The 72,089-nt window shown below is 35.1% G+C and overlaps 1 protein-coding gene and 1 long non-coding RNA gene across 2 annotated transcripts; one reads left to right on the top strand and one right to left on the bottom strand.

Moving 5' to 3' along the window:
* The first annotated feature begins 15,769 nt into the window (after positions 1–15,769).
* On the top strand, positions 15,770–70,545 carry LOC143252046 (uncharacterized). The gene is made up of 2 exons (XR_013028800.1): positions 15,770–16,276; positions 70,215–70,545. It is a non-coding gene; the product is annotated as an uncharacterized LOC143252046 (long non-coding RNA).
* Positions 23,137–44,012, bottom strand: LOC143254441 (LIM/homeobox protein Lhx2-like). Its single transcript, XM_076509628.1, has 5 exons — positions 38,871–44,012; positions 35,424–35,866; positions 34,968–34,993; positions 30,239–30,490; positions 23,137–24,826 (listed from the first exon to the last, which is right to left on the bottom strand). Exons 1-5 carry the CDS (start codon positions 39,152–39,154, stop codon positions 24,617–24,619), a joined length of 1,215 nt encoding a protein of 404 aa, XP_076365743.1. The 5' UTR covers positions 39,155–44,012; the 3' UTR covers positions 23,137–24,616.
* Positions 70,546–72,089: the final 1,544 nt, after the last annotated feature.

The following is a 72,089-nucleotide window of genomic DNA, read 5'->3' as shown; positions in this document are numbered from 1 at the left end:
TACATTATAAACACTTCTTTGTTTTAATAGTACTGACTACATAATACATTATAAACATTACTTTGTTGTATTAGTACTGACTAAATAATACATTATAACTATCATTTTGTTTTAATAATAATAATGACTACATAATGCATTATAAAAATTCCTTTGTTATAATAGTACTGACTACATAATACATTACAAATATCACTTTGTTTTAATAGCATTGAATACATACATGCATTATAACTGTCACTTTGTTTTAATAGTACTGAATAAATAATATATTATAAACATTACTTTGTTTTAATAGTAGTGACTATATAATACAATATAAATATTACTTTGTTTCAAGAGTAATGACTGCATTCATACATTAGATGTATCACTTTGCTTTATTAGTACTGACTACATAATACATTATAAATACCACTTTGACTGAATAGTACTGACTGAATTATGACGTATTATAATTTACTCGCCGATTACCCCTGGTGCCAGTGCTCAGTTGAGGTGCCAGAAGTTGGTAGGGATGATAGTACATGGTGGCTCTGAGCGATTTGCATCGTTGTATAGTAATCTGTGTTTGATTCATATTTTTCTAGTCAAAAGAAAAAAACGTGTCAAACACTTCGAAACGTCGAATCGAATCTGCGTGTGACCTCTTTACCTTCATTTTGCTCCACTATGCGCAGCAACTTCAGCTGTCCAATATGCTTTTGTACATTAAAGTGAAAAAATAAAGTTTTCCGTGACAAGAAACTGGAAAATCGTGACCTCTATTGGAAATCTACATGAACTCATGATAAAAAGTTCGCGAAGCTGGGGGATATTTTATTTAAAAAAAGTTTGTCTGGTATCAAATAAGCAAGAGTTTCATAATAGTATGATGCAGGCTTTTTCAAGCTCGATTTGTTTTTAGTTTTAATTGGATTTTTAACCTATTTTTGCACTTAAGACTAATATTTCAATAATACGGTTTTAGGTCATTTTTTTCTCATTGATGTTTAATCCCTAATTCTAAGATTTTGTCAACTTCGAGCAATTCTCTTTTGTCATTTTTTTAACTGTTCGAAGAATAAGTTCGATAAAATCTTGACAATAAGTCATGATCAGGTCTTGTTGGCATTGATTAATATAAATTAAATTGTGATTTTAATTTTAATTTATTTCGAATTTTGTCTCTAATTTATATCTCGGACACAAGCCACCAGTTTGTTATGTTACGTAAGTTACGTATTACAATTGAAAATAGCCAGAAATGTTAATCTTAATTTAGCAGTTAATTAAATGCTAATATGTATGAACTTTATGATATTTGCTGACAAGATTTCTTAACACAAATATATTTTAATGAACAAACACAATACAATTGATAATAACGAATATTCAAATAGTTAATACGAATAATTACCTACCTACAAATAATTTGCAATCTCACAAACAATATTTAGTCTTCTAGCTTGTCTAGAATTGAATATTTTATCCATGGTCCAGGTCCACGAGAAATAAATTATTTTTATGTTGATACACAGTTATATAACACTCTTTACTCGATTGGGATGCCAGCTTGCTCTATCTTGTTTGGCCTAATGTGGTTTACAAGCTTACTTTTCACTGAGGAAGGTAAATATCTGATAACCTTGTAGAAATACTAAAGTCTGGAGTTAATTCTCTGAAGTTAAACAGTTCGTAATGTTCGGAATCTGCAAACGTTCCTGGTCAAACTCTGTAGTTTTCCGATTAATAAGCGATAACCACAATTACAATTTCCGAGACTCATTGTATACTGACTGTGACGGACATATAATAATAACTATCTCTCGGCGTCTTGTAATGGCTTGCTTTTATATACTTGCGCGAGATTCTCGAATGTCAAACAATGTTTGAAGACAAGTAAACCACATATTGTTATTTCTTGCTCTCGAGAATCTTCTACAAATTTAGAGAATAGACGGAACATGCGCTAAGCAAATCCAAAAATATACGTCACATGTATAAAAAACTATACTGGAACAAACGTAGGTATTATAATAAATGTATAACGATAAATCTGTTACAACATACATACATTATATATATCACTTTTTTAACAGTACTGATTGCATACGTCTATTACAACTATCCATTTGATTTAATAGTACTGACTATATGCATACATTATGAATATCACCTTGTTTTAATAGTACTGACTACATACATTAATTACACTGCACAACAAAGGTTTTGCTTCTTGAACACTGTTGGGTGTTCCTTATAGATTTTTGGCTGCTGATCACGAAAATCACATCCAAATTTGCCCATCTAAATATTCAGTTTTGTCAGGACATTGCTATAATGGAAAAACGATATTAGGGGGAATCCGTCAATGCTTGCTGACCACTGTTGGACACTGCAACGTGATGCACCGGACTTTGAATACAAAAAAAAAATCAGGAGCAAAACAGTTTTAATTATGTTGAACTTAATAGCGTATTAGAACATAAACGCAATTAAATACGTTATTGCCGGTAAACAGTTAACTGACTATTTCTCAGAGTTCTTACATGATGAATCAAAACCAAAACTATATTTGTGCATACCCACCAGGTACCTGTCACAGTCAGCAAAAACTTTTCAGGAAGCAAAACTTTTCAAACAAATTGTTGTGCAGTGTTATAAATATCACTGTGTTAACAGTACTGACTACATACATATATTACAAACATCAGTTTGTTTCAACAGTACTGTCTACATATGTAACCACGCCCCTCTCTCTTTGTTTTTGATTTTTGCTGTTCTCTCTTGTCTTGATATATATATACATATAAAGGCTAAGTATAATTTCATTTTTCAAATTTAAGTGACTTACATAAAAATTTAAGATATATCACTTCAATAATATGGATTCAAAATATTCAGACATAACATTCAAAAGTAATTTTATTTGTTGCTGGCTGTTAAGCACAAAGTTATGTAATGGGTTATCTGGATTCGGCCCACCGTAGATGCTGAAACCTGACTATTTAGCTGTATATGCTGTCAGACTTATTTCTGATCTAGTGAGTGAGAAACGAAGCATTTTTTGGAACTTCCGCAAGACGCGCAAAAATATATTTGATACATGTTTAGTGTTGTTGGAAAGTTTCAGTGTTAGGTCCCAAAAATAGAAACTTCAGTCGAAAAGTATGCTTCGTGTCTTGTAAGGCTAAAATTGAGGGGTCGATAGCTGTATAGGACAGTCCAGACTGTTCTGTAGCTAAGCTTTGTGTTAGAACAAAAACCAATGAAAAATATTCAAATAATTAAAATTGTCCAACAGAGCCTAACTGCTAGTGCATTGGACTTGGGGTTCGGGGGTCTGGGGTTCGAAATATGATTCCCCAAACATTCTTCGCACCTTCAACTGTAGGTTTATTATAAAGGTGACACTTAATTCTGCTACTTGATTAAAAATATTTGCTTCAGGAAGCGTGTGGTGTTACTAGATGCCTTCCCTGTGGACTGTAGCTAGAAATACAGATCTGAAACATAGTTCAATGATAATGATTATGTCCAATGTTTTATTGTTTATTAAACATCAACTCCTTCTGGAAAATTGCACAAAGTACAATGTATTTCCTACATGCTGGTTCAACCAAATATATGTGTGGTGTTATGAATCCAAATGTGTAAAGGTGTTTAAAAACACCATTTGTCTGGAAGTGTTATCAACACACATCATCTTTAGCAGAACCACAGGGAAAGAATTAACACCACACAATTTTTAACTTAACTTTTGATGTAGAGATTACCCCCGATAGTACAGCGGTATGTCTTCGGATTTACAACGCTGAAATCAGCGGTTCGATTCCCCTCGGTCAGCTCAGCAGATAGCCCGAGGTGGCTTTGCTATAAGAAAACATACACATGTAGATATTTTTAATTTTATCTTTGTTGTTATTCAGTTTATTATTTTATTATTCATCTGTTATTTTAGCTTCTGTTATTTCCTCATTAGTTTCTCATTTTGTGATTTAATTTAAAATATCTTTTTGTTTACTTGCATCATTTTGTTTTGCGTCTGCTTACATGTGGTTTTATTTCTATCTCAATATTCTATTGAATTCTTGTTCTCTGTTTTCTTAGATTTTAGTTAAGAAATATTAACATCACTCAGATTGTTTGTTTGTTTGAATTTCGCGCAAAGCTACACGAGAGCTGTCTGCGCTAGTCGTCCCTAATTTAGCACCAGAGGGAAGGGAGCTAGGCATTACCACCCACCGCCAACTCTTGGGCTACTCTTTCACCAACGAATAGTGGGATTGACCGTCACATTATAACGCCCCAAGGCTGAAAGGGCGAGAATATTTGATGCGACCGGGATTCGAACCCGCGACCGTCAGATTAGGAGTTGAACGCCCTAACCATCAATTAGAAGCTCAATAGTATAGAAACATTACCACGACTTTAACCATCTATAAAACTCCATCTATCTCTGACCTAATAAGACTCGAACCTACAATATAAATTGTATCGATTTTATTTATAACTAAAATATCCAGATTCGATTTCCTCTGTGAACACCGCAAACAGCCCAAAGTGGCTTCGCGGTAAAAGACACACTGCCACATAATTGGAGCCAATGATATTAATAATACCAAATAAGGCCAACGAAGCATGTGTATTCCCTATAGGTTAACAGCCTTAGAAAGATTAAACACTGTTTTGTATTTAAAATGATACAGGATTCATAACACAAATTACTTACTTGTTACTTGGAAAAACGTTCTTCCTTTTTTATGTAACAGTATATTTCGTATATAAGAAACCACATACATTTGAATTGCGTATTTTGGTCCGGCACGAATTGTAAGTTTGTCTAGAAATCTGACATAAGTGTAGTTTTTTATAGTTTTGATATGTTGACCTAATAGTACTTTATTGGCTCGTAATTCACAAAAAAATGCTTTCACTCTAAAAACGAATATTTATTGTTGTGCATTTATAAGACAAGAAGATTCGCGCTTTTCTCTTTCACTCATTATTATTAGGGGTTGTACAGTAAGTTCATTTGTAGTAAATAAAGAATAACTTATCTAGTCGTACGCTATTTTGACATCCATAGCTTTTAATCAACATTACAAAATCACGTTTTATGTATTAATAATGCTGGTACGTGTCAAGTATTTTGCATAGAAAGTATTAAGCAGAATTAAAAATATATGCGGAGCTATTAAATTTTGTTCGGTTTTTCTCGTAGCTAACAATTGTTTTTGAATTTCACACAAAGCTACTCGAGGGCTATCTGTGCTAGCCGTCCCTAATTTAGCAGTGTAAGACTAGAGGGAAGGCAGCTAGTCATCACCACCCACCGCCAACTCTTGGGCTACTCTTTAACCAACGAATAGTGGAATTGACTGTAACATTATAACGCCCCCACGGCTGAAAGGGCGAGCATGTTTGGCGCGACCGGGATGCGAACGCGCGACCCTCAGATTACGAGTCGCACGCTTGGCCGTGCCGGGCCTCGTAGCTAACGAAAGATATGACATGAAACATATTAATAGAATGTCTCACGTGATCCACATTAAAGATGTCAGATGGAAGAGATGCATAGGAGTAGGGCCAATTGGAGAGGAGCAGGAGGGCTAGTTAGCCAGAGCCTCAAGCTCAAAGGAGCCTTCAAATTTAGACACTTGTTGTTTTTTTTGTTTTACAACTTGTTTTATGCACAGGAAAAGGATAGAAAAACATTTAGTAAGTATTAGGTAATGTTGATTAACAAATATTCAAATTTTGCTTCACTTATTTCACTGTATATTTCTTTATATTTACTTTATTATGTTTTCATGTCTCGTAATTTTGTTATATTATAGTCAGGTACCTCAAAAGATAGAATTGGGTCGGATCCCTCTGAATCTCTGAGAGGTCCTGCGTAGGAGATATTATTGATGCAGAAACAGAAGACATCACAGGCAGTGCTTAAACAGGAGATACGACGTGAAATAATTTAACAGGACATGTCAGGTGATAGACACTAGCAGGAGATATTAAGCAAAATCCGTAAACTGGAAATATATTTATTACAATAACATAAAATACGATATGAAACAATTTAATAGGGCATTCCATGCGATGTAAACTAATATGAGATATTAAATAAAACCCATAAACAGCAAAAATATCATGTGTAGTGTATTCAGAGCCATATTTAGGGGATATAACTGAAATGTGGCCCAAGGCCCCGCGCGAGTCTAATGAAAATAAATGTTTATAAGAAAAATAAACACAAAATGAAAAACTTTAATTTGCTTGGAATAAAGAAAAACAGGTTAACATGAACTGTATTAATTAACATGAACTGTATTAACTCTAACGAAACAATAATACAAAAACGCTAAACGTTTGCAAACGCCCATTTTAAAATCTGTAATACCAAATGTTTATGTGTGATTTGTGCGATACAGATAAAGTGTGATCTTTACTGATAGATATGACTTTTATGTAAAAATAAACAAAATCACATTTTGTCTTGAGGAAAAAATTGATAGGTTTTAGACTTATCTCAATTTTTTACTGCTTGGTTGTAAAGACCAGCTGGAAGATGCAACTTCCAAAATCACACAATGCAATACGTTGTGTAGGGCTTGGGGGTCTAGCCGCCCTACAATCCCCTCTGGCCCCGAGCCCCACATATCTCAAATGCTCCCCTGAGTACATTAACAGGAAATATACACGAAGCAGCTTAACAGAACATGTCACGTGGCACACAATAACAGGAGATATAAGTAAAATTACTAAACAGGAAATGTCATATGTATTACATTAACAGGAGAGATGCCATGAAACAATTTAATAGTACATGTCTTGTGATATGCACTAATAAACGATATTAAGTAAAACTCCAAAACAAGAAATATAACATGAACCATATTAACATTTTAATTGGAAAATGATCTCATGCTAATAATCTGTATAGACGATAAAACTTTGTTTTCTCCAGCTTTTATAGTTGAATCTGTTACGTATTATAATTTTAATTAACCCGAAATTTTAAATTTAATTTATAATTAATTAAATGTTAATATGTATCAAATTTATGATATTTGCCGGCAAAATTAATGCATAATTTGCTTTCTTAACACAAATATATTTTAATATGCAAACAACAATACAATTTATAATAATTGTTGTTACAAATAATGGTTTAAATACAAAAGTTTTACAAACTTAAAAACAATATTGAGTCCTTTATATGATCTGGAACTGAATACTTTGTCGGGAGTTCACGATGAACGAATTAATTCTATATTAATATCGGCATAGTTCACTTAATGGGCAAGTTATTTCTCGCTGCTCACATATAAGTTTTTCACAGACGTATATACGTAACGTCCGCATAAAAACATTAACATCTGAAATTAATTCATTAAAGTTAAATGGTTTGTAATGTTCGAAATCTATAAATGTTTCTGGTCAAGTATCTGTACTTTCCCGATTAGTAGACGTTAATCACAATTGTAGCTTCCTAACTGTAGCAAACCAACGATATTATTAAAAACTGTTTCTTGGTGTTGCGTTGGTTATCTTTTATCAGCTTGAGAGGAGGATGTTTAGAAATTTCAGCTGAGGCAACAATACTGGTAGTTTACATACATTGTACATTGTGGATTCTCACGCTCGTTTAAAAACTTTCAATTAAATATATTATTTGTTAGATAGCTAACAATGATTCCATCTTGATGCTGATTGCTATTCTTAATAATATGAAATATTTATGAGCTGCTCATTTAGTTAATCTGAGATATACTGAAGGTGTGTTTACTTTTATTATATATGGAAATAGCATTAATGTATTAATAAGAAATACAAACGTATAGCTGTATACATATAGTTGTCTCACTATTCATAAATTACATGCAGTAATTAATTAACATTTAAATTCTGCCTGCTCCTCATGGATAAATCTAAGTTTAAACAATAAATACACAAATAATTTCTATGACTAAATTTTTAACTAATAATAAAATTATACAGAAGATAAACTCATACAATTAAATTAATCAGATTTGTTGGTTTAATACTCCATTTTGTAAATTCTGTCTCAGAAACCTAAAGAAAATTCAGAACAACTTAACCAATATGGCTAGACAAGACAGATGTTTGACATCACTTACTTGTATTATTTTGTTGTTGGATGTCTTGCTTGAAATGTATACCCCTTCAAAACTGTCTTCACTGTATAAAAAAATATTTATGAAATAAAGATGAAGCTCTTTATTATTGGTAAGTGTGCTTCTAGCACTCTCAGTGTATGGACGCTCTTATTAAAGTAATACAAAGTCATCTGTATTTGCTTCTCTACAGGTCATTACAAGCTATATATGAAGAATTATTTAGCATAGTTACTCTATTTCCGGTGTATGCATGGCTTTTAAGCTATACAGAATGACCCAAAGTCAAAACCCAACAAACTGCTAAAACCGAGGTTTCTTATTTTTGTTCAGCATAATATTTCCACACAGGCCTAGTGCCTACCTATTTATAGCAGGAAGTATAGTTTTATCATAATATGATAAAACAAAACAATCTTTATGGTGTTTGACTACCTATTTTATAATTATTTTAAGCAAAATTTAAAAAAAATCATAATTCTAGTATAAATGATATTATTACCCTTTGCGAGTTATAGTTTAAAAGAAATATGTAGTTACCTAAAAAGGTCGAAACGTTGTTCTCTACTTTATTGGTAAAAGTGTTAATGCCCATACCAGCCGTCCTGAGATACATTTTACTTGAAGTGGGTTTCTCGTCATCACGAAATCTGCTGCTCCTATGAAAAGCTTGAATGCAGGGTGAAATAGGAACTGCCAGCGAATAGCAGTTAAACATTAGATGACTATAACATGTAGAATATTGTACTCTATAAATTTGGTGTCTTTAGGAGTCAAATCCTATACTGTGTTTGAAGTTAAGGAGAAAGAAAAACCCATACAGGTCACCAGAAACAGGTATGAAGAGTAACATGACTCTTATCCAGTGTATATGACGCTTTTTAGCTATGCAGAGCGTCCTAAAGTTGAAAACTGGCGAATAGCCAAAATCGAGATTTCTTATTTTTAGTTCTCCATCGACGTTCTTCAACAGACCTAACGCTTCCTAGTTCGAGCAGTAACCACAACTTTATCTTCATAAATTGAGCAAAACAGTCTTTACGACCTTTGACACTTACTTTATTATTATTATTGTATGCAAAATTTATTTTATTCTAAAGTTAACTAAAGGAAATGTATAATAATGAAAGCTGAGATTCCATTCAAACACAAACCTTTCGACAGCTACAGTGGAGAAGCTAGTAATGTAGGGATTTTGTTCTTCATGTAAAGTCGATAGAGCTTAGGTTGTTATGTGATCATTAGATGGATCAAGTGATATATGCCCTTCCATACCTATCTTGCTTGGCTGATTTTCTCAATTTCAATAGCCTTTTTTTATTTAGCAAGATATGTTTTCCTAATACTTGTTACGTAAGATATTACTAAACTAAAATGAACTGTAACTTTCTTAAAATGTATCCACCATGAGTTGCAGATAAAAAATAAATACAATAATTAAAGTTAGTGGATGTTTAGGGCTTATATTTTAATATATCCTAGAGAAGTTAGTGGTGCGATGCTTGAATCATTCGTAAGTAAAACAAAAACGTTTCAACTTTATGAGTGAGATGCAGAGATGGATGTACCAGAACAATTTCAACACTTATAAACAAAATTATCAAATATTCATTGAAGCTATCATTCAAAATACGTGTTATTTTCCCAATATAACTATCTTGGAAGACACTGCATAATTAATGTATACATATAAACGTTTAGTTATATTTCAAAACAAAAATATCTTATTGTCCAAACGATGACATTACAATATCCTGATTTAAGTTTTGAAATAATAAATATCAGATAAATGTGACACTTTAGAATAATGCTTCGTCAAGAAACACCACTTATGAAAGAAAATTAATTTGACAAGAAATCATCACAACTGACGAAAATCTGCGCATCATAAAAACGTTCCTTATCAAAAAGGCCCCTCTTTAACATAAATCATCTTTACTAAAGAAAGCCCAAACCATAATAACAAAAAAAGAATCTTCATCATCACAAAAGCCCTTCCTTATGAGAGAAAACTCAAATATAAAAATAATTCACATCACAGAAATCCTTCTTATACACAATTCTTCCATATTAAGGAAAATTTCCATGCAAATAAATCTTTATTCTCGAAAAGAAACACACCTGCTTATGAAAGAAAGTCGTGTCAAAGAACCGCTACTTATCAAATAAAACCTTCATACTATAGAAATGCTTAATAACATAAAACGACTCTTATCAAAGAAACCAACCGCATCAACTGAATTCGGCTTATCATAGATACCTTCTATATGTCAAGAAAACAATTACTATTAAAGAGATACCTATATGAAAAGTCTTCCTTATTAAAGAAAATAACCATTCCAAAGAAACCCCCATACAGTTGTTTGTTTTGGAATTTCGCACAAAGCTACTCGAGTGCTATCTGTGCTAGACGTCCCTAATTTAGCAGTGTAAGAATAGAGGGAAGGCAACTAGTCATCACCACCCACCGCCAACTCTTGGGCTGCTCTTTTACCAACGAATAGTGGGATTGACTGTCACATTATAACGCCCCCACGGCTGGGAGGGCGAGCATGTTTGGCGCGATGGGGATGCGAACCCGCGACCCTCATACAAAGGAAATCCTTCTTATGAGAGATACCCTTCACATCAAAGACACCTTCCATAAAGATAACCCTCCTCAACAATGAAACACTCCATATTAAAGATATCCTTCATATCAAATAAAATCACTGTATCAAATAAACCTTCCACACTAAATTAATTTTTCTTATCAAAGAAAGCACACTTTGGAAAGTAAATCATCTTTTCTAAAGAACCCTTCATCTAAATTAAAAATCTCTATTTCAAGAAACTTTCTCAAATTAAACCAAAACCTCAAAGTGAAAAAAAAACATATTCCTTATAAAAGAAGATCTTTATATCAAAGAAATCCTCTATGACAAGAAACATTGATATTAAATAAACTCTCTATATCAAAGAAATACTCTTTAGCAAAAACCTCCATAATAAAGAAATGTTTCTTTGAAAAGAAAACCCCAAATCTAACAAACCCTCTTTGTCAAAGAAAAGTTTCTTATAATCTAACAAATCCTCCATTCTCAAGAGTCCTGTTTATCAAAGAAAACTTTGTGTATAATTTTTCTACGCAAAATGGAATCCTAATTTTTAAAATAAACTCTCTATATCAAAACCTGCTTCCGTATTAAGAAATTCCTTCTTTCCAGAGAAGCTTCCTTGTAAAAATCGACCTATATCACAAAAGCTTCTGTGACAGAGAACTTCTTCATTTTAAAGAAACTTCTATATATAAATATCCTTATAACAAACTCCATATTTGTTCAGTCTTTTAGTAATCAAGTCAAGATTTCTACCTCTTGAGACAATTATAATAAAACGAAGTTTCGATAATTGTTGATATTATTTTAATTTGGAAGAGAAAGATCAAAAGAGAAAGGTCAAAACAGTTCCAAATAATGTTGCATTGCAGTTTTATTTTATAAAATTAATATTACGACCTAAAACATATTTTCTAATTTAAAAGATGCACTATGATAGCTTGCATTATATAAGAAAACCCTTATCATGACAAGCTAATAACTGGAGTTCCAAGTTCATTGGCTCTCTTTATCAGTTAACATGTTAAAAAAACTTTCAAACAGATTAAAGTATTCCTAGTAGACAAAACTGATATAAAGTTTGGTAATACAATGAAATATTCATAGGGATGTGGAGGTCAGTGCTAATTTTTAGACTTAAACGCTAAAATTTGAGGCTCAGTTAGCCACGGTAAACAAATTGTACATAGTCAATGCGTAGCTTTGGACTAAAAACCTGTATAATCAAATATTGGGCCGAGTGCTCATTATAAAGACGCCAGTGTATAACCAATGTTCTGTATCGTGTTCGTTAAATATGGAATATGAAGAAACAGCTTTACCAAACGGTTACGGTAACCTTTCCTTGCAGTTCAAAGGTAAAGATTTGCTATAATAAGTTACCTTTCCCATTTGAACTACAGTTATTATGTGAAGTTATAATTAAACGGCAATTAGAAATATTTTTCAACAATTACTTCAATCCATTTTAACAAACAATAGAGGTCGTCTAAGAAGTGTCTGTTAAAACGTATGCAACAATAGCTTTTAGGAGAAAGACTTCAATACAAATGTGTAGTTTTCTGTAAACTCCTGAATTTAGAAAGGGGAAATTCTTCAAGCGTTTATACAAGGTTTTAAACTAGGAAAGTACTTGACGTATTGTATAAATGTCTTAATCAAAAAAGGATTCTTCTAAGCCACACTCATTAGAGAAAAATTTCAGACACACCGAATCCACGTCACCGGAGGGTACATTGTTAAAATTGCAACCCCCCCCCCCCAAAAAAAAAAATATGGTAGTGAACACGTGGCCTACTCTCGGTGAGCAAGCTCAGGTAAATGCACGAGGGCAACTAGCAGACGCCTACAGCTTGTTAAACTACGATCGATGGTCCAATAACTTGGGTTCTCCTGGATGCTACTGCCTTCGTTAGTGAGGTTCTTTGACTTTGAAACTGTACACTTTCTCTGCGAAATGCATCATTAGTAAACTGGCGTGGAATGAAGCACGAGAACACGTGCATTCGCTCTTGCACAATGAAGTTACGGTCCAATTAGTGGCAAGTCCTCTCTGCCTCATTAAAAGATATTTTCTCAACCTTCATCAATAATTTCTCTCGTACACAATATTTGGTCTTCCCGAGCTCCAAACGAAATAAAAGCTTACATCTCTTGTTCCACAGACAGACGAACATAAACAACGGTTTATGAACAAGGTTATACACTTTTTTTAATATCATTTATTATACTTCATTAAACGAATTTAAAATACTTTACTTTTACATGCTTTGTTACTTACACCAATAAGCTAAAACAGTAAAAATAAAAATAAAATTACTTTAAAAGATATACAGAAAAAGAATCGTGTATCACATTATATTCAGAATTTTATAAAAACTATGAACAAGTTCTGTTGGGCTAGTTTTAGAGATTATCAGACGATTTTTATATGCATATCCATATATATATATAAATATATACACTGAGCTATATACACTAGTTACATTGTGTGTTCTAGATCTCTTCATATTTTTACAAATATATATTAAATGTTATTTGTTTGTCACTAGAAGATACAAGTTGAAACAATTCAACGGTAGTTTTCACAAATATAGTGATGAATAAATATCACATGTGCAATCATTATTCTCTAGGGGCGTGGCTTATAACCTGTTGATTTACCACGCTATAAACAGTTTCAATACTCATGACGGACACAGCAGAGATAGCTCATTGTGTTAACTGTGATTAACATTAAATAAATAAAATAAAGCAGAGCTTATATGCATTACGACCGACTAGTGGACCGTTAACAATAGTCGTTTTTTCATCATACGTGTTATTTCGATAAAGAAAAATTACATTGTTTTTGTTGTAAGCAAAGGAGACTCAATACCATGTATTGCTCGCAAACATTGTTGGGCTTCGATGCTAAGTAGCCGTGTGTATTTTTACATCTTATAAATGAGTATAATTCTGTAACTCATGAGTTGGAAAACTTGGATAAATGGAAATAAAGAATAACCTGGAAAAACTTTTTGCACTTTTGCACTTTTTATTTTGTGCAAAGTTTCGAACAGGTGCTCTCAGTCCATGTTACAAAGGAATTACATTAAAAATAATCGTTAAAAAGATAAAATAATAGAAACAAATATCCTGATAATGCATGTTCACCCTAGGGCTTAGTAATAAAAATACTGATAAAAACGTTGTTGGACTTATTGCAAAATGAGTAAGAATAGTAAAAACAACTAAAGTTGGATTTAGAAACAATAAACATAAATACTCCGAATAATAAAACAATAGCATAATACAATAGAATAATAATCTGTGGAAATAATTATGAGATAGAGAAGACTTTAGCTTAGGTAAAGCTAAACAGAAAGATTTAACCAGAAAAACCTTTGAACATCGTCTTATATTCCAATTCAATACCAAGTACCCTTATGGTACAAACGGGTGTTTGTTTGTTTTGAAGTTCGCGCAAAGCTGCTCGAGAGCTATCTGCGCTAGCCGTCCCTAATTTAGCAGTGTAAGACTAGAGGGAAGGCAGCTAGTCATCACCACCCACCGCCAACTCTTGGGCTACTCTTTTACCAACAGATAGTGGGATTGACTGTAACATTATAACGCCCCTACGGCTGAAAGGGCGCGCATGTTTGGTGCGACCGGGATTCGAACCCGCGACCCTCGGATTACGAGTCGAAATCCTTAACGCGCTTGGCCATGCGGGGCCCTGGTACAAACGTAAATTTGATTTTAAATAATTACAAAACCTCCGTCAACCATTCTTTTAGTACTATCTTATTAAACGTTTTAATTAGACGCCTTTACCTTATTCCTTTTCTTTTTTCTGTTTGAAATTACTGGAGTTAGAGGGTTTCCCAAACTTAAAATTTCAATTAGGATATAAATGAACCTTAAAACTAGAAAGAAGAAAATGTGGTAGCGAGAAGAAACAGTTTTATTACAATAATCACGTTTAAGCAAAAACAAGAATTGGAATTCTTTGTTTGTTTCGAATTTTGGACTGATAAATCTTCCTGTGTGGTAAACCAACATATCTTTTTCAGGAATCGAAGACAGTACATTTCGCCTTCAAGAGAGCATTTTGCTCATCAAATTATGGTGGCCTCTAGGAATTATTACTAGGGCAGCTTTACCATTAAATCTACCACCACCATCCTATTTTATAATCAAAAAGAAACAAACAAAAAACACGTCTTTGGTCTAACTATGTTTTTAGTTTCAGTAAAATATTTAAGATTTCTTTTGAACTAAACATTTCACAACTGCAAACTTTGTTTTTTTGCTCGGACAAAGGGTTTGTTGAATTTCGCGAAAACCTACAAGAGGACCAGGTTTTATAGCTGTTCCTAGTTTTAATGCGGTAAATTAAAGAGAAGGCAGATGGTCAACGGAACCCAATGTCTCCTCTTAGGTCACTATTGTAATAAGATTTCACTGTCACTCTTATAAAGCCATCACGACTCCAAATACGAAAAGCAAATTTATTAGGTAATGGGACACGAGTCATATAACGTCAGTTCTTCACCATTTGCCATACTTGGATATAAAAAACGGGAAATTTTTAATGCCTTTATAATCGCATTTTTCACATGAAGACCTTTATTTTTTAACAAAATTATCTTTATTTACACCCCAATGAAATATTCATGTTACTGATAACAAAAAATAATATATTATGATCTTAAATACTATTCGAATTAAATCATGTTTGTATACACTTATAAAACGTGTAATATTTTGATAATTCAATATAACATTCTCTTTTGTAATTGTGTAATTATTATACAAAGGTTTATTACGTTATAAAATGATGTTAGAGCTATACTAAGTCTTTAATATATATGCTGTCACGTTCAGCCATGCTCTGTCTATTGGCTGTAAATCACAGCAATGTAACTACAGTTTAAGTTTTAGTGCAAAAGGCTCCGTCGTTAGGCTCCGATGGCAAACGAATACACCCGCTACGTCACTTCCTTCAAACTAATATACAAGGACGCCCTTTCCAACAATTCAATCGTACAATCCGTTTCGTTTCGGCCGGTATAGCTTCATCTAGATCAGTATGAATACTCGTTTCATTCGTCAGTTATTTGATACATGCGATAGGTTTAATAGATAAGTTACGGTAGTAACTTGTAAATGCATGGCTTGTGTCTTTATCCAGAAAGAATTTTTTTTTATTATTTCGCGTACTTTGTGTTCATTGGTTTTTCACCTGGCATAGTTAGGGTAAGACTTATCGCAGCGCTTTTTCTAGATGGTTCTGAGGACCCATGATGATGCATATTACAATGTTTTCCAGTGTCATCCAGTACAAGGGATATTCCTGTTTGGAAATTCTAAATGCCCAATCAGAACACATCTTTATATTTTGTATTGGAAGGGGCTGTTAAATATCCTTCCAGAAAGCGATCCACCACGACCTTGTTCTCTGCTTTAATAGTAAAAGTGTTAATACCCGTACCAGTCGTTCTGAGCTACATTTTTATTTCAAGTGGGTTTTCTTCATCAAGAATTACTTCATCACGACCTAATATCGGTTATCACGTGAGTTGCTAATTTGTAAATACAGAATTGTTTTAATATAACTTAAACTATCTTCTATATTTCATAGCTATAAATTATTTGTTACTTTTCTAGAGTTAACTTGTGTAACAGTAAGTTTTCATGTTTTAAGTAACATCATGTTCTTTAGATCCTTCAAATCTAACCCTCGTTATTTATAATTCATTCAACACCGTCATTATTTTAAAACTTAAATGAAGTTTATTATTTTAGTTATGTAAAATTGTGCACTGTGAGAGCTTCAAACAGATTATGAGTCGAACGCCTTACAAAAAAATAAAGGAGTGTTTTTATTATCATTGTAGTTTTTATCAATTTACTTAAGTTCATGGTTAGGCTCACCGCATTCCTTGTGATTACATTCTTTCATAAAAAAATCTAAGTGAAAGCATGCGCATTTGAACTTCATCTTTTAATTTTTAAAATATATTTTCCAAGTTACCTAACCTCCTATTCTTAATCAACAGTACTTTAATATGGCGTCCCTTTCCGACAAAATGGCACCTGGCAATTCAACCAATAGAAATACTTTCTATCAACACCCATCATATTTTATTCTACTGATACTTAATTATGTTGTCTTTTGTTATAATCCTCCTTTCAGCTTTTTTCCCTCTAACATTATCAAGCTCTTTTATTTCTATATCGCCTACACTTTATGAGAGATTTATTTGACTACTCAATACAATAGCAATCTGATTAAAAAAAAAGACGTCCCTTCAAAATCAAATGTTTTTCGACTAATTTGTTTCATAAGTATTGAACGTTAAGATAATGACCTTTACGATGATTGATACTTTTATCCTATATGTAGAAATAAAACTTCAAAATCGTTACACAATAGGAAGTTATAAAAACAGGGATTTTTTTTATGACATCTTCTTCAGGAGTCACGGCTGAGGTGTGGTTCTGACTTTCTTATCCTGTCGATTTTTGTCTTGGTGACTTCGGCTTCCCAACAGTCACATTTTATATTAGTTGAGACAAGAATGTTTCGTTATCCCAAGTTTTGACGTAGTTTTTTCTCATACATATCTTCTCATCAAATCGTGAATTGGTTTCATATGAATAAGGATGCTCCTATATATATAGATATGATTTAAATACATGTTTATTTTTTGGCATAGATAAACATAATTAGCTGATCCAACGTAATTTCTTCATCAAACTGTAAGTTGGTTTCAAAAGGACAACGACACTGCCACATGAAGGTACGACTTTAAAGTATTCATATTCTATGATTAGCTTATCTCAATAAGTCTGTATATTTTTAATACAACTTATTTTCAAGTCGGTCTAAAATTATCCCTTTTTCCCTCTGAGTCGAAATTCTTTTTGTCCTACCTGTATTATAATTCTGATTTCTGCCCAGAGTTATGGTTAATACGTTGCGAAATGAAAACAGTTAATTTTACACTATTATAGGTTTCCATTACCACAACTACTTACGCTGAACAACACCGTGTATAATAAGATAACTTTCCTATGAGCAGTGTTAAGTTGGACGTAGTTTACAGAAGAGTTATTTAATTAGAATTTCTACTAATCCTTGAGTTGCCGGCGGCAAGAGAAGTATATATTAAAAACAGCGAATTTTATACATGAATTTATCAACGTGGATCAGGGTCGAAATGATTTTCAAGTTCTTGTCCTGTCAGGAAATAAGCTTTAGGAAGTTACTTTGATGGGCTTATATTAAGTTTATTTTTATACTTGCGCAATTACGCAAATACAGCTGTAGCCAGGTGTATAATTTTATTCTATATATATATATATATATGCAGTATTTTTTTTCAGAATTGAAAATACCATTTATTGCACCCATTTATTTATTTATACAGTAAAAGTATAACTCCTATATCACGCTACATTTAGAATAATAAATGTTACGATGTGGATATTTTAAGAGCAAACTGATATATTACAGTGTAAAAAATAGCTTGTAGAAATATCTTCTTATATTTCTTTTTAACCAGGATTATTTAGACATTTCAAGGGCCTAAAAGTAACCTCAGACATGTTAGTTCGTTACCTACAAAAATGATCATAGAAAACATACATATACATATACTCAAAGTGAATATTTGAATTTGAAATCAATTTTATTCATAAATAAATATATGAAACATAAATCTAACATATGGTCAAAGAGAGAGAATGTTTTATTAATATACATTTTCACACGTTTTGAGCTTTAAATGGTTCGTTTGTTGCGAATTTTGACCAAAGCTACACAAGGGCTATTTACGCTAGCCGTCTCTAATTTAGTAGTGTAAGACCAGAGGGAAAGCAGCTAGTCATCACCACCCACCGCCAACTCTTGACTACTCTTTTACCAATGAATAGGGGGATTGACCGTCACATTATAACGCCCCCATGGCTAAAAGGGCGAGCATGTTCGGCGCGACGGGGATGCGAACCTGCGACCCTCAGATTACGAGTCGCACGCCTTAACACGCTTGAAAAGGATCTCGACAGAACGAGGCCTCACTGATCTTTATTGCCAGTTGTTGCTCTATTAATGGTGAGGTCGCTATTTCAAATAACATATTTTTCAGTTTACAGTAAATTGAAAAATGAATTTGAAACAACTTCCTTTGTTCTGACAAAATATGCTTAACTTTTAAAACTTTTACAGTAAGGAATTAATGACAGTTTCAGTTGATTAATCTATTTTTTGATAAAAAGTCATTTAGTTTGTATCAAAAATGTGTCCATTACACAAAAATTATAAACTATGCGTATATCGAAGGAACAAGAGATCACGCTGAGTTCTCATTTTAAAATATATTTTTGCCCTTAAATGTAACTGCCACGCCTTTGTGTTAATAATAAATTTTCTCTGCAACACCAACAATGGGACAAACATGGGCTATTGTTACGTTTCAATTTATTGTAGTACATTCCTCTTATGCTCATCTGGATAGATGGAGGGCAAAAGCCCTGTTCATGAGGGCGTGAATGTGGTTATACGTCAGCAGTAACATAGCACAAATAATTTATGTGGCCATCTGACACTTTATGCCCAAAATAACGTACCTGTTTCAAACTAGATCATCAAAGATATATTTTTTCCTCTCAACTTGGCCTGTGTTCTACTATGATTATTTTTGGAACCACGATGGTCCTGGCAACTCAAGAAACGAGTGGCGAGATTTCACGGAAAGAATAGAACATCTGTATTATAAAAGCAATCGTTAATCAAACGTAAGTCAACATCTTTATTCGGCTTAAAAAAAGGAGAAATACTTTTATGAAGACTTGTTACATAGTATGTAAATTTATGGTGCAGCCAACTTTAGACAACTCACAAAATATTTCGCATTTTGAGCACGTGCTGAGGAAAGTAAAGAGAAAAACGTCTGCGCATACTTTCTTCTTTAAAGACAGCGCGCGCTCTCTGAGTTTCTTTTCGGATCAGAACATTTGCAACATAACTTATACAACACTTCCATCTTCTGACTTGTCTGCAGGTCGTTGAAAGCTGGGGAAATGTGTTTCGCTAAATATTTGGATTTTCCAGCATAAAATATTTCATGAGATGCATATTCAGTACCTGCGAGCACTTTGCTATACCATACGTTATTGTTTTGAAAATTAAAAAGTATGGGCGTAATATTAATGTTGGGATTATATTTTGCAATTAAAATATATAAATATGTAGATACACATATATAAAGATCGTCTCCATTGGATCACCTCTGGTCATGCAGTAAGTCTACGGACTTACAACGCTAAAATCAGGGGTTCGATTCCCCTCGTTGAACTCAGGAGATGGCCCGATGTGGCTTTGCTTTAAGAAAACATACGCACTCGTCTCCAGAGCGCTGTTCGGTTTTACAATTTTCTGGGAGAAAATTTGTGCATTCAAAACATTTAAGCAAAATTCCTGTTTTCACATATTTCATTTTCATTGTTAGATGGAAGCCAAAAACGTTTTTAACAGCCTTTTATGGTGAAATCTTGAAACGAACTGGTTGTCTTTCCGTTTCAATGAAGAATATTGAGGGATAAACTATCAATAGCAAACCTTTCCTTACTCCTTCCCCATATTAACATTTTACAAACCCTCTAGGTGAATCTTGTTTGTAATATATATGACCAAACTGAAGCGGAAGATCTGTGTCTGAGATATATTTTGCATATATTTGTTTTCTCATAAAAATATCAGTATAATGTAGAAATATCTTACGCTACTGCATCAAAAAGTGTTTATATCTTAAAGTTGATATTGTAGTAAAAAATAACATTGTGGGATTGTTGATGTTGACCAACAGGACGTAGCAACACTGATATAAAATATAAATAGTTCAGGATATAAAGAATGTTTTCCTTACCTTCTAACATTAAAAATAACAGAATTGTTTGTATATCTGGAATAAAGTGATAGCAGTTATAAAACTTTAAATTGGATACGCTAAATTATAAAATAAAGAGTCATAAAGGTTTCTTAGTCCACCCGAATATGATTTACATCTGCATGTTGTTTTTTTTCCTGTATAAACTCAATGAAAATATCTTATCGTTTTTCATTAACAATAGGCCCGGCATGATCAAGTGGGTTAAGGCGTTCGACTCGTAATCCCAGGGTCGCGGGTTCGAATCCCGGTCGCACCAAACATGCTCGCCTTTTCAGCCGTTGGAGCGGTATAATGTGATGGTCAATCCCACAATTCATTAGTAAAAGAGTGGCCCAAGAGTTGGCTGTGGGTGGTGATGACTAACTGCCCTCCCTCTAGTCTTACACCGCTAAATTAGAGAGGTTAGCGCAGATAGCCCTTGAGTAGCTTTGCGCGAAATTCCAAAACAAACAAATAAACCTATATAGAATTAATCTTGCTGTTTTATCTAATGCAATATTGAAAAGCACTGTCAACAGGCGGCACCCCTACCTTAGGCCAACTTAAAAGTATCGGTTTGATTTTTCCCCCTTGTACCAAACACTCGCACCCCTTATAACAGACTTTAACCGTCTGTACTACTTTGTCTGGAACTTTAAATTCCTTTATGATGTTCTACAGTGTTTGCTTTACGTGTATAATCATAGGCCTGATTGAAATCGATAAATGAGTATCAATTATCTTTATCGACATCTCCTTTAAAATCTACCTTCCCACAAAAATTTAGTATACAGTTGATTTCTTTATCTGGAATTGTGTTTGATATTCTCGCGCAGTTTCTTCACTTTATATTTTTGTAAAGAATTTGATTGGATACCGTAAACACTGATGACAATAATATGACACCTTTCTAATTCTTACATTACAAGACATTTTCTGTTTGTGTACTGGAATTAACAGAGCAATTTTCCAGTCAATGGGTATATGTTTTTTATTATCTAGGTCTTTAATATTATTCGAGGACTTTATATTTTCCTTCAATTCAGCTGGGGTTCGTGTATGTCTCCTTGTTTCCATCACTTGTTCTCAGGGAGTTCGAGTCTATGTAGTGGTTTTGGTCTATTAAGTAATAATTCAAAATAATGCCCATGTTGTTTATATTCTTCCATAATTCAAATCTTCCTGTGTTTTATAAATCATATCACTCAATACTTGTCTCCTTTTCATAATGGTTTTGTCCTTACTCACATTTCAATAACATTTCTACTATAATAAAGTATAGAGTTACGCATAGATTTTGTATGTAAAGTGTTGCTTGCTGATGTTTGACATATCTTTGCTGACGACAAATCAGCTTTCCAATTGTTCAATATCACGCGTGATCAGATTGAAAGATAAAAAGAGAAATACATTGTCGTGTAACTTATTTCTTGTGGGGTTTTCGTCAAAGTCATTGTTTCAAGTTAGTTAAAATATTTTATTTTTGCAGGTTTGAACTGTTTGCCTTATTTATTTATTCTGTTCATTTGCTTCAAGTTACACGTTGTAGAACTGATGTTACGTTTCCAAAACTTTCAGTTCCGTTTTGATACATTTTTGCCAACGACATGGTATGTTTCAATTTTAAGGTTTATCATAAGTAAACAAAATGATTTAGGTTTTATTTGAAAGTCAACTATTGATATTGGAGATTTCAAAGCAAAAATGTTTGTTTTTTATGTTTAATGCTTGGTTATTTCAACTAAATTCAATATGCGGAAAGAAATTCCTTAAATATCCATTGGATGATAAATAATCTGTTAATGTGTTTTCACAACAAGATCTTTGATATCCTAATTAAAGAAAAGCTAACTTAATCTGTAATTTTTACTGTTGTTTTTATGAAAAGACTACTCCGGTATGTCTTTTTCAATTATCAATGGAAAATGTAAGATTTATCAAAGTTAGTAATTTTTGGTAGGTATTTATAGCATACGATTTTAACAAAAACACCTATAAATTCAAGAAAAGATAATAAAACGTACAGTTTGTTTCTAATTTATTACGTGGTAAAGTGAGTCATTCTCACAATATTTCTTCCTGTATGTGGACTTCACTGCAATTGGGGTAAAGTAGCAATACTTTGATTCTAAGAAAAGTGAATCTTTAATAGACACAGAGATTTTATTAACAATTATTAATAGGTTTCCAAGAAAGAAGCTTAGTAACACTTATTTTTATAAAATATGCGAAAAACACCTGTCGATAAACTATATGTTAATATATATGTACGTATGTATGATCGTTTAAAATATTTTATGAACACGTGATTCTGATATTTTTTTTTACATACATTTGGAATGTCTACTGAAATATTTAATGCCATAGGTTACGTATTTGAACAAAACCAAGAACTGCGGGTTTTATCATAAGCGTACAGTATTAAGACTATACTTGATATGGGTATAATGCATGTGGGTTATGGGATGTTTGATATAAGTAAATTCAAGTCGTTCTTTTATCTTCATAATTAGAGTATTTTATTACCTTCATTTACCTTACAGGTAAATCATACTTCTAAACATGTTTAACGTCTACATCGAATTAATTTACTTATCAATAACTAATATAAATTTCAAATGAAAATTGCACTGAAATGTCGAAGCTAAACTTAAAATTGAAATTGTGGAGGAATACATTTTATTATAAGCTGTGTTGCTTGACGAAATAGGCTTAATATTGACACATGAACATTGTTAACTAATCCAAAACAACGAATTCTTGAAGTATTCGACATGTTTTAAGATTAAATGGCAAAGTGCCTTTTACTATAAATATATAGATAACAAACATAATTATCGACTAAGTCTATTCTTAGGTATAACATAATCATCTATACAATTATTTTAAAATGGTAACAAATGACTCTGTCAAACATTATAAGAATGCCATATTTATACCTAACATACGTTTAGACACCACGCAAATTATTACATTATTTTAATAGTAAAATACTGGCACATTTAGAACTTGAATTGAGAATGGCACATCACTTTTGCTACAATATACGAATGCTGAGTTCTTGACTTTGTTAATGACTTGCTGACTTTCGGACGCAATTCACTTAATATTTCCGAATTTGTACGTGGACATTGCCGTCGTAAATATATCCAGTACACTATGTACAATCGCATTTAAATATGAAAACACGCTTAATAAATAATACAATATTTAGTCTAGATACATAAACAAATCCTTCCCTCGTGTAATATGTACAGTCAATAACGTATATATTTCTTTTACAGTTATTATTGTGGTCAGGATTGGACGCACTATCTAAGAAATCTATTTCTCATGAATTCATAAAACAAATATTCCACTGTTATCGCTACGTTCACTTCCTATTAAGAAGCATGTCGACTGTGAATGTTATATTGGAGAATATTCTTCTGATCTTCTTTTAAATAGTATTCATCGGTAGTAATTCTCAACCTAAATTTACATGAAGTAGTTAAAAAGATGCTTAATCGAACAATACTATTGTATTTCAATGAAAAAGTCTAACCTCATGATGTTCATTGTGTCAAACCCCACTTGTGTTATTAATACAAGAGAGCAAAAACGTTTTAAATGGCTATGATGACACAATTATATTCATTTGAGGCAAAATTGTGGTTTAGTTTCCTTTGGAAGATTTAAAGTTTTGCTCAATTAAAATAGCAATTCACAAACTAACAGAACTAGTGTTTTTTTACTTATGGTTATACATACGTAATTAATACAGCCAAGTAGCTACAAATAAAATGTAACATACGTTGATTGGTTGGTTTAACAACACGTATCTCTCCTTTTCCCCGTCTACTTGTCACTTGAGCTATGTTTTTCTTTTCTCTCTGTTTGTCCAATATAGCATTAAACCATGGCAAAGAACCATAAACCATAACTTTAATGAGTTCGGTGCTAAGCTTTAAAACCCAATATAATAGCAAATTACTGCCTTTATTTAGAATACGCTCGTATACGTATATACATTCTGCTCCTCTTGGGTGATCGGCGTGAGGTGTTGTTCAGCTAATGGTCTCAGAACACTGAGTAACGTCTCTTGTGACGTCATTTCAACCAGTGGTTTTGATTCTTGTACAACTTCCGGTCCTTGTGTCTGCTGGCGTAGTAAGTTTCTTCTCCATTTTGCTCGTGCATTTTGGAACCAGACCTTGAGGCCATAAACATGTATTGCTAAATATAATTCTTGTTAACAAAAACAGTTTGAAGAAGCTATAGTATGCATTTATTTGGAAACAAGAAACAGCTTATATTTATGTATGTATTCATCAAATAAAATAAATAAATAAGCTACTGATATTTTTTAATCATTTCTACTTCTCATCTATATGACATCTATATGACATCTATATGACATACCTTCTTTGGTTAAAATGATATTGTTTCTTTCTTTTCACTTTCTTTCTCTAATAAGCATGCAAAAAAGTCTAGAGAGATATTTAAACTTCATGTGTGAGATGGTTAAATAAAACAAAAATATATATTTCAAGACGACTTACATACTAATAGAAAGCAATTTTGGTTCTTTTTATTAACACTGGAATAAAATATTTGCGTTCTGTGGCAAGGCTTAAAGGCCCGCTCGTGATTCACAGAGGTCACAGTATACTGATTAAGTATCAGGTCATTCCATAAGTAATGTCCGAAAATTGAGTACAGAAAGTGCATCATCATTTCTGTCTTTGTAGAAGACTTTAATGACTAAAATATGTAGTAGGACGTGTATAAAAATGTTCAGACAAATAAAAGAAACTAACCCAACTCCACATTTTCAGATCATTAATCAAATAAACCCTTATGAAGTTTCTCTTGATGACGAGAAGCCTACTTGAAATAAAAATGTATCTCAGAACGGCTGGTATGGGTATTAACACTTTTATTCATAAGGAGAGAACAACGTGTCGACCTTTCTAGGTCATCTTCCGGTTAAGATATATCCTTATGAATTTTAATTACCGCCTCATGATTCACAGAGGCCATAGTATACTAATTAAGTACTTCCATTGTCCCCAGTTACCTCACTAGCTACAGTCATGTGAAAAAATTAGGACACCCTATGAAAGCCTGTGTATTTTTGTAACATTTTTGGATATATAGATATTTAATCTCAATTTTAACAATACTGAGAGATTATAGGAATATAACTAAACAATTAAAACTGAAGAAAAGACTTTCAAGATCTTCTGTAAATGTAATTCTACAAATATGCATATTCTAACTGAGGAAAAAGTTAGGACACCCTACCCCCTAATAGCTAGTGTTACCCCCTTTGGCTGAAATAACTGCAGTGAGCGCTTCTTGTAGCCATCTACCACTCTGACATCGGTCTGAAGAAAGTTTGCCCCCCTCCTCAATTCTTAGTTTTCAGTCAGTCCTTGGTGGATTTACTGGTATGTTTTGGGTCATTGTTGTGTTGAAGGGTCCAGTTTCGCTTCAGCTTTAATTTTCTTACAGAAGGTCTCGCAAGTTCCTCAAGCACCCTCTGATACACAGTAGAATTCATGGTGGATTCTATGATTGTGAGCTGTCCAGATTCTGCTGCAGCAAAGCAGCACCAAACCATGACACTTCCACCTCCATGCTTCACAGTTGGTATGAGGTTCTTTTCCTGAAATGCTGTATTTGGTTTATGCCAAACATGTCTTCTATTGTGGTGTCCAAATAATTCCATTTTGGACTCATCTGTTCAAAGAACATTATTCCAGAAGTCCTGGTCTTTGTCTACATTCTCTATGACAAACGTCAGTCTGGACTTGATGTTTCTCTTAGAGAGCAAAGGTTTTCTCCTTGCATACCTCCCATGCAAGTTAAACTTGTGCAGTCTCTTTCTGATTGTAGAGGCATGCACTTTCACATCAACAGTAGCCAGAGCCTGCTGTAGGTCCCATGATGACATTTTAGGGTTTTTGGTGACCTCTTTTAGCATCTTGCAGTCTGCTCTCAGGGTGAACTTGCTTGGACGACTAGACCTGGGCATGTTGGCAGTTGTTTTGAAAGCCCTCCACTTGTTGACTATTTTCCGGACAGTGGAATGGCTGATTTCAAAATCGTTTGGGATCTTTGTAAATCCCTTACCAGACTCATAAGCTGCTACAATTTTCTTTCTGAAGGCATCAGACAGCTCTTTTGCTCTCACCATGGTGCTCACTCTCCTTCAACAGTCAGGAGCACACCAAACTAAATGTCTGAGGTTTAAATAGGGCAAGCCTCATTCAAAATGGTGAGTGACGATCTTCTAATCATGTGCACCTGGTGTTATACACCTGTGTGTGAGTTGAGCCATTTTATGTGGGAATAAATGTGGGTGTGTCCTAACTTTTTCCTCAGTTAGAATATGCATTTTTGTAGAATTACATTTACAGAAGATCTTGAAAAGTCTTTTCTTCAGTTTTAATTGTTTAGTTGTATTCCTATAATCTCTCAGTATTGTTAAAATTGAGATTAAATATCTATATATCCAAAATTGTTACAAAAATACACAGGCTCTCATAGGGTGTCCTAATTTTCCAAAATTGTTACAAAAATACACAGGCTCTCATAGGGTGCCCTAATTTTCCAAAATTGTTACAAAAATACACAGGCTCTCATAGGGTGTCCTAATTTTCCAAAATTGTTATAAAAATACACAGGCTCTCATAGGGTGTCCTAATTTTCCAAAATTGTTACAAAAATACACAGGCTCTCATAGGGTGCCCTAATTTTTTCACATGACTGTATTCAAAAGGGGTAAATGCCTGGAAATAAATAAACACATCAAGCCAATCATTTGTTATGGTATCTTAGAATGTGTGCTAGGTTTGTTCCCACCAGCTTGTGAGTGGGAAACACGAACACAGTTTTAAATAATGCCACTACCTCTATTCTGAGATGACACTGAAACATAAAGTCTGATGTCAGACTCGTGTTTAAGGACAACATTATACCTGTACGACTTTTAGTCCTCATTGGTACTAAACTAGAAGGCTATGTGAAATAGATAAAGACCAAAAGACCCCCAATCGTCAACCCAATGTCCATCTGCCGAGTTTGGTCCTGCTAACTCCAAAGGTGTGGAAAGACTTAGCCGACAAACAAATTAACACACGAAATTTAATTTAGAATGTCCTAAACGTTCTCTATTAATAAAATATTTTTGAAGAGTTTATAAGCTAATCATTTAATTAGAATGAAACTTAATGAAACTTTTTTTTTCTCACTGATCATCCAGGAATGTGGACTGACCAACTGCTAAGATAGTAAATTCGATATTTAATAATAACATTCCTGAGAGGACACACAACTTATCTATATAAGTTATGTATCGTAACTAACAAAATGTAGACATTTCTGGTTTGATGTAAGTTACAGCTGTTCATAAGGAGGTAATATTTGGTTATTTGAACACATTATAAAGGGTATGTTTATGTACAGAAGTAATTAATTTGCCTTCATAAATTCCTAACAGATTAATCAAATCATATTTCAGGAGTTAACTGATCACGATGAGTTTTGTTTTTTTTTTTTTTATTTTTGAATTTCGCGCAAAGCTACACGAGGGCTATCTGCGCTAGCCGTCTCTAATTTAGCAGGGTAAGACTAGAGGGCAGGCAGCTAGTCATTGCCATCCCTCGCCAACTCTTGAGCTACTCTTTTACCAACGAATAATAGGATTGACCATCACATTATAACGCCCCCACAGCTGAAAGGGCGGACACGTTTGGTGTGACGAAAATTCGAACTTGTGATCCTCAGATTACAAGTCGAGCGCCTTAACCACCCAGACGGCGAGTTAACAGCGATGTGAAAATATTGAAAACACAAATCGTTAACCTCATAAGGAATGTTTACACTTCCAGTACAACTGTGATATAATGACATTTCGTTTAGATGTGAAGAAACGCTAGTAATGAAGAGATGGAAGTCTTTCAAAAAGACACTAAATAATTATTTTCATCAAAAATATTAATATATGTATATATATACGGTCTACATGAAAATGTTTTGTAAGAAACAACTAGAAGATTCTAATTTAATAACAATAACAAAATAGCTTCCTCAAACTAATAGAAACCTATAGTATATTCTTCAAAAAAAGAAACGCAAAAGGCAAAATTTGAGACATATTGTTAACAAGTTTATTCCGGGTAGTTCTCTATGACATGTGTGAAACTTTGCACATTCACTGCTGAACATTCAAAATCTGCAAAGGCGAAGTCCACGCTCACTAGGTGAAGTTTAACGTCACTCAACGTCAATAACGAGTATGCCCCCCGTGAGCATCAATAACTGCTTGGCATCTCCTGCCCATAGAAGCGATGAGATGATGAATCGCATCCTGTGGAATGGCTGTCCACTCAGCCTGCAAAGCTGCTGCAAGCTGAGGTAGAGTCTGCGGTTGAGGTTGTCGCCGTTGCAGACGTCGGTCCAACTCGTCCCAAAGATGTTCGATGGGGTTTAAATCTGGTGATCTGGAGAGCCAGGGAAGAACGTTGATGTTGTGGTGTCTCAAGAAGACAGTGGTGAGTCGGGCTGTGTGAGGACGGGCATTGTCATGTTGAAAAACGTCGTTGACGTTCACCATGATGGGCTGCACATGGGGCCTAAGAATCTCGTCGACGGTTGCGTACGGTCTGATCGGAAATCCTACGCAGCCCTGGTATGGTTGAGGCAGTAGACGTCGCAGTGGTGGTCCTATCCCGAAGGTGACGTAACCGGATGTAGCGATCTTGTGGGGGCGTGATCACACGAAGTCTGCCAGATCGTGGACGGTCACAAGTTGATCCATCTTGTTGGTGACGATTCCATAGCCTTGTGATGGTACTTGGGTGGACATTCACAGCTCTGACAACATCTGATCGAGATTCGCCTGCTTCCAACGAACAATGGCGTTGTTGCGTTGTGCTTCAGTCAGTCTTGGCGTAACTGTATTGCGTGTCGGTGGCTTAACACTGAGCGATGAAAACCGAGAACCCGTCACTTTTATAGGGATTTTGCACATGTTGCACTTGCAGAACATGCAGATCTCTCAAACAAATTTATTGGACACGAATGCATTTTAGCGAAAAATCCGATGTTTTCCTCCGTTTTCAAAGTGCACAACTTTTATTGTCATTTTGGTCCGACAATCAGTGCCTTAACACGTGTAACATCACATACTCTGAGCTTGTAACGTTATTACATATATTTCTCTTTAAAATAACAAAAAATATCCCTTTTGCGTTTCTTTTTTTGAAGAGTATATTTCTGGTTTCTTATTTTACCAATTACAACTTTTATAAGGATCCGGCATGGCCAGGTGGTTAAGGCACTCGACTCGTAATTGGAGAGTCGCTGGTTCTAATCCCCATCACACCAGACATGCTCGCCCTTTCAGCCGTGGGGGCGTTATAATGTGACCGTTCAATCCCACTAATCATTGGTGAAAGAGTAGCCTAAGAGTTGGCGGTGGGTGGTGATGACTAGCTCACACTGCTAAATTAGAGACGGCTAGCGCAAATAGCCCTTGTGTAGCTCTGCGCAAAAGTCAAGAAAACAAAACACAACAAAGAAACAACTTTTGTGTGAGAAAGATCAAGTGACTTACCTGAAGCACCCGTTTGCTAAGTCCTGTTTTTTGAGACAATTGTCTCAAATCTTTGGCATCAGGATTATGGTTGATTAAGAAATAAGATTTCATAGTTCGCACCTGGTGGTGTTTGAAAGAAGTACGCAGGCGTTTGGGTCTTTTTTCCTGACGAATTTCTAATCCTGGTTGTATGCTGGAATTTTTGGAGTGACGTTTCTTGGGAGGCGATAACCCCACATGTTTCTTCAACGGCACAATTGTTGGTTGATCCTGAAGCAAATAAAACATGAAATGACGCTTTAAACTTTATGAAAACCCAAATATCTTTAACAGTGTTATAAATCTGAGTAAGTAACAGTGGTATATAGATCGAACAAGTTAGTTACTACTGGTGTCAAATACCTAAAAGTTCACTTGTCGTTCCTTCTCAAATGGAATGAAAAGCGTGAGCATTCTATACTCTAAAGAAAAAAAGACGATAAAGGTCATGGACAACTATAACAAGTCAATTGTAGATAAGCTAACACTTATTTGTGATAAGGCCCGGCATGGCCAAACGCGTTAAGGCGTGCGACTCGTAATCCGAGGGTCGTGGGTTCGCATCCCCGTCGCGCCAAACATGCTCGCCCTTTCAGCCGTGGGGGCGTTATACTGTGACGATCAATCCCACTACTCGTTGGTACAAGAGTAGCCCAAGAGTTGGCGGTGGGTGGTGATGACTAGCTGCCTTCCCTCTAGTCTTATGCAAAATTAGGGACGGCTAGCATAGATAGCCCTCGAGTAGCTTTGTGCGAAAATTCAAAAACAAACAAACAAATATTTGTGATAAAAATAATTTTAATTAAAGAAACTGTAAGATGTAACTACCGGATCAGCTAGCTGCACATCAAGTTCACGAGCAAAATCCATTAACAATAGTCATAAGACCCAATTATTAATTATCAATACATTGATATACGGATGACGAGGCCTCAATCCTGATTGAAAATTAAGTTTAAAATAAAGTGCTCTTTTTTTTCTCCATTTTCTAATGATAAGCAAAATTTATGTTCTTTACTGACGCTTTAACAGCCAGGCTTGGCTAATGGTTAAGCTCCCACACTGCGAATCCAAGAGTCCAAGATTTGCGTCTCGTTTCAGCATATTTGTGCTTCGATCTTTGGGGCCTTGCATGCATATAAGAGTTATAGTCAAACGGTTGGCACCGCTCGGTCAGTAAAAAGGGGCACTCGAACAGTTGATGGTGGGTGCACTTGGCTAGTCCTAATCTACAAGTGTGGTTATTGTTTCAAAACAATGAAACAAATTTGTGCTTTAAAAAACTGCTGTCTATTGTCGTTTACATTTACGAACAGTAATTGACATAAAAGGAGAAAAACTAACAGTGGTTATTGTTTGCATCAGCCTGCGGAACATTGTTAACATTCAGTTGGAGACCAAGCAGGGACCTCTGAGGAAACCACTAAATCAGCGTTTGGTCAATCGTGAAACAATATGAAGGAGCATAGTCGTGAAACTCTGTTTTCCAGCATAGTTTATATCTAAAGTAACTGTTTAAACTGCTCATAATATTGAATGTTGTAGGTCAGTAGTATACAAACTAGTAAAGTGACGTCCATTTCCACCCATAATGTTTTGTTAACTGAAATGACAGTCGTTACGATGTACTTATACTTAACATAATAGATAGATGAGAAACGTCATTGTCGAAAGGTTTGGAAGACGCGATGGCAATTGGTTTTCCTTAAACTAGAACAGCATTTATGGAATCTGACATGCAAAGAATTAGGATTTAATAGTGAAAAATGTTATACTCATTTTTCCATCCTGTCAAATTAAATTGTATTCTTTCTTAACCTTAAATTGAAATTCACAATAAAACAATGCCACTTGAACACTCTAAAGAAACAGTTGTATAATAACAAGCCAGAAATCTATATCTATATTAAATATTGTTTGTTGAAATGTAGGAAATTAGTGTGTTTTCTCTTATACAAGGGTATCTGTCAAATAATTTTGAGTTTATAAGCTTTTAAAATGTTTGAAACAATCTTTACATCAAATAGATGAACATTTGAACTTTAAAAAAGACATTTTCGTTTTCTGTGATGTTTCACAATTCAAACGCTACAGGATTATTTAGAACTTGATTAAACGTTTTGACTGTCGATAAGTTATATAAAAAAAAGAAAAGAATCTTTACCTTATGTGGCGCCATCTTTTGGAACGATTATTACATTAAAGTTGTTTCTACTGGAATTCAGGTCAGTGTAAACTTTTTTTGGTTTGGAATTTCGCACAAAGCTACTCGAGAGCTATCTGTGCTAGCCGTCCCTAATTTAGCAGTGTAAGACTAGAGGGAAGGCAGTTAGTCATCATCACCCACCGCCAACTCTTGGGCTACTCTTTTACCAACGAATAGTGGGATTGACCGTAACATTATAACGCTCCCACGGCTGGGAGGGCGAGCATGTATGGCGCGACTTGGGCGCGAACCCGCGACCCTCAGATTACGAAGCGCACGCCTTAACGCGCTAGGCCATGCCAAGCCTCCAGTGTAAACATGGTAGTTAGGTTAAAGTTTTATACTTCTCTATGCTCTTAAAATAACAGACGTTTCAGTTTTTAGGCCTTTTTTAGACAATAGACAGATCAATAAATAAATTGACAGGATGATAGAAATTGTTCAGGTGAATGACTTTGCAAAAAAAGCATATTTTGGGGGTAAGCAATTTGTAACTTGGAATTGAATATTTTCTTGTAGGGGAAAATGTCTTATGTATTATTTACACATACACATAGTCTATTTATTCAACTGTCGTAATACATATATATATAAAATGAAGCTACGCCTACATTGCAGTTTCCTAGGTTTTGTGTTGATTGAACTGAATAAAATAGTGTGACATTATCTTGGCACAAACATTTCCCTCCTGAGCTAACTCATCTACAAACATCAAACGCTGAAACTTAGCTGGTGTAAACATACTTTTTATACTTTCGAACAATATGACGCAAGACTCTAAAGAAGCTTGTACTCTAACATCAAACCCTGGTAATCTTTTTGATGTCTAATCCCACCAACAATAATGAAAAGCTTAAGGGAAATTCTCTGCTTTCTCCGTGACATGAACAAGCTCGTGCCTCCTCATCAGATTAGTTGGAACACATGCATAAAGGATGATATGGTAGAAGTAGTCGGTCGTATCACATGTGCCAATAGAATTTAATTCCCCGGATAGAGAAAGCGTGGCCAATAGGATCATGTCAAGTGTGGAATTACAACTCAGCTTCTCTCGAATTGAAAGGGACAAGCAACAAAGCTAGTTTGTCAGAGGTTGTGTCTTCCAACACAGCGCTCACTTACTAATCCGTCAAATCGTGATGAGGATTACATTCTACTTAAAAGAGAAAACAAAGCAAACGCCATGGGTGTTTCATGCCTGCACTCGAATTCAATTGCACGTTCTGACTTAAGTTGTGCTTTGCTTTTTTTAAATTTCATTCTGAAACATCCTGCTTGTTGACAAAACTAAAACAACATAAACACAGAACTGCCTATTGTTTCCGTAAAAACAACAGTGCATAAAACTTTCACGCTGAGATTTAGCAAAAGTTAAGAATTTATTTCGAGGTCCTTTCTTATGCACATGTAAATTGAAAGTAAAGGTCAGAGACCCACTTTTCAGACATAGCCACTCCTGCTGTTGGACTCCTGACCAAAGGGTAGGCAGTCAGGTAGCACAGACCACTGAAAGAACTTTGTCCAGATTTGAATAACAGTTCGACTGATGTTATATTTGTATTGCGTGCCACAACTGATAATGGAAATGTGTTCAGTGGTTGTACGTCTCGAACCTTGGACTATACGATTTGCAGCCCAACAGACGAAACAATAGGACATGTTCAACCAAACCAATGAATAGTACAAGAGCTCGCCTGTATTTACATAAATCTTTAAGTATATTTGATAAAAGAATATTATTATTTGGGTGGATAATGAATGTCACATGTTGGAACGAATTAGGCTTATTATAAAAATGCGGAGAGATGCAAAATGGGCGTGGGCTGCGTAGAAAGTATGTGAACAAACAATCAAGTTATTAATCAGGTGCTCGGGAAAGATAAAAGATAAAAGGTAGAAGACACATCACTTTGCTTTCTTGGCCTAATCATTTGCGTGTCAAAAAGTTTGTAAGAAACCACTAAAATTCTGAAGTTTTTCGAATTCAGTATTTCATTTGTTTGTTATAAAATACAAGATATATTAAAATAACATTAATTACTGTGTATACAAAGAAAATACAACATAAAAGTTGTACAAAAAAGAAAATTACTGTTTGAATTACCATAATGTCACGTGGGTTTTGTATCAACACTTGATTTAACACAAGTACTCACCTCAAATGACACCGTGTGTGTAAAAACAATAACACTTCATATTTATCTATTGCCTCCCACAAGTCACTGCTTCAGACAGTGTTTACAAAACACTGATAAGAGGCTTTGCGTAAAATACCAGAGCACATCATTTGGGCTGAGACAAAAGATTCTCTGAAACGCTTTCTATATTAGCAGCATAGCACTTTAAACATTGCGGTGTATAATACAAGACAAAAGATGAATAAAAAAGAAAATTATTTTTATTTTTTTACCTGTTGCGTGTATTTGTATACAAACCGAACCACACACGTACATAGAGAACATAACTGTTTAAAATCGAAACCTAAGTAATAAAGAAACTTACTTTGGTATCTGTCCTTTTTTCAGTTTCTACAAGATTAAGTATTGTTTATTATTAAGTGTTACATTAAACTTCTTAATATAATAATTTTTATGGCACTTTCTTTCATTTTTATTGTTACAAAAAAAAAGGAAAGAAAGATGCGACAATCAATCAAAACGATCTTTCGTACATTTATTAAAATTTATTAAAATGCTGCCCGGATTATAAAGAACTAATTAAAAACTTATAAGGTTTAAAAGTTAAAATTCATTGTCATTGTCAAATGTTGTCTTTTTCATAAAAATGTAAGTAAATGGCACAAAAAAGATTTTATTAAATTTAATGCAACAGTTAATCAATAATATTTAAACTACAGAGGGCGCTTTTAAAACAACAGATTTTGGAGGTATGTCATTAGTGGTACGATAAGAAAAGAAGACATTATTTCAATAAAAAAAATTTCTAAACAACATCTACCTATGTTCGTGATCAAGCCGGTCCCTTTTCGTTTTTTCGGCCTTCCTTTTGTAGGTGGATATGTTACGCTAGATGAGTCTGAGCTTTCTGTGTGACTTATTGCGCTTAGCCCGCTGAGTTCGCGAACATCAGGTGGACACAGATTGTTGTTAATTGCAGTATCTTCGTATCTAGGTCGGTCGTATTCGGAATACGTCGTCGTAGAGGTAACCGCGCTTTTGGAAGAGTTGTATGGATAAGTGTATTGTATCAGTAGTTCATAGTGGTAACGGCAGTAAATGGCGTCATCTTTCAAACCGAAATATTCCCCTTTAGTGAAAGGCGTATTACAAGTCGTGCACGTGAAACAATGGAGGTGGTACACGAAGTCCCGAGCACGCATTACCAACTCAGTTGAACTGATTGCCAGATGACATCTTGCACACAATTTCACAGAAAATAACCTATAAAAAAAATGAAAAAGTTAGACAGCCCGAATGAATGAAGGTAACAGTGAAATAGCGAAAATTGACTGGGATTATTGCATTTATGACGAGAATTTTTTTACTTTGGAATATATAAAGATGTTTTAGTGAAGGGAAATCTAGATTCTTCAGTAAGTATTTTAATTATAACGGTTCAACACTGAGAAACCTACACAAATTGAATCTTGAATAAATTGTAACGGATTTACTATTATGTATTTATTTCACTACCTATGTTTGTTTCACTTTAATATATATTTAGATATGCATGTAACGTGTATTGTTAAATGTGTATTGCGAAAGTCCCGCCTCTTCTCTAAATTTGTAGAAGATTCTTAAGCTTAAGAATCAACATTGTGTGCATGTAAAATACCAGTACTCTTGTTTTAGTTAAAATTTATAGAGAAAATTCCTATCAAGCTTATAAAAGGTAACCAAAGGAACACGAAGATGGACAGTTTAATATATTGTTGGTTTGCTACAGTCAGTATACTATAACCCTCGGAAGCTTCTATTCTGATAAACGCTTATTAATCGACATGGCCAGGTGATTAAGGCAAAGACTCATAATCTGAGGGTCGCGGGTTCGAATCCCAGTCACACTACACATCCCCGCCCTTTCAGCCGTGGTGACTTTATAATGTTTCAGTCGATCTCCCTATTCGTTGGTAAAAGAGTAGCCCAAGAGTTGGCGGTGGGTGGTGATAACTAGTTTCCTTCCGTCTATTCTTACACTGCTAAATTAGGGACGGCGAACGCAGATGTCCCTCGTGTAGTTTTGCGCGTAATTCGAAAACAAACAATTAATTATAATACGTAACAAAATGAACTTAGTGGTTAGAGGATTACGACACGTAGCTACAAATCATAGTGTATGGTGTTAAATTTACAAAACGGCAAATCCTGCGGGAATTATCATAGTGTCATGTGGGTTTTGTGTTAGAATTATATTTAACACACATGTGTGTATTCTTACAGCAAAACCCCGCCACCAAGGGCAATCGAGCCCTTGATTTTAGCGTTGTAAATCCGAAGAATATACCCGGTGAACCCACGAGGAACTTTAACAGAAGTAGTTCTGTTCAGCCCAAATGACACTATGTGTGTAAAACAATTGCATTTCATATCTATCTATTGTCTCCCACAAGTAACTGTTTAAGAATCTTTTCATTTAATACCAAAACTCATTATTTGGGCTGAGACAAAAGATTCTCTGAAACGCTTTTTATAATTCTTTAAACGTTACGGTTGAAACACCGAAAATCGACAAAGTATTTTCAGACCAATAGGCTTAAAAAATTGTTGTGAAAACAAATTAACTGTGTACGTGTTTTTCCAGTATTTTTCTTAACTTGTCCATTGCAGTTCCAAATCAGAGGTGTGTAAAATATAGTCCAAAAAATGCATTTCTATATCTCATTATAATAGAGAAACATTCAAGAAACTAACTCGCATAAATTCATTAACAGAGATACATTCCAAACAGTGTCCTCAACTGAAGTTTAGCATAAATCGTATAAAAGTAATTAAACGTACGCCTGAGAAAACTTTAAACTATTATAGTAAATACTTACGTTTATTATTCTTTTGTTGACGTTGAGTTTTATTTATATCTAGTTTTGCACAAAAATAAAATAGATCATGAGGTAAGAAAATGTCACACATTCATGATAATATTCGTAAAACGAACTAAACCTACTTTTAGTTTTTAAGGAAAATCCATTCATCCTTCCGCACGTGTAAAGCTCTAAAATTACATCTTTTTTCGAGCAGGATAAAATTTTATAAAAATCTAAGGTCGTCCATTTTATTTCAACCAACCTTTGCTCAACTATACATTACAACTGTCCCCATAGATTGAAACAGACAACGGCCCGTCATGGCCAGGTGATTAAGGTACACGACTCGTAATCCGAGGGTCGTGGGTTCAAATCCCCGTCACCCCATACATGCTCGCCCTTTCAGTCGTGGGGCGTTATAATGTCACGGACGCTCCCACTATTCGTTGGTAAAAGAATAGCCCAAGAGATGGCGGTGACGACTAGCTGCATTCACTCTAGTCTTACATTGCTAAATTAGAGACAAGTACCGCAGATAATCCTTCTGTAGCTTTGCGCAAAAAACAAAAAAACTGAAACAGACAAATTTGTGCTTCGTGTCATACTTGCGACTTTACAAGGGTAAAAAATAAGAATACTTCGCAGAAATAGAGTTTTTGACCTGCCGCCATTCGTCAGTAGTTCCACCAGTTTAGATAAGGCTATGCCCGAAGACACCTTGCGACAACCTCCACAAACTAAAGCAGACATAATTATGATTTGTTCTTCACTTTATTTTACAGGGTCAAAGGTAACAGGGATTTCTAAATCTGGAAACGTTTCTGCAGCTGTAAACGTTACAAAATGCTGCTCTTGTCTTTATACAGTTATGAACAAATGCTTATAAGAAGAAACTATCTACTTATTATAAAATAAAAATTTAAGATGTTCCATTATATCTTTCTCTCAAAGATTAGCCCCCTGCTCTGAATGTTATGAAGCTCAATGAGGACCTGGTTACATGAGATGAATGGTGAAGTAACGTATTGCGAATGTTAGATTGTGTAGTTAAATATCCACGTTGTGATAGCAAGTTGTATAAATCGGCTAATATTATAAACATAAACACCAATTTTCTTGTTCATTCATATTTCATCGTACTGTTTTGTAAGGTGTTCATAATATTAAACGTAATATATATATACCAAAAGGTACTGTTGAAACTGACCTATCGAATTTAGTTTGTAAGTTTTAGGTTAATGGTTTAATGTTTTCTTTTTTGTTGTGGGAAGGAGAAACCGATACGGAACCTCAGGTTGATATCAATAATACATTGAATTATAAGATATCATTGTTATTAGACGTTATATAAATCATTATTATTAAATGTTATATATATATCATTAAAGCACATTAACTACGAAATATACTAAGAAACCACCTACCTGTAGTAGTCTTTCTTACAGTAGATATTCCCGCCTCGAGAGAAACACGTTAATTCGGAGTCCAGAGGAAATTTACATTCGCAGCATTTGAGACAATTAACATGCCATTGTCGATCCACAGCCATGAGGTAGTAACGATCCATGATCCTTCCGTTGCATCCCGCGCACACTGCCGCCATTCCACTGGTTGTCTCGTCCAATCCGCACAGCGTTGGCATTTCAACACAGTTGTCAGGCTTCAGGTGGCAGTCGAGATCGAATGCCAAAATGCCCTTAAGAACCATGATCACGAAAACAGTGAAACCTGATTCGGCCAAATATTAAGTTTTGAATTCGTATACAAATCTAATCTTAGCATTAACACTTTACGTTCTGTGTTATATTCAACTTCGTACCAGTCATAAGTGATATTTTCAACTGGTTTATAACATTTGAAAGTTTTCATTTGTTATCAAAAATGTACCTATCGCAAAAGCCCCCAAGAGGCTCAATGGTAAGTCTGAAGGCTTATAAAGCTGAAAACTGGGTTTCGTTACCCGTGATAGACACAGCACGTCTAGCCCTTTTCGTAGTTGTGTGCCTAACTCCAAACAAAACAAAACCCTTCTAGTATTAAAAAAATAACTCTGAGAACAAGACGTTTTTTAATAATAAGTTACAACTAGTTTCTGTAGCCAGATACGTTTTCACTGTAAAAAACAGTTTCTTTCATAAGACAACGTAAAGTAATCGTATTGCTGTCTTTAGAAAATATTTAGGCTTGAAATGATCTTCTATATTTTTATCAGTCAGTTCAACATAACCTAATGTCAGTTAAACTGTGTTAATCCAAATTGTAAAAGATAAAAGTTCCATATAAAAATAGGAAGTAGTCCTACACTATCTTCCCACTAGTACAGCAGTATGTCTCCGGATTTACAACGCTAAAATCAGGGGTTCGATTCCCCTCTGTGGGCTCGGCCGGTGTGGCTTTGCCATAAGAAAATACACACATCTTCCCACTCACCTTCTCTTCCCTATTGAAGAAAAATCTTCACAAAATCATTCTTTACTCATTTGTATTAGATATTCGTCTTAGAGCCTCTCTTGAACGAGCAGAAAACCATTACTTTAACAATTCTTCATATAGTGTATGATAAAGGAACATCATATATTCACTTTATCGATTTAAGTTTCTCCTCCATCTTTCCTACGTAAAAAAGCTCGGTATATAGAAATATATTTCAATGTTCTAAGATGTAACATCAGTTTTAGCTAAATTAATTAGCATATCAGAGTAGAACCAACAATTGAAAACTCTGGTCTTAATCCGATGTATATTTAAATACTAACAACTGGAAATTCATATTTTAATTCTCTGTATATCAGGAAAACTAAGAACTAAAAACCCGAATCTTAATAACATAACAATTTATCTAGCACCTAGATATTGATGTATAATCTCTGAGCTAGGAACTATTCCAAAGAAGAACTCAAAGTGAAGGTTTCACTTCAGTGGAGAGAAACCAAGATGAATTATCTGCTGTCACAAAACTTACCAATCATGTTGTCACACTTCCGTCTCACTGAAAGCTCACTAACTGTTGAGAATATTAAAACATTAGTCCCCCGCTGGTACAGCGGTAACTCTACGGATTTACAACGCTAAAATCAGGGGTTCGTTCCCCTCGCTGGTCTCAGCACATAGCTCGATGTAACTTTGCTATAAAAAAAACGCGCACGCGTGTATAACAGAGAAAAGTTTCATTTTACATGAAAACATAGTTTTTGTTCTCATCTAACTTTGCAAGCATCCTGCTGTCAATGCGGTGAATAATAATACAGATTTTTATTATTATTGATTCTACATTTATTATACATCTAGTAAGTAATCTATGTGTGTGGTTGTTTACAGCAAGTACCTGTTCGCGTCTAAATACCTACAGCCAAAAGTGAATACTCGTGGTGGCCTATTAGCGAAGAGTGAATAGATTCAGGAAAAAAAACTAAGTGCGCTCTGAGCTTTTTAAGAGGTAAGTACATCGAAAAGCTCGTTTAACATCCGTAACTTGGCAATCAAGCCTAACAACCACGAATGTTTATAACATCCATGTTTCTATACAACAACGGAAGACCGTTGTTTCACTCTCGTTGACAAGTGAGTGATTTGTGCCGGAATATATGTTGTTGAATATGCAACGATAATAAACTTCTCTCGAGTTCCACGTCTAGTTTAACGGGTTAAATCACATGAGTTCATTCTTTGATCAGCACGTTTCTGACCCAGCAGGACTTCTTGTACCGAGCGAAGTTACGTCAAAACCTAAATTTGTCGTAAAGTTGGGAGAAAGAAAAATAAACTGGTTTAAATGGGTGCTGAAAACTACTGACTAAGTCTCTATTTTGATAATATTGCATTACATGAAACTGACTAGAGAAAAACAAAACTAGGAAAAAACATATTCTAGCATAATAAGTGTTTTTTTTTTTTGGAAAACAATTTTAGCGAACAGGATAATAAATAAATGAAAATTACAATAGCGGTGATTGATTGGAGTTCGATATATGGAATAATAACATAAATTACAAGAAAAAAAGTGGATACATCTTATAATTTTGTACGGCACCGGAAGTGTTTGCTATTTTGTTTGTTTGTCGTTAAGCACAAACATGCACAATGGATCATCTCGATTCTGTCCACCACAGTTACCGAAGCCCAGTTTCCAGCGTTAAAAGGCCCGGCATGGCCAGATAGTTAAGGCACTCGACTCGAAATCTGAGGGTCGCGGCTTCGAATCCCCGTCACACCAAACATGCTCGCCCTTTCAGTTGTGGGGGCATTTTAAAGTGATGGTCAATCCCACTATTTGTTGGTAAAAGAGTTGGCAGTGGGTGGTAATGACTAGTTAGTTGCCTTCCCTATAATCTTACACTGTTAAATTAGGGACGGCTAGCCCCGATAACCCTAGAGTAGCTTTGCGCGAAATTCAAACCAAACAAACCAAACCACCGTTAAAACCATACAGACTACGCCAGTAGGGGAAGGGGTAAAACATGATGTAAAAATACAGAGTCAAGAAAAGAATTTGTCGATAAAAATTATGAAAAGAGCATAATCATCAGTAATTTTATAATATCTATCATTCTTGGATATGGAACGTGCATCTATTTTGAATGTATCAAACGGTTTTGAAATAAAGTTTCAAGTGTTAAAGTCTTCATAGAATTTTAACCTCCGAGCACGAGAACGCAGGCGTCTTCAGTACATTTGTTTTTGTGTTTTTCAATATCGTATATTGTCAGCTCCATTTACTAATTTTAGTTTTACATTCTGTCTATCTTCGTAAAACATTTCTTTTTTAACACACCACCTGTACGTAATTATATATATATTTTGTTTTTACTTTAAAGTATAATATTTCAAAAACTATTTGTTGGCGGGATTGTTCTGTTTAATCATATCTCAAACTGATGTGCCTTAAACTTTGCATTTCTTTACAGTTATTATTATTTCTCATAAATAGGCGTGAAATGACAGAATAATCAATACATTTGCCTATCTGGATAGCATTACACTGTTCAAAGATAGGCATATGCATCGTGGTAGCCAGGCATGGCCAAGCGTGTTAAGGCGTGCGACTCGTAATCTGAGGGTCGCGGGTTCGCATCCCCGTCGCGCGAAACATGTTCGCCTTTTCAGCCGTGGGGGCGTTACAATGTGACGGTCAATCCCACTATTCGTTGGTAAAAGAGTAGCCCAAGAGTTGGCGGTGGGTGGTGATGACTAGCTGCCTTCCCTTTAGTCTTACACTGCAAAATTAGGGACGGCTAGCACAGATAGCCCTCGTGTAACTTTGTGCGAAATTCAAAACAAACAAACAAGCAGCGTGGCATTATGTCGTGCGTCTGCAGCGCCACACCGACTGTATTGGAATACTTAAATCGTTCTTATAAAGTGAAATTAAACCTTTAACCATATGCAATGAAAAACGATAAATGAAAGACAGTTAATGTCTACTAAAATACTGCCAGTACATCACGCTAATAAAAACAGTTGTATTTTATCCTGTTACATTTCATATCGAACACTCTTGTTTCTATGCGCTGAATAATCACTCCCCTCAGTGGCTCTGTAGTAAGCTTGAGTACTTATGATATTAGAGTTTGTGGTTTGATACCAGCAGTGGACAGATAGCTCACTTGACAGTTTTGTTTATAGAATAGCAAAATAAACCAACCAACTAACAATATTGGTAAAATAAAAGATAACACTTTACTAGCAATATGAATTGAAACCAAATATAAATTCAATTTTCTCCACTTTCTAATAGCTCTTATTTATACTAATAAATTCACTATAAGAATCACTACCGCTAGGTGTGCTCGATTATTAAGCTATTAAAAAAAAAAGCCAAATACATACTTATATTGTATGCTAACAGCTCAATCGAATGACACGTTTTCCAGTTTATAATTTAACAGCTGAATGTGAGCTTTTAATTGATTGGAAGCCATAAATTATGTATTATCATACATGTTGACTTATCCACAGAACACTGAAAAAATATTCGTATTGATAAGAATACAAGTTTGGTAAGAATACTTTATAGTAAAAGTAAAACAAAACAAGGATTCGTAATGACGAGAAACCCACTTGAAGTAAAAATGTATCTCAGTACGGCTGGTAAGGGTATTAACACTTTTATCAAAATAAAGCAGAGAACAACGTTTCGACCTTCTTACGTCATCTTCAGACTAACAAAGAGAGAGTTTGCAACTGACCGTTGCTGAGCACCTGTCTTAGGTACAAAAGTGTAGGGGCCTGGCATGGCCTAGAGCGTTAAGGCGTGCGCTTCGTAATCTGAGGGTCGCGGGTTCGCGCCCGAGTCGTGCCAAACATGCTCGCCCTCCCAGCTGTGGGGGCGTTATAATGATCCGGTCAATCCCACTATTCGTTGGTAAAAGAGTAGCCCAAGAGTTGGCGGTGGGTGGTGATGACTAGCTGCCTTCCCTCTAGTCTTACACTGCTAAATTAGGGACGGCTGGCACAGATAGCCCTCGAGTAGCTTTGTGCGAAATTCCAAATACAACAACAACAACAAAAGTGTAAACGTGTACGGAATTATAGGTGGCGTTACAATTAGATGTTAGGTTATTAATTAGTATAAGTATAAAGGTTTCCGTTATATTGGTTTAATTTTGGTTTTAGTTGCTGGATAAGTAGGGCTTTTTTCATTTTGCGTTCATTTATATGTTTCCCTACTTAGTACCTGGGTGTTTTCTATGATTATGTTATGTTTATTTGACTTGCAGTATTCAAAAACGTATGAAGGTGTTTTGTTTTTGTTGTCTTTGCTTCTGGTTTGTTGGTGTTGTGTTTGTCAGTGTAGTTTTTACATTGTATAGACTTTATTCATGTAACTGATTTTTGAATAAATTTGGTGTTTACTAGAAGGTTGTTTTTTACTGCAAGTTACTTCCAATACTTGCAAAATAAGTAAGGAAACAAATATAACCAAACGCAAAATCAAAGAAGCCCTACCTATACAACAATAAAAATCAAAATTAAACCAATATAAAGGAACACCTTTACACCTATACTAATTAATAACCTAATATCTAATTGCAACGTCACCTACCATCCCGAACACACTAACAGTCTCGTTCCTAATACACGTGCTCAGCAACGGTCAGTTGCAAACTCTCTCTCTGTTAACCTGAAGATGACCTAAGAAGGTCAAAACGTCGTTCTCTACTTTATTTTAATAAAAGTTTTAATACCCATAGCAGTCGTCTTGAGATAAAAAAAGATTCTTATAAAACAAAGGATTCGATTAACTTAGTATGATTACTGAGCAGTTTTTAACATTAGTTTGATTCTATATTACTATTTCTTTCGTTGCTAACCACAGTTTTAAAATACAGAACTTACTGTACTATTCTGATTCCTTTAAGCAGATCTAAACAAGTACCTCCAGGCTCGTCTTTACACGCAAACACTAAGTGATTCGAAAATCTTAACTACACTACTTAATTGGCAAATGATAAAATTGTTAGAGTACAGTCCAGAGTGTGCACAAGTTTTCCTTTTAATCTGTGGATTGACATCTAGAGCAATTGCTCCTCCTAACGTAACCCTTGGTGGACTCAGCAGATCCTCCTAACGTAACCCTTGGTGGACTTAGCAGATAGCCCGGAGTGGGTTGACTGTAAGAAAAAAAACACACACACTTCTAACGCACAAGTAAGTATAACATGAGTGGGAGGAAAGTGGGAGGGTATTCTATACATTAAACGACGTGTGAATGTGGATAGTTTTATTTATGAAGTAGTAAAAGGGTGTAAGGGTGTGTTCAGAGAACAAACATTATACACCTGGACACAGAGAAGGTCACGCTAATAACACGTTTCACCCAAAGAATAAACAGAATGTATCTGGACAAAACAGTAGGTTACATAACCAACAGATTTCACTCAAGTAATAAACATTATATGTTTGGATTAAAAGCTTGTTTGTTTGGAATTACCCACAAAGGTGTACAATGGACTATCTGTGCTTTGCCCACTACGGGTATTGAAACCCGGGTTTCTAGCAGTGTATTTCCGCAAACATGCCGCTGTGGGGTTGAATAAAGTGAACCCCACATTGCAATAACTTTCACTCAATAATAATATATTTGAAAACAATCCGACCATGCTAACCGCTAGATCACTTCTGGCCCGGGCAGTTGGAAAGTTATCCTTTATTTCGAACAATCCTGAGGGGGATACGTACTCGGCGAGATTGTCTAAAACTCATAAAAGAAAAGACGCTTCTATAGGGACGATAAGTAAAATATTATTGAGTCATTAACATTTCATCAAAAACAGAAAAATCATGAACAGCAGTAGAAGAGGTAGGATATGGGGGTTGAAAGTACCCCAAAATGTAGCTCCCACAGAAGAATGCTTACCGTTTGTAGTGATTCACTTCATAAATACTGTAGTACATGTGCCCACAAGATATGTAGTGTGCAACACTCTCTAACCTACCTCAGTCCCCTCACTGAGAAGAGGCTGACGCCGTGTCTGTGAAAGTTGATTATCTCTGTAAATGAAAATGTATAATTAATAAAGAAACCCTTCAGACATTTTTCACATGTATAATTGTTGAATTGTTTGTTGATAATGTATTTTTCAAATATTTAAACTGTTGAAGGTATAAAGAAATAAACATAGGTTAGAATAACGTTTGAACATCACAACGCACGTGATATATTTGGATCAGTTTACGTTCTAAAACCAATAAGAAAAATCGATTTTGTCGTCAATATACAATAGATGAGAAAAGGTTCAGGATTTCAATTCACATTAATATTTCTATTGTATTGTTGTATTGTACTGGAAACTGTTAAGAAAAATAATAAATAATCAAATATCTAAGTAGTTGACAGTTTTGTTTCTTAAGTTGAATCTCAAACAATGAAAACATTCTTCGTTAAAATTCAGGGTTCGGGTTCCCATGGACAAAGTGCAGATAGATCACTGTGTAGCCCTGCACTATAAAACCAACGCAGTGAGTAACACTTTGTTTATTTGTTCAGTTTCATAATACACTAATTAATCTGCAGGACAATCCAGTAGCTCTGTAAATTAATTTGGCACGTGTTGTTTCCCTTTTTTACGACTCTAACTTTTTTAATTATGTTATACAATTATATTAATTGAATTTCATGTTGTTGCGCCATATTAATCACCAATATACATTTGTACTCTGCAATAGACATGTTGGGCTCTTGTACGTTAATTTCACCAGACACTTAAACACAAACACAGTGAGAAAATAACAAGCAGACCTTTTGATACAAATTCACAGAATTTTCAATTTTTAATCTAAATTAGAAAATTAAATTACTTTTGTTTGTTTTTTTAGAATGTTTATTTCATTATAGATTTCAGTTTCTTATATATCTCAGTAGGTGTTTAAAATGAACCCCGTTATGACATCGTTAACCAAACCAATCATAATTTGTTATGTTCTCGAATTCGTCAAAACACATATGAACTCTAACACAGAGTTACATATCTGAGAAACATTTTTTTTCATGCAGAGTTTGCTGTCAACTCCGATTCTGACCACTTCCGTTTTCATTCCCCTCAATTAAGGAAAAGCTCGAGAACGTGAAAAATGACCTTTGAACTCTTGTCATAAGAGGAAAGGAGAGACTTGTTTATTTATAATAAAAAATTGCTGTTGAAAAATCAATCAATAACACTTTTCAACCCAAGTTTAGTATCACTTTATTACAAGTATGGACATATTGAACTTCAGCTGACTTGTACTGTCAACAACATGAAAAATTAAAGAGTTTCGTAACAGTTATGATAACTTTAGAATCTAAAGAAAGTGAAATAATTAATACAGCAGCATTTACCTATCTTTAGTGACGTTTTGGTTTCAAACAAAGACCATTACACATTCAGGACAGACAAAGAAAACCAGAATATCAACAACAACGTGGAAACAGAAGAACTTATCTCTATAAGGGGGTTACTACCGAAGTAGGAACGAAACAGTTATAACAGTGGTTCCCAACCAGGGGTGCGAGATAGTATTCCAGGGGATGAGAGATAACATTTGTTTTGACCACCTTCACCTTTATTCTCAAATAAATAATTACTGTAAGGGGTGCGTTTGTTTGTTTGTTTTGTGTGTTTTCTTATACCAAAGCCACATTGGGCTATCTGCTGAGCCCACCGAGGGAAATCGAACCCCTCATTTTAGCGTTGCAAATCCGTAGACTTACCGCTGTACTAGCGGGGGGCGTAAGGGGGGCGAGAACATATTAAATTTTGTTTAGGGGTGCGGAGCATAAAAAAAGTTGGGAACCACTGAGTTATAAGAATGCACTATGCATCAACCACACAAAATTAACCCTCATTCGTACTTCTCACATGTCAAATAAATACATAATCGGGAATAAATTTGCATATATCATCTAAACAATCATTAACCACCTGTATTCAGTTGTTGTAACCAGGTAATTGTAACAAGAAAGCAAGAAAATGAAAACAGTTCTCTAAAAGCAAAACTTGAGTATATTTCTTGCACTACAGATCCAATAATGGTCACATACCTACACAAACAACAAAACATATTTAGATGACTAGTTCCGTACAATTTCGTCCGGCATGGCCAGGTGGTTAAGACGCTTGACTCGTAATTCGAGGTTCACGAGTTCGAATCCCTGTCACACCAAACATGCTCGCCCCTTTAGCCGTGGGGGCGTTATAATGTGACGATCAATCCCACTATTTGTTGGTAAAAGAGTAGCCCTAGAGTTGGCAGTGGGTGGTAATGACTAGCTGCCTTCTCTCTTGTCTTACACTGCTAAAATTAGGGTTAAAGAGCAGATAGCTCTCGTGTAGCTTTGCGCGAAATTCAAAACCAATCAGTACAATTTATTATTAAAGAAAGCTTAAATTTACCTTTGTAATTTGATAAAAAGGTATTTCATCGCTCAGTCTTTTCCTTGGCTAATGTGTTGTTACGACATAACTTCAGCTTTATGGTTTATTTTAGGTATTCACACCTGTGTTAGTCGCTCAAAGTTACCTTCACATAAAATGTAAGCAAAGCAGGTACAACGTAAATGGATATTTATTGACCTAATCCTTTTTTACAGTTTTGAATGAAGTTATTAATATTGTAGTTAATGCTTAAAAATGATTGTTCTATTTGTTTTTTTTTTTGAATTTCGCGCAAAGTTACTCGAAAGCAATCTGCTCTAGCCGTCCCTACTTTAGCAGTATAAGATTAAAGAAGGCAGCTAGTCATCACCACCCACCGTCAACTCTTGGGCTACTCTTTACCACCGAATAGTGGAATTGACCGTCACATTATGGCGTCTCCACGGCTTAAAGGGCGAGCATGTTTGTATGACAGGGGGATTCGAACCCGCGACCGTCAGATTAGGAGTCGAATGCCTTAATTACCTGGCCATGTCGGGCCAGATGTAAAGAGAAAATTCTCGAAGCTTATAAAATATAACTGAATCAAAAGAACCATTGCTTATTTCCACCTCTACTTATTTGTTATTAAACATATCACATTAAAATAATTATCGAAACAAACAAGTGATACACGTGCAGAACTTACAAATATGAATTAAAAACAACTAGGTAGCGAATTTATTACCAATGCAACACATTTTCACACAAAATGCAAAATAAATTAATAGTATTTGTAGAATAATCCAGTGGTTTGTATATGAATCCTTTTTTTTTACCCGAATAATTGGACTTTATTTTTATGCGTCCCCAGTGGCACAGAGGCATGCCTGTGGACGCACACCACAAGAAACCGGGTTTATATACCCGTGGTGGGTAGAGCGCAGATAGCCCCTTGTGTAGCTTTGTGCTTAATTCCAAACAAATAAAAATTGTTGTCATGCTACTATACAGTGTAAGATTGCGAAATATTGTTCCCAATGTATTGTATTACTTTCCACAATTTAGCCAAGATCTTTGATCTGTTTCTGACCTTCTCCCTTTTTATATAAGGCCATATAGCTTCAAAACTATTCATATCAAGACGTTCTGTAAGTGAAATCATGGTTGTGAGTTTTCCATCAGCCTATTTCCCTTCAATGTATCATTTTACCACATTTGTGATATGCTTGAGATCATTGCATGGTAAATTCCCGCCTAATGAGTCATGTTCCTGATGCTATCCCTAAAATCGTACTAAATCCTACCATGTTTCACTTTAGATATTGTAAATTGAGTATGATACCATTATTTTCTCAGCCATTGAATAAACTTTGATTCGTTATTGGTAAGCAATTCAAAGTTGGATCTATCTGAGAAAAAACCGCACGCTTCCAGTAGCTTTTCTAATTCAACTGTTTGTTGTACGATGACCATTTCAACTTTTTGGTTTGATATGTTTATCTTTTCTCATCTGCGGTTTTCGAGCAGCTGCGCGTTCATTGAGACAGATTCGCCCTAATGTGTGTCTTATTCAGCAGTAATGTTTTTATATAAAATGGGTATAAATCACGTTAGGATATAAAGACTCTGATGGGAGATAGCTTTCGATTATCTTCAAGAGACATCATCAAAACAACATTTCTCACGGTTATCTATAGCTTCTTGTGAGATCTGCCTTGGTACTTATGGCTCTCCACATTTTCCATGTAGTTTTCATGCCTTGGTACTTATGGCTCTCCACATTTTCCATGTAGTTTTCATGCCTTGGTACTTATGGCTCTCCACATTTCCCATGTAGTTTTCATGCCTTGGTACTTATGGCTCTCCACATTTTCCATGTAGTTTTCATGCCTTGGTACTTATGGCTCTCCACATTTTCCATGTAGTTTTCATGCCTTGGTACTTATGGCTCTCCACATTTTCCATGTAGTTTTCATGCCTTGGTACTTATGGCTCTCCACATTTTCCATGTAGTTTCATGCCTTGGTACTTATGGCTCTCCACATTTTCCATGTAGTTTTTATGCCTTGGTACTTATGGCTCTCCACATTTTCCATGTAGTTTTCATGCCTTGGTACTTATGAGTCTCCACATTTTCCATGTAGTTTTCATGCAAATGCGCCAAAATGCCGAGAAGGAGACCATAAGTCTATTCTCAACCAAAAGAAGAAGTAATATAGCAGGTAACCTTATCGTTGTAATGGCTCACACCCATATTGAGACTGAATTATTTTTGTTTGTTTGTATTGAGTCAAGCACAAAGCGACACAAAGGGCTATCTGTGCTCTGCCCACCATGGGTATCAAAACGCGATTTTTAGTGTTGTAAATCCGCAAATGTACCGCTGTGCCACTGGGAGGCAAAATTAAAATAGATGAAATATTTATGACATCAAAGTCAAGGTTCTACTAACAGATAAAACGAGACATATTTTTAAAAAAATTTCAATTTCAAAAAGAAAGGATCCATCATTTAATTATATCCACCCAACGATGCTGGGTAAATGTAGCGAAATGTGGTATATTTGATTTTAAATACAAATGTTTTAGGAACATATTACTTGTTTTAGCCGTATATTGAAATTCTCGACATCAGCAGGTTACAATAACTTGAGGTGAGAGTATTTGCTGGGTGTAAGCAGGCTATGTTTCTTTCCTTGCCATTGAAGCCAGATAAGATATCCAAGCTAGTTTTGTAGGATGGACAATGGTGTATTGCATCAGTTGGCAAAATTGGTCAACTTCTGATATATGTTTTTGTAATTATACTATAAAGACTGGATTTACCGCGCAGGACACATTCCATAGCAGAGAAATATGTGGGGCCCTAATCATAATATATTATGTTAATGACATGACTGTGATGTAAAGCAATGTCTTGTCTTGGAAATGCTTCAGCACGGTGCTTAAATTTGTATAAAATATGACATTTCTCTATCGATTGGTTGGTTGTTGTTAGGCGCAAAACTACGTAATGAGCTACCTATGTTCTGCTACCATTGATGTCGAAGCTGTCGAAAACTTGCAGCCTGAGCTACTAGAGGCGTGAGATGTTTAATAAGAATAATTTCATAATATTATTTGAAGTGCAATTATAATACATATTTACACCAAGATAGTCTTCTTTCACAAATTTGTCACATTACGCAACATAACCATATACAAGTTCCCAAACCCTCGCTATTTGATAGTCATTTTTCACTTGTCCCCCTTAATATTTGAAATTAATATACCCCATAAAAAACGAATAAGTGTAATTAGCGAAACTATACATGAAAGGTCTTGGAAAACAATATTTAGTTTGTTTTACTTGGTGTTCCACACTAATGGTACAGCAGTATGTGTGGGAACTTACAACGCCAGAAATCGGATTTAGCTATGTTGAACTAAACTACAGAGGGCTGTTTGATTGTTTGTTTGTTTTGAATTTAGCACAAAGCTACACGTGGGATATCTGTGGTAGCCGTCCCCAAGTTAGCAGTGTAAGACTAGAGGGAAGGTAGCTAGTCATCACCACCCACCGCCAACTCTTTGGTTACTCTTTTGCCGAAGAATAGTGAAATTGAACGTACAGTATAACGCCCTAACGGCTGAAAGGGCAAGCATGTTTGGTGCGACAGGGATTCGAAGTCGTGACCCTCAAATTACGAGTCGAACGCCTTAACCCACCTGGGCATGCCGAGCCGTTAATAAAAGTACCAAGGACAAGCTGTAGAGTGAATTATAAGTAATAAAGACAAAATTAATATAAATATACATATTCGTTTTCAGTAATGTTCGCTAAGATGATATATGTGGGAGTCCTCATTGATAGGCAGTACTTTGAGTTGAAAAGCACAAAGAGTCTCGTGTAACTTGTCGAAACATAAAGTGCACCACTTGATTCTATAGTTCACAAGAGACCGATGGTTCTAACTATAGCTAAGTTTGAAGCCAAATATTTTCCTCAATGTTTTCAAGAACTTTAACATTAAAAGTGTGTAATTTCTACAAATTATCAGAGAAGCGTAGAACACATATCTCTGTAAGAAAATTGTTTTTTGTTTTTCTTTACAAAATAGACCGTGTTATGTATTTTTTACTTTTCAAAGTCATATGAGACCAATTAGTCTTCTAATTATACGACGTGTCGATAAAAGTCAACACAAAACCTGACTGTTGGGTGATCGATAACCAAGTATTCATTGATTCTTATTTCTAATTTAAATATTTTCTTAAATGAAATAAATACCATCGGTAATTGCAATCGGGTTTGATTGTAAACTTAAAACACAAAATGAAAATAATCATAATATAATTATGAGGCTTATAATATGTCTGGAGTTGTAGTTATGTTTTTCCTAAACGTTTTGACATTATTTTAAGCCTAACATGTCTCCAAGCAGCTCGGCAAACAGCTAAGAACACATAAGTGCAAGGAACGTAAAACCAAAAATTTTAAGAAATAAAATTTAAATGCTTCTAAGAAAATAAAAATACTATATTCTAATAATTCATATCTGAAATAAAAGAGAATAAGTTACCTAGCATCGATACGAAATCTGCCATGTTAAATGCCAAAATGACCTTTCATCTGTACCAGATTTCGCCCATCAGGCTGGCTGTAGTGCGATTGACAAGAAACTTATTTTTTGAGTAAGAACTAAGAACACAACCCTATATGTTTTATTGTAATTTTAACAATGATTATTTATGTATTTATTACCATTTGTTTTCAATTAAACTCACTATCATTCACAAATTGTCGAACTAAATTGACATTACTGTAATTCCTGAGTGAATTATTAGCACATCTAACTCCAATATCTGTTGAAAAAAATCAGTTCCGAGCTGAAAATGTCATACAAACACACACAACTAAACAATTACCATTAAATTAGTTGTGTATGAGAATACGTGTTGTTCTCATTAATTATTTGTATTTCTACTCACAATTTCACTTCTCTTCTATTCTAAGTCTTCTGATTGTTTTCAAGACCACTGCTCTTCTGTAGTTCGGCCCGACATGGCCAGGTGGTTAATGAACTCGACTCGTAATTTGAGGGTCACGAGTTCGAATCTCTGTCGCACCAAACATGCTCGCCCTTTCAGCCGTTAGGGCGTTATATTGCACGTTCAATTTCACTATTCTTCGGTTAAAGAGTAACCATAGAATAGTCGGTGGGTGGTGATGATTAGCTGCCTTTCCTCTAGTTTTACGCAACTAAATTAGGGACGGCTAACGCAGATAGCCCTCATGTAGCTTTGCGCAAAATTCAGAAACAAAAAAACACAAAATTTTATTAACAGTGGAGCTACGTATAATTACACAACCAATATATTTTTTCGTCTTGTGTAATCGTAATTATTTATCGTAAGACACTGAAGCCTAAGTCAACCGTCAAACATAAAACCATGTACTGAGAAAATAGAGACAAGGGTGTGACAAAAGACACAATAACATCGTAAATACACCAGTACGAATTGTTTTACGTTTAAATCTTTCTCTCTGAATCGTTGTACTAATTTTAAACACCGATACAGATTGTCGTCTTGTTCTCTGCTTACTCTTCTGAGAGAGCATCGTTTCGATTTAACCCAGATGTTTGCCGTTGCAGACTCGTTCCTTGCAGCTGTAGTAAGCGTTATTCTTACACGTAAAACAGACCTTGTTTCTGTGTTAAACGGTTTTCCTGGTATGATTTCTTAAAAGGTGTTTCTTAGGTGCTTGGTTGCCCGTTTTAGTTATAAAACCAGTGTGGTACTGTTGACCTTTTCCGTTTGTCCATCCGTAAAAATAGCATAGCGAAAGTCAATAAACTTTATATTCGATAAGTCTTTAAAAAAAAAAGTACTCAAATTGGGAGTGGGTAAGAATATTTTAAATTATACAACACTTTGGTAAGAGTAAGAAACCTTACTTTGGGATATAACGTTGTACTATATGCCAATATTAGTTGTTTTTGAAATTCTTTAAGGAAACGTATAATTAGAGAGGGGTTTACATAAATTCCACTGCCGAAAGTGCTTTAACTTAACTTCCAATATTGTGCAGGTTGAAAGTGCTTTAACTTAACTTCCAGTATTGTACAGGTTGAAAGTGCTTTAACTTAACTTCCAGTATTGTGCAGGTTGAAAGTGCTTTAACTTAACTTCCAGTATTGTGCAGGTTGAATGTGCTTTAACTTAACTTCTAGTATTGTGCAGGTTGAATGTGCTTTAACTTAACTTCCAGTATTGTGCAGGTTGAAAGTGCTTTAACTTAACTTCCAGTATTGTGCAGGTTGAATGTGCTTTAACTTAACTTCCAGTATTGTGCAGGTTGAATGTGCTTTAACTTAACTTCCAATATTGTGCAGGTTGAAAGTGCTTTAACTTAACTTCCAGTATTGTACAGGTTGAAAGTGCTTTAACTTAACTTCCAGTATTGTGCAGGTTGAATGTGCTTTAACTTAACTTCCAGTATTGTGCAGGTTGAATGTGCTTTAACTTAACTTCCATATTGTGCAGGTTGAAAGTGCTTTAACTTAACTTCCAGTATTGTACAGGTTGAAAGTGCTTTAACTTAACTTCCAGTATTGTGCAGGTTGAATGTGCTTTAACTTAACTTCCAGTATTGTGCAGGTTGAATGTGCTTTAACTTAACTTCCAGTATTGTGCAGGTTGAATGTGCTTTAACTTAACTTCCAATATTGTGCAGGTTGAAAGTGCTTTAACTTAACTTCCAATATTGTGCAGGTTGAAAGTGCTTTAACTTAACTTCCAGTATTGTACAGGTTGAAAGTGCTTTAACTTAACTTCCAGTATTGTGCAGGTTGAATGTGCTTTAACTTAACTTCCAGTATTGTGCAGGTTGAATGTGCTTTAACTTAACTTCCAGTATTGTGCAGGTTGAATGTGCTTTAACTTAACTTCCAATATTGTGCAGGTTGAAAGTGCTTTAACTTAACTTCCAGTATTGTGCAGGTTGAAAGTGCTTTAACTTAACTTCCAGTATTGTGCAGGTTGAAAGTGCTTTAACTTAACTTCCAGTATTGTGCAGGTTGAATGTGCTTTAACTTAACTTCCAGTATTGTGCAGGTTGAATGTGCTTTAACTTAACTTCCAATATTGTGCAGGTTGAAAGTGCTTTAACTTAACTTCCAGTATTGTACAGGTTGAAAGTGCTTTAACTTAACTTCCAGTATTGTGCAGGTTGAAAGTGCTTTAACTTAACTTCCAGTATTGTGCAGGTTGAATGTGCTTTAACTTAACTTCCAGTATTGTGTAGGTTGAATGTGCTTTAACTTAACTTCCAGTATTGTGCAGGTTGAAAGTGTTTTAACTTAACTTCCAGTATTGTGCAGGTTGAAAGTGTTTTAACTTAACTTCCAGTATTGTGCAGGTTGAAAGTGTTTTAACTTAACTCAGTATTGTGCAGGTTGAAAGTGTTTTAACTTAACTTCCAGTATTGTGCAGGTTGAATGTGCTTTAACTTAACTCCAGTATTGTGCAGGTTGAAAGTGTTTTAACTTAACTTCCAGTATTGTGCAGGTTGAAAGTGTTTTAACTTAACTTCCAGTATTGTGCAGGTTGAATGTGCTTTAACTTAACTTCCAGTATTGTGCAGGTTGAAAGTGTTTTAACTTAACTTCCAGTATTGTGCAGGTTGAAAGTGTTTTAACTTAACTTCCAGTATTGTGCAGGTTGAAAGTGCTTTAACTTAACTTCCAGTATTGTGCAGGTTGAAAGTGTTTTAACTTAACTTCCAGTGCAGGTTTTAATTGTATAATAATCAATCCGGTTAACCACGTTACATCGATATGTTATGTCTGTGAACAATGTGCTTTTTTACTCGATTTTACTTTTATATTACTTGTAGAGTAAATAAGTTTGTTTATCAAACGCTAACTTTAAGTAGGATAAAGTGTCGTCATTTAAATTTTGTTCATTATCGAGTGTTTATTCCTGTTTGTACTCAGTAACAATAGTAAACAAAAACAAATCACACTATTTTAATATAGCTCTAAATACCAATTTATACAATAAACATTAATTTTCGCGTCCATTTCTGTCTGTTCTTTTATTCTGTTTTTCTAGAGGGCGTTTTCGCTTCTATTGTTCAACATAAAAGCTTAGTGTGCGTTCGTGAAATCAACGCTACTGTCTTATGGGTTAAATATTGTCCCAAATTATCGTTCATTGTTTCTTCCCAATGCATGGGATAATACTATCTTTAAGACTTGTTTAAACTCCCGATAACAAGACAGGGTCATGGCAGACGACTTAGTTACACTACCGACTTGTAAGCTGAACTGTCTTTTCCTTCAGCTTGATAACTAGCGACCTACAGACCGTAAGCTTCAACAAGGAATGTTTTGTTTTCAAGACAGCCACCGCGGCCTAGGGATGTGTTCTCACGGTGACAGGCTTGTTGAAGTTTACGCGATATTTCTATTTTAGACACCACGGTTAAACAACCGCACAAAAACGAAGTTATAACTATAATAAATCTTTTTTTCTAATCAATAAAACGCGTGTGCACAGTAAAATCACTCCTAACAAGATATGAAAATATAATTTGCTGTTAGGATATCATATGAGAAAAGTCATGTTAAACATTAGAGTGTAACCTGACATACCTATTCTTAATACAAATTGGAAAGTATTTGTTAATTAATTCATAATTAAACCAACTTAACTCTGAGATTATCATGTGTACCAATATTCTATGAAGCTTGAACTATATCAATACAAGTATTTGAAAGTATTCATTGAATCGATTACTTTCTCTTGACGATTCAACCAACGCAACCCGAGGAATATTTTCTATATCACTATTTTTCAACCTTACTGGAGCTTATTAAACGTAAAACCTTCATGAAATATATTTACGTTACGTTTCTGAAAGAAGAACTGTTTGACAGTCCGGCATGGCCAGGTAGGTTAAGGCATTCGACTCGTAATCTGATGGACGTGGGTTCGAATCCCCGTCGCACCAAACATGCTCGCCTTTTCAGCCGTTGGAGCGTTATAATATAACGGTCAATCCCACTATTCGTTGGTAAAAGAGAAGTCCAAGAATTGGCGGTGGGTGGTGATGACTAGCTGCCTTCCCTCTAGTGCTACGCTGCTAAATTAGGGATGGCTAGCGCAGATAGCCCTCGTGTAGCTTTGCACGAAATTAAAAAACAAACATACTGTGTGACATAAAGTACACGTGTGATGGTTTGAAACTGTTTAAAAGTACCTTACCAGTGAATTGATTTCTTTAGCTCAGTCAGTAAAAATATTATTGCAGAAGTAGGTGATGCCAGGTTTAAGTTTGACTGGATGTTTATTCTTTCTAAAATTACGTGCGTGTGTGTAATCCTTAGTGTTGACATTTCAAATATCTATTGCGTTATGGTCATTGCTTCGCGTGGAAATTTTCTGAAACAGGCCTATATCTTACAGATTTTTAAAGTGTTATCTGTGACTAATATATCTTGAAATGTGCAGTATTACTTTATTAAATCTCAACTAGCAAAAGAACTCCATCAACATTAAGCCAGAAAAGTAATGGAGCTTGTGAAGTATGCGTCCAAAACTCAGTTGTATGAAACTACTGCACCACCGATCATCCCCAGTAATAACCGGGTAATGTGTTTATAACCAGACAGGACTTTTATTTTGTTTGTTTGTTTCAGAATTTCGCACAAAGCTACTCGAGGGCTATCTGTGCTAGCCGTCCCTAATTTAGCAGTGTAAGACTAGAGGGAAGGCAGCTAGTCATCACCACCCACCGCCAACTCTTGGGCTACTCTTTTACCAACGAAAAGTGGGATTGATCGTAACATTATAACGCCCCCACGGCTGGGAGGGCGAACATGTTTGTTGTGACGTGGATTCGAACTCCCGACCCTCAGATTACGAGTCGCACGCCTGAACACGCTTGGCCATGCCGGGCCCAGGACTTTTATAACTGAGTGGTAAATAAAACAATTGAAATTGCTGCACAAAGAATAAGTTTCAGATTTAATTGATAAAAATTACAAAAAAAATGAGTGTGTTTCAAAAGTAAAACCATCAAAAACAAACCCCAAGTGTCATTCATTTCTCTTTAATGAAAATCTCGTTTTTCAACATTAAAACTAGGCACTTATATTGATAGCTGCGTCTACAAAGAACCACTTTAATAAAATATATTTAGTCATTTAATGCTAGGATGAAAGCTCATTTTTAGACTAAAATTTCAATAAAATCCCTTTTCTCGTCACGTATGAGTACATTGTTGTAGAACTGTTAGAGAGTTCCAGAAAAGACCGCAAGCCTAGTAGTCTTCCACAGGAATCAGCAGTTATAACCAGCCCGGAGGACATGTATTTATGCTAGCACAATATATGGGACGAGGGTCACCCATTTCCAGTACTTTGAATTATAGAACTCGAACAGGTTCTAACGATGGAAAGGAAATCGTGCTACGTGCGGTATTAAATGCCACTTTCGCTTGACGTTGACTTCACGAAATTTGTTACTGGATTTCTCTCACCCTTCGTTCGATTGCTTATCCATTTAGACTTATTAGACTTTGAAGAGTCTACCTGAGTTCGTCTACCGATGGTAATCGAAATCGGTTAAGATAACTATTTACAACATAATGCAAAAATCAGACAAGCAACTCTGGTTGATAGAAACGTAAAACAACAACTTATTGCGGGTATTTTTTTAAATTCTACTGACATATAAAGTGCCCTAGTTTTTCTATTATTTTCATTTGATGTGAGTGTTCATATTGTGTGATATACGGGGTATTATAAAATTGTAACAAATTTATAAACCTAAATAAACAACTTTGGTGACCTAATTTTCGGACACCCTGTAAAATTTAATTAATAATTAATTGTTTTATACCCCATTATGTTTGTTTGTTTTTGAATTATCACGCAAAGCTACACGAGGGCTATCTGCGCTAGCCGCCCCTAATTTAGCAGTGTAATACTAGAGAGAAAGCAGCTAGTCATCACCGCCAACTTTTCTTGGTTTGACGGGAATTCGAACCGGTGACTCGCGGATTACGAGCCAAGCGCCCTAACCACCTGGCCATGCCAGGTCACACCCAAGATCGAACAGAATATTCTAAATAAGACCGAAATAATTAGATAATAGCCACTAATCAAACAAATGAAATAGTTTATGAATGTATTTTCCGCGACTGGAAAATAGTTGGATTATTAGAACGTAGGTTTTCAACAGGCTAGGATTGTTACATCTATTGGAACTCTTAACAGAACTCTCTCTGTTCAGCCTCTGTTTACAAGTGAGCGTCTCTCTGTTCAGCCTTTGTTTACAAGTGACCGTCTCTCTGTTCAGCCTCTGTTTACAAGTGAGCGTCTCTCTGTTCAACCTCTGTTTACAAGTGAGCGTCTCTCTCTTCAACCTCTGTTTACAAGTGAGCGTCTCTCTGTTCAGCCTCTGTTTACAAGTGAGCGTCTCTCTGTTCAGCCTCTGTTTACAAGTGAGCGTCTCTCTGTTCAGCCTCTGTTTACAAGTGAGCATCTCTGTTCAGCCTCTGTTTACAAGTGAGCGTCTCTCTGTTTAGCCTCTGTTTACAAGTGAGCGTCTCTCTGTTCAGCCTCTGTTTACAAGTGAGCGTCTCTCTGTTCAGCCTCTGTTTACAAGTGAGCATCTCTCTGTTCAGCCTCTGTTTACAAGTGAGCGTCTCTCTGTTTAGCCTCTGTTTACAAGTGAGCGTCTCTCTGTTCAGCCTCTGTTTACAAGTGAGCGTCTCTCTGTTCAGCCTCTGTTTACAAGTGAGCGTCTCTCTGTTCAGCCTCTGTTTACAAGTGAGCATCTCTGTTCAGCCTCTGTTTACAAGTGAGCGTCTCTCTGTTTAGCCTCTGTTTACAAGTGAGCGTCTCTCTGTTCAGCCTCTGTTTACAAGTGAGCGTCTCTCTGTTCAGCCTCTGTTTACAAGTGAGCGTCTCTCTGTTCAGCCTCTGTTTACAAGTGAGCATCTCTGTTCAGCCTCTGTTTACAAGTGAGCGTCTCTCTGTTTAGCCTCTGTTTACAAGTGAGCGTCTCTCTGTTCAGCCTCTGTTTACAAGTGAGCGTCTCTCTGTTCAGCCTCTGTTTACAAGTGAGCATCTCTGTTCAGCCTCTGTTTACAAGTGAGCGTCTCTCTGTTTAGCCTCTGTTTACAAGTGAGCGTCTCTCTGTTCAGCCTCTGTTTACAAGTGAGCGTCTCTCTGTTCAGCCTCTGTTTACAAGTGAGCGTCTCTCTGTTCAGCCTCTGTTTACAAGTGAGCATCTCTCTGTTCAGCCTCTGTTTACAAGTGAGCGTCTCTCTGTTTAGCCTCTGTTTACAAGTGAGCGTCTCTCTGTTCAGCCTCTGTTTACAAGTGAGCGTCTCTCTGTTCAGCCTCTGTTTACAAGTGAGCGTCTCTCTCTTCAACCTCTGTTTATATGGTTGCCTCATCGTTCAACTTCAATATGAGACATCTTTTGAAAATGTATCAAGGGTTTAATGTTACAAACTGGTTACATTACTTTGAAATACGTTGTCGTGAATCTAACAATAGTCACATAACAATAATGAATCTAACAATAGTCACATAACAATAATTACCTGTGTCCACTGAGTTTTCGTAAAACAAAAATCTAACTCCATAATGTAAGCCTTCAGTCTAATATGGTGTAGCTGCTTCGCCTGTTCGTTTCGTTTTTGTTTTACATTTGATAAAACGTTTTACATGTTTAATAAGATTGGTCGACTAAGTAAAAGATATACAATGTGTTGAATAAAACATGGTACACAAAGAAAGAGAAGATTATAATACAGTAATGAAATTATCTACCTTCGTTTCTTCTCGACAACCAAAACCGGTTTAGGTATCATACACAAAGTAACTAAAGTGCCAGTTTTATCACCTCTTTATGTGACCAGTTCTTTAAAATTGTGACGATACAGTTAATCTCAGCTATGTGTCGTGTTTACCTTGAGTTTTTATCACCTAGCGTACTTAAATACTTATAAACATTTATTTTGTATTGTTTTACTAATTAATATGTATGCGTAGGAAGAATTCCTTCTACATGGAAATGTTATGACCAAAGTGTCATTTACATATAAAATTCGGTAATATGAGCGCCCTTATCAAGTGGCAAGAAGAGGCCTTTGTCCTCTTACATTTACACAAAAATATTGCACGTATAATGATGTAAACTTAACTTCGTAGTCCAACTAAATATTTTTAGTAAATTTCATGAAAAGTGTAAATTTATGTTTACGTTCAAACACACGTAACACATTCTTTTAGTCTGTTGACTTACATTGTAAATGCTGTCACACGCACATTTTGTTCCAGTTCATTTGAAGATATTTGTTTTGGCGCCCGTTCTCGCTAATGCAGAAAAAGTCCTGATAACCTGACAGTAAAACGGGTAAGGGTTTTGGGAATGTGCTTTGAACATTTTATAAACTTAAATACAGTAAAGGCAAGCTTTATTTTATTTTACATTTACAAAATATAGAGTTTCAGACCATCAGAGACAAAAATGTATCTCAGAACAGCTGGTATGGGTATTGACACTTTTATTGATACGGAGAGAACAACGTTTCGACTTTCCTAGGTCATCTTCAGGCTAAGAAAGAGAGAGTTTGCAAGTCAGAGATAAGATAACAAACTTCAGGTTTACAGACAATGCAGAGGAAAGTATTTAACACACAGATCAACTCTACAGTTTATAACCACACTTAATATCCTCACATCAACTTTACAGCTTATATTCATACTTAATATCCTCACATAAACTCTAGAATTTATACGTAAACTTATCTTATAGTTTTCATATCAACTCTATCAACTCTCCAGTTTATAACGACATTTAAAATGCAAACATCAACTCCACAATTTATACGTAAACTTACAGTTTTCGTATAAACTCTCCAGTTTATAACGACATTTAAAATGCAAACATCAACTCTAGAATTTATACGTAAACTTATAGTTTTCATATCAACTCTCCAGTTTATAACGACATTTAAAATGCAAACATCAACTCTACAATTTATACGTAAACTTACAGTTTTCGTATCAACTCTCCAGTTTATAACGACATTTAAAATTCAAACATCAACTCTACAATTTATATCCACACGTAAAAAAAAATCATAATAGATGAGAAGATGTATTACAGGCTAAGAACAACATTTCACTGAGACACAACCGAGAAGGTTAATGTGTATATAAATACTTAGATAACCCTAAAGATGGAGGATAACACAATAAAAGAAATAGAAACTACTCCGCATGTGTATACTGCTACCAATGTTATACGGCTCAGAAGTAAGGACGTGGTAAACAACCTGAAAGGAATCAACTGGTAACAGATCCGGCACAGCCAGGTAGTTAGACCACTCGACTCCTAACCTGAGGGTCGGAGGTTCGAATCCACGTCACACCAAATATGATCGACTTTTCAATCGTGGGGGCGTTACATGTGAAGGTCATCCCACTATTCGTTGGTAAACGAGTAGCCCAAGAGTTGGCGGTGGGTGGTGATAACCAGCTGCCTTCACTTTAGTCTTACTCTGCTATATTAGAGACTGTTAGCCCAGATAGTCCTCGGGTAGCTTTGCGCAAAATTTAAAAACAAAGAAACAATAATTGGTAGCAAGTTAATTTAATAATCTTCGAAATTAATAACATTTGTGAATACTGTCTTAAAACAAACCCGTTCATTATGCTTAAGTGGCGTTAATGACTACGGCTCCACCGACTGGTAATAGGTCAGACAATCAGTGGCCATTCGTCTCGTTCTGTGAGACAACTGGTTCTTCCTACTATACGTAAAGGCCCGGCATGGCCAAGCGCGTTAAGGCGTGCGACTCGTAATCTGAGGGTCGCGGGTTCGCATCTCCGTCGCGCCAAACATGCTCGCCCTTTCAGCTGTGGGGACGTTATAATGTGACGGTCAATCCCACTATTCGTTGGTAAAAGAGTAGCCCAAGAGTTGGCGGTGGGTGGTGATGACTAGCTGCCTTCCCTCTAGTCTTACACTGCTAAATTAGGGACGGCTAGCACAGATAGCCCTCGAGTAGCTTTGTGCGAAATTCCAAAACAAACAAACAAATTATACGTAAAATAAGTTTGATATTTACATTAAAAATACATTATTTTCCCAACTTCTAATAACAGAAGCTTGCACATCAAAAAATGTCTTGGCATAAGGTCATTACACCCAACTATTCAAGTAGAAAAATGGAAACCAGATTCAAATAACACAAAAAGTCACCTTCACACGTTTTCGAACACTGAAAATCAAATAAACACAACATAACCATAAAAAACACCAAAATACTAAATAAAGAAACAAACATAAATGGAAAATTAAAGAAGCCTTACTTATACAACAACTCAAGCCCAAAATAAACCAATACAAAGGAACACCTTTATACTTATATTAATAAATATCATCAAACATCTAAGCACGCCCTCTACATTCCTACACGCAGTTACACAACCTCCTTCAAACATGTGGTCAGCTATCGGTCAGTTACCTCTTTCTTTGTGAACCTGATGATGACCGAAGAAGGTCGAAACGTTGTTTCTTCCTTTGCATAAAAAAAATTCTCAACCCAAACCAGCCGTTTTTACATATATACTTTTCTCTACAAGTGGGTTTTCTCGTCATCACTGAAGATTTTTCATTTAGTAGAGTGCAATAACAATTAATTATTTATAACCTTCACATGCATATATAAACTTCTATCTATTAAAAGAAAATTTACGTTTTCTCAGAATTGCGAACTCTAAAAATTCATATCAAAGAAGATACTATTTGAATTTTCAAAAATAAATAGTTTTTCACATCCATTTTTTATTGGTTGATTGATGTACGTAACTTGCGCTAAAGAACTGACTGAAACGTGTGCAAGCGAAATGCACTGTTTTCTGTAATCAAGCTTGAATAAAAGTGTACTGTCTAGAATTAATAACAGATACTCACTTCAACGTCTCCATCATTTATTAGCCGACAATCAGCCGCATTTCAATTTTGTTTGTTCAAATCGTTTGTCCCTAGTGGCTGAAAGATAAATTATAAAGATTTACGCCGCTGAAAATCGCGTTTTGATACTAGTGGTGGACAAAGCATAGATAGTCTTTATGTAATTTTGCGCTTGACAGCAAACAAGCCAAACCGTTTCGACCTGGGTTTAACTCAACGACTAGTGAATCCGAGGGTTCCTAGTTTGCTGCTCGCTGCCACAATAATGCGCTCCATACTTTAGGGATATAAGTAATGTATAGGAGTAGCTATCAAATCCCAATAACCGATCCCAGTAGCGGAAGTTTTGACGGAGAGTGCTACTGAATGTTGGCTTCCTTCTATTGTATCATCTCAAAATTAGGGAAGGTGATGTGTCTTTTGTGTAGATTATCGCAAAATGTCTTAAATGAACCAAACAACTTCACTGATTAATTATTTTATAATCAGAAAAACGAAAGATGCTGAATGAGCTATTGACTCAACAAAATACATTATTTGTGATGGAAGAAGCAAATACGATTGATTGAGAATATTAACTTAATGTGCCTGTTGGGAATAGATATAAATCACGATGTGTTTTTATGTGATGAGTTACTTTCAAAAATTACACTCAAAAATCCATCATACTTCTGGTAGAAAATATAAATATATATACCATTAAATTTACAATGTAATAAGCTTCAAACACCTCGTTTAAGCAGACATAAAGCACATGAGACTTTACATACATGTGATCGATTAAGGAATTCTCTGATTCCAATTTCTTCACTCATATTTCACACAAAACTCTCAATGCTATGTTATATTATGTTATATTTGTCATCAGAATCTTGTGAATTTTTTAGATTTTGAATATTCTTTCACATTATGCCATTATCCTTAGTGGTACCAGCAGATATGTCTCTTCATTGCAACGGTTTTGGAGGTCAAAAGATTCTCTTTACCATAATGTTTTACTTTACAGTCGAGCAACTGGTTTGATCTAGGTTTGACGTCGGTTTGGAGCTAATTCTTGTTTTTGTTTTGGAATTTCGCACAAAGCTACTCGAGGGCTATCTGCGCTAGCCGTCCCTAATTTAGCAGTGTAAGACTAGAGGGAAGGCAGCTAGTCATCACCACCCACCGCCAACTCTTGTGCTACTCTTTTACCAACGAATAGTGGGATTGACCGTCACATTATAACGCCCCACGGCTGAAAGGGCGAGCATGTTTGGTGCGATGGGGATGCGAACCCGCGACCCTCAGATTACGAGTCGCACGCCTTAACGCGCTTGACCATGCCGGGCCTTTTGGAGCCAATTACCCTCCATTCCTTGAAACAATTTGCCTCGTGGCTTTACGTCACATGGAAACTTCAGTAAATGAATATCCTCTATCGAAAACGGCTGTGACACTTCCTACAACCGTCGTAGTAGTATTACACTGCCGAATAGTCAGGAATTCTCCATCAATCATATATATATTTATATATACCTTCCAGACATGCCACTATCGTATCAAGACACACACATGCGACAAAACTCTACTCTATTCGAACATGCAAATAATTCTTATAAAATACAATCAACCGTCTGTTCTATATATCATACGTTTTATTCTTGCCAGTCCTTCTCAGTTGATAATTAATTAAAAGACACTTTATTTGTTTGAACACTGATGACATTAAAAGTGGCTAATTAGCAGAATTTCTTTTTAAACTTTAGAAATTCAGCTAATTTTTTTCAAGATTGATTCTGACTCCATTGACGACCCCATAACAAATTTATATTTTTATATTTCCATATATTCAACTGTTTGGGCAAGCCCTCATCAGACACGTCTTATAATGTCTCCCATTAGTCGTCACAGAAAACCACCACTCAAAACGACATGATTCAGACAGATACTCCCCATTCACAATCATCCCCTTTTAATTTTAAAATATATCCAGCTAACTAGATGAACCGCCTTGCAAATTTTACAGCAAAATAAGGGAGAACATGACGCCAGCAGCTTGACAGGTCAGGGGGTTCATGGCGTGGATTTTCCCCTGCTTTCTTAGCGTCTGTCTGGCCTGAAGCTTCTGCTTGATTCTGCTTTCTTTCTTAATAGGCCTAGTTGACGTCTCAACCATATATATTTGACCCGCGATCGTTTTGTAACAAGCTCGCCGCTTTATTTTGGGCACCAGAGTCGAAAGAACGTCTCGAAGAAGTCTGACCCTACCATCAAAGAAAAAGCAAGGAGCTAGATTTGAGGGGTGTTTAAGGGTATACCAGTACGCAGCTCCAAAACTATATATCAAACAAAAATGACAAGAAGTCACATGGTTCAAAACTGTCAGTTGCGCTTACACTAGGTTACATTCATGCATCGTCTTTAAGCGGTTTTGTCCACTGAACTTAAAAGGAAACAGAGAATTTTGTTCCCAGATTTACGAAGTTGGTGGGTCATTACTAATAGAATGTTACTATCACATACGATTCTAGCAGTGTGTTTTTAAAATTGGATTGCTTAAATATGACCAAGTTATCTCCTTCACATCCTCATAATCACAAGGGTTAGAAATTAGAGAAATTTACGTTAAAATAACAGTTTATTCTCATATCCACTTAATGGAAATGTAAAAGTTTCAACTCTTAATGTGTTCTAGCTTTCGCATAATAAACTATATAATAAATACAATTCACTTAATTAATATAGTTCTAAGCATAAATAGCTGTTCATGGAAGTTTATGATGTTAATATAGCCAAGTCCACTACCATGTCTGTCTTATCACAGCCGGCCTGATGAGTGTCAAAAACAAACAAACACTGCTGAATTTCGTACGTTTAGCGCAAAGTTCAAAATAAATCAACCCATTATATGTTCTGTTTGTTTGTTTTGGAATTTCGCACAAAGCTACTCGAGGGCTATCTGTGCTAGCCGTCCCTAATTTAGCAGTGTAAGAATAGAGGGAAGGCAGCTAGTCATCACCACCCACCGCCAACTCTTGGGCTACTTTACCAACGAATAGTGGGATTGACCGTCACATTATACGCCCCCACGGCTGGGAGGGCGAGCATGTTTAGCGCGACGCGGGCGCGAACCCGCGACCCTCGGATTACGAGTCGCACGCCTTACGCATGTTCTGTACAACAATAGTAACTATATACAGATTTGAAGATTTTTTTATGGATAAAATAATAACAAATGTTTTCAAATATTTATTTTTGTTTATATTCCTCGTGGACGTTAATTATTTATTCATCGTGCTTTTCATTTGAAACTCACATTCAGTTATTATTACGTAAGTTCAAGAAAATTGCCAAAAAATTCGATATTTAGTTTTTTTCCTTATATTGTTGAATACATAAATAAAAAAAATTAAATTTATAAGAACTTTGAGCGATTCTGGAACTCATAATCTGATGTAGTTTCAATTGAAAATTCGTGTTCCTTGGTAACGGTTGTAACATAGAAGAAGTCTTGAAAAAAATGGTACAAATTCTGATTGAAAAGTGGCTGTCAAAACCAATTCGTAAAGGACAACTGATTCATGTGGCTAGATAAACAAGGTCATAATCTTTGACTCACGTTACTTCGTGTTAATATGACACTTGCTTCAGTTGTAAACACGAAAAAGCAGCTGATGATGTGTAAGTTTAAAGAGGGAAAAAAGGAAAGCTGTTGAACTTTTACATACAATTTAATTCAAGGATAACCATTTTTTTTCTCTTTATCTTCCCAGTAATGTTGTTGTTTTCTGGTTAGAACAATAAGATAACAATTTGGTGTAATATTGTAGAGTTTCTTGTTTCCTTTTACCGGAATCTTTCATTACTTTAATTCATCTTCTTTGTTGAAAATAACAGTATCATCGTCCATAATTTCGTAAACTTCTTGCACGAATTAATTTGGAGTTTTAAACTGTTCACATTTATTTAAAATCACGCTTTAACCAAAGAAAAAAAAAAGTCAAAACGAATAACACTTAAATACAACAAGAATTAAAAATGCATTTGGATTTTAAAGTTATCTGTGGCAATAGTAATCACATATCTGTATTAATACCCCCATATATATTGTGGAAATAGGAATCACATATCTGTATTAATACCCTTATATATCATGTAAAATTAGGAATCACATATCTGTATTAATACCCTTATATATCATGTGGAAATATGAATCACATATCTGTATTAATACCCTTATATATCATGTGGCAATAGGAATCACATATCTGTATTAATACCCTTATATATCATGTGGAAACATGAATCACATATCTGTATTAATACCCTTATATATCATGTAAAAATAGGAATCAGATAGCCCTCGTGTAGCTTTGCGCGAAATTCAAAAACAAAACAAAGAATTATCAATAATATATACTCATAAAGATGCTAACAAGCTCCCAGAAATCTGTCACATGAAGTAAAACAATTTATTGTATGTATGTGGTATATAACAACCGGTATAAAGTTTTGTATGTATGTGGTATATAACAACCGGTATAAAGTTTTGTATGTATGTGGTATATAACTGGTATAAAATTACGTTATGTCATCAGCTTTCCCAGTCTGGTCCTAGTTTGTTGACAACAGGCTCGTTAATGATGTACGTTATACAACTTGATCAAATACATTGAATAATGATAGTCGTAATTGACAGGTTAAATTGAGTGATCCTTATTGTCTTTCATGTCTGACTTCTTGCTGGTTAACTAATTAATAAGTTGGGAAACGCCAGCCTCAGGAAATAATCTAATCTAAACTTAATAACAATCCGTACATTTTATGTCTGAGCAGCCATCTAACTAAAACTTATTCACACATACAGAGAGGTGGTAAAGATGTGAAACGTTCATGGATTAAGCATTCCTATCTAATTATAATACATTATGTGACGTAAGCAAATAGCAAGGTAGAAACTGAAGCCTTGTGCAGAGTGTGTATTCAACTTGTCTAATGGTTCTGAAGCCAAACTGGCTCTAACGGTTTCTGTGAAGTAGTGTTGAATTAATTTATCTCAAATACGTTTCTTTAAACACGTTTTATTTGAAATGCCAATTCAAAAACTTTACATATAGCGCTCGTAATTTTGACAAAAAGGAAGCTATTAGCCAACACATCATGAATATAATTATATAGCCCTTTTCCATGGACTTACACTTACAGTATATTACTATAAATGAAGATAATGTACGTATGAATTTCCAGAAACTAATAAATAAGAGATGGACATAGTCATACTGTTGAAATTTTATGTACGCTTTTAGTTTTATGATTGAAGACTATAACACCAATCGTAGGTGTATATTATTAATTTGACCACGCTTAAACACTTATCATATAAAATATATTATAAGTAATAATTAATAAAAAACTTCTGAGAGAACGTAGAGAGGAATGCATAACAATATATCAACAATATAATACCTGCTTTATTTAATGTCTGAAATTGTTGGAATGTAAGAATGGAAAAATATTAGAAACTGAAGAACAGTTGGAATGGGAGGAAAATCTGCATTATTTACGCCTACATTCCACCACCTAACTTGCATGTTTGTCCACCCACTGTATGAATGATTGTTCTTTTGTTTCTGATCTTTTGCCATCAACACGTCCAATAATTTATTAGTTTCTGCACTTTTTACGAGTAGAAGTTTTGGCTTCTAGCGACGCTGTGACTTCTAGGTGGAAAGCACCATTTCACCAGCATATTCAGTTTTATTCTATATGGAGTCATAATATAACTTATAACGTACATAATGCCTTACTTATCAGAAACTGTTATTACTACTTTGGGCTGTAACTAATCAATTATGGATCACTTGCTACTTTAGATATTAAAAGGCACATCGCAGGAAATAATGAAGTGTGTTTTTGTGTGTGTGTTTTTTGGACTGGTCATAGGTACACTGTCATTTATATGTTACAGCTGACGGAAGAGAAGGGAATCGATGTCTTTGCGGCCCGTTTTCCAGACGTCAAGGAATGTTAGTCAAACTTTAAAGGCAGTTTTCTGCTCGATTTGTGAAAGGTTTTTCTTCTCTATTTCTTTGGCTGTGTTTTGCCGATGTTATGGAATACGCACCACCGTACACAACGTACAAGCCGTCATTTTTAATCGGACCCATCAATACATAAGGATCGCTAACTCGCTCCCTGATATAAAACAATATGTACGGGAAGCTGTTTGTTATTAGACAACTTTAGCCTGATTATAAAACAGGCCAACATGAAATAAAGGCTGCAATATGTTCTTTGTATGTTACTAATTCGTTTCTTATCTATTTATGAATGCAAAAAACATCTTACTGAAGCCAGAAAGAATACATTAGGCATATTTTGAAATTATTTGTAAAAGAAAAAAGAAATACAACATTGCTATGTTGACCTTTCTATTTTGTAGATAATATTTTCGATTAACTTGAAAAGGTTTCCAAAGCAATTTTATTTTACAACTAAACAGATTATAGTTAGATTGATTGGAAAGTTGTCCTCGTTATAATAATCTTCACTTGAAACGGGTGGCCTTGGCCGGTGGAGACAGGTTTCTGAGAACGTGTTGACAAATGACGTCCATTTAGGGTGTTGACAAATGACACATTTTTCCAAATTTCAAAAAGATCATTTACAAAGTGATTGCAAGCTGAATTAATTTAAACGATAAAATCTCTCCGAAGTCTGAGATCTCCATTAACTAGCTTTATCAAAATAAGATGCTGTCTTATTTCATGATATAAAAAAGGCACACGAATAAAATTTGACATACAACTCCATTACCTTTCGTTAGAAATTTCATATTGCTAAAAATATGATATTGTAATATTGCAATTTCAATCATGTAGTCTTAAGTTCTAACGATTTGAGGTACTTTTCTATCTCAAAGACATCAAATCCTATTTGACGTCTAAATGTTCTATAAACCCTCTAAAATAGTTTTCTGGGCAAAATAATAGGGATAAAACATGTGAAAAAAACCGTGTTTTAATGTATTAGCTAGGGACCCACTGCTAGGCTTAAGTATAGTTGAAATATAGTTATTAGAAATAGTATTTTCATAAATAAATACATTAAACCTTGTATGAAAGTTTCTTTGGGTATCGAATTGACTGTTGAGTGTTCTCTTTCAGTAGTTTACAAAATAATACGCCTTTCTATGCCTATCGTCGTGAAGCGACGGTCTTCACTTAAACACTTGCTGGATCATTCGGTTTTTATCTCGTAGCTGTTGTGAACAACGCTGGAAGGGTAGTAATTAGTTATTGGCGCTAGCTAGATCCAAACAAACTGACAAGGTGTTATACGAAAGATAACGTCAGTCTAGTATGGTGTCAACACAAGATGGGTTTCTTATAAAGAGCGCGTGCTGATTTTCATCGCTTTTGTGATTACGATCAGTTCATAAATATGCAACGCATGGATACAAAACTTCTACCAGCAACAGAAACTTTATCTAGCCAGTTGTTATTCGTTTCCTCTTTCATCCATGTTTTCAATGATATTAATGACAGGTGTTTCGAATCTTTGAATTATAAATCGACAAAAAAAAAATCAAGAGAATTTCGTCCTTGAAAAAATATTTCAGATCTTTCAAGCTATAAAACTGTACGTAAAATCAAACACAGTACACTAAGTCTAATTAACTTTACTATGATCAAACACAGTACGCTAGATATAATTAACTATATGTAAAATCAAACACAATACACCAAATCTAATTAACTTGTGCGTAAAATAAAACACAATACATTAAATATATTTAAACTGTACGTAAAATAAAAAAATACACTAAATCTAACTTAAGCTC

This window comes from Tachypleus tridentatus, chromosome 6 (assembly GCF_004210375.1).
Source record: "Tachypleus tridentatus isolate NWPU-2018 chromosome 6, ASM421037v1, whole genome shotgun sequence".
Taxonomy (NCBI): Eukaryota; Metazoa; Arthropoda; class Merostomata; order Xiphosura; family Limulidae; genus Tachypleus; species Tachypleus tridentatus.
The sequence above is the reverse complement of the archived record's forward strand: the minus strand, read 5'-3'. Positions and strand labels throughout refer to the sequence as shown.

Bases quoted from the DNA above. Each gene is read 5' to 3' on its own strand.
- LOC143254441 (XM_076509628.1), bottom strand. From the start codon at position 39,154: ATGGTTCTTAAGGGCATTTTGGCATTCGATCTCGACTGCCACCTGAAG. The intron at 30,491-34,967 runs GTAAGTTTCTTT...TATTTGCTTCAG, and splicing joins AAAAAAGGACAGATACCAAA to GATCAACCAACAATTGTGCC. The intron at 24,827-30,238 runs GTAAGTCACTTG...TATGGCCTCAAG, and splicing joins TTAGCAAACGGGTGCTTCAG to GTCTGGTTCCAAAATGCACG.